We start from the raw sequence: 60,948 nt of genomic DNA on the forward strand, positions 1-60,948 counted from the left end.
TAAAAAGTGCACCATAAAAATCATAACAGTACCCCTTTAAAGATCTTATCCAGAGGAGGTCATAGGTTCTGCCTATAGGAGAGCTTGTGACACAAATAGAGATCATCTTTTGACACCTAAATGTAACCAGAAACAGGGAATAAGAAAAAAAATATAATTTCCTGGCAGGGATACTGATTATTTTTCTACTGATTATAGTTAAGAATGCACATCTGTAGGTGTATTATTTCTAAATATCTCCTAATTTTGTATGTGTTTTGCTGTACATATATAATGTGTTTTCAGCAGTGGAAAAACATTTCCAAAGACAATCTCTTACAAGCAGATAAAGTAGAGCAAGCACTGTCAGCACTGGCTTTCTTTTCTCCAAATATATTCTTGCTTAATGCATTGCAAACAAACTTCCTTAAAATACAGGCCACAAAAATAGAACCAGAGCAGTAATGGTAACATATTTGTATTTTCATAGTTTCTTCCTTTTACATTATAGATTGTATCAGTTTGTGTATGAACAGATTAAAGGCAGAGCTGGTCTTCAGATTTGTGGAGAACATTGCTCAGAATTATTTAGTTAAGTGTTCCCCTAGGTGGACTGCAGAGTAACTCCTGTGCTCTGATAAAAATCGAGGACACTTCCCAGAGTTTTAAAGTCCCTTGAAGACTTTGCTGTCCTGTCTAATTATGTCTAATTATGCCCCCAAACACAGGGGCAGCAAGTATCACCAGGCTAGTAGCTATGATTATTATTTGTATTATTCCTACCTTGGAAGGCCGATTTGCTACTCACACATACCTCATTTGTGGATGTGGCCATCTTGCCTCCCCCTACCGATATCAGAAAATTTTAAATGTAGCTTATGACGGGTGGGGGCTACAGTGCAGCAGTGAAATTAAGTGGGCACCTCTATCATTTTATACAAATAATAGTTATATTTGTATATCTAGTTTATCACATTTACCCTTTTCCCTTTTCTGCAAAATGACCATTACATAAGGTCATTTCATAGGATTGGACATCTTTAAAACATTGCTTTGCAGGTATACACAACAGTATATTCCCCTTGTAAGCAAGGAGAGGCATCGCAAAGCAAAACCTTTATGGCTGAATAAAAGTGTTAGAGTCGAGGTTGGTAAGAAAAAATGTGCTTTTAAAGCATTCAAGTTAGCTGGGACAGCAGAAACTTTCATCAGGTACAAGGAAGCAAATAAAGCATGCAAAAAAGCTATCAGGCAAGCTAAAATAGAGATGGAAAGGGATATTGCAGCTAGGAGTAAAAAGAATCCAAAATTATTTTTTAATTATGTGAATAGTAAAAAAATGAAGCAAGAAGGGGTGGGAACCTCATTATCAAGGGGGGGTACGTTGGTTGATGAGAACGGGAAAAAGCAGAAATTTTGAACTCTTATATTTCATCTGTCTATACATCTGAGGAGCCAGCTAATGAAGGCTTCCCTTTTAATATGCCCAGTTCTAGTAATTTAGCTACTGACGCATGGGTCACTCGGGATGAGCGCTGTGATTGCCAAGCCTCTTCACTTAATTTTTCAGGATTCGTTGAGGTCCGGCATGGTGCCGAGAGACTGGCGAATTGCTAATGTGGTGCCGTTGTTTAAAAAGGGATCCTGTTTTCAGCATGAAAACTATAGGCCTGTTAGTCTGACATCAGTAGTAGGAAAACTTTTGGAAGGGGAAATAAGGGATAGGGTACTTGAATACATTGCAGTTCACAATACTATTAGTTTGTGCCAGCATGGTTTTATACGCAACAGATCTTGCCAGACTAATTTAGTCGGCTTTTATGAGGAGGTGAGCAAGAACCTCGATGCTGGAATGGCAGTTGATGTCATCTACTTTGGACTAAAGTGTTTGACACAGTACCTCACAGAAGGTGAATGATCAAATTGAGGAATTTTGGCCTAGAACATAATATTTGTAATTGGATAGAGAACTGGCTGAAGGATAGATTACAAAGAGTGGTGGTAAATGGAACATTTTCTAATTGGACCAGTGTTGTTGGTCCTTTGCTTTTTAACTTGTTTATTAATGACCTGGAGGTGGGCATAGAGAGTACTGTTTCTATTTTTGCTGACGACACTAAATTGTGCAAATCTAGGATGCAGGATGCTGCCACTTTGCAGAGCGATTTGACAAAATTGGAAAACTGGGCAGCAAACTGGAAAATGAGGTTCAATGTGGACAATTGCAAAGTTATGCACTTTGGTAGAAATAATATAAACGTGAACTATCTACTAATGAAAGATTTACAGACATACACTTACTACTGTATATACTACATACTCGTTTCAGTGAACGGCGACCGCCATCTTTAATAGGAATGCCCACTTCCTTTCCCTTACTACTCTCTACTACACATGCGTCCCCAACATCCTCTAGCAGCCTCCCCAGCACCTGCAAGCTGCGTTAGTCTCACACACCAACTCCGCCCCCCCTCCGCTCCGCGGTGCGCTTGTAAAAAGTGACAGGGCAGCAGGAATCAGCAGGAAAGGTGTACCGCACCCGACCCCCCGCCCCCCAGCACCTGCCGGCATCCTCTTCTTATGCCCCCAGCTCATTGCTGCATCCACTTCTTATAAAGGCATCCCCATGGCAACCAGATGCTATGGGGAGCACTCTTGCTTGTGCGCATGTGCTCACTAAGGAACTGGTCGTAGTGTCTGTGCAGGAGCGTTGCATTATGGGAATCTTCTCTACCCAGCTTAACGTTTTTTTTTTCCTGTTTGGCTTCTGATCATCTGAGCTATTGAAATATGGGGAGACTTAAGGGCACAATTGAGACAACTGAAGGTATGCCAGCAGCTTGAGATTAACTTTTCATTAGCCTTTCCTTCTCCTTTAAGAAGGATATTAATGAGCTGGAGAGAGTGCAGAGACGTGCAACTAAACTGGTAAAGGGGATGGAAGATTTAAGCTATGAGGATAGACTGTCGAGGTTGGGGTTGTTTTCTCTGGAAAAGAGGCGCTTGCGAGGGGACATGATTACTCTGTACAAGTACATTAGAGGGGATTATAGGCAGATAGAGGGTGTTCTTTTTTCCCATAAAGACGATCAACGCACCAGAGACCACCCCTTTAGATTAGAGGAACGGAGCTTCCATTTGAAGCAGTGTAGGTGGTTTTTCACGGTGAGGGCAGTGAGGTTGTGGAATGCCCTTCCTAGTGATGTGGTAATGGCAGATTCTGTTAATGCCTTTAAGAGGGACCTGGATGAGTTCTTGAACAAGCAGAATATCCAAGGCTATTGTGATACTAATATCTACAGTTAGTATTAATGGTTGTATATATAGTTTATGTATGTGAGTGTATAGATTGGTAAGTATAGGTTGTATGTGCTGGGTTTACTTTGATTGTGTGACTGTAAGGAGCATTGGCTGACCACTGTGTATTCCTTCCTCCTCTGCGCATCCTTCTTTGGAGCGCTCCTATTTTTAATTTTAAGGGATATTGTCATTGTGTGACCCAATAAAGTCTTAAAATTTGTGCATTTTCTGGCTTGTTTTTTTTTAGAATTAATGTGAATGTTGTTTTTTTTTAGATCATAACGTTACCCGCACAGCTCATCTGGGCATCAATGAACACACCGGAGTAGCTGAAATGACAACCCACACTGGTGGAAATATGTGGTTTTAACATCATGGGCTGTCTGTGGTCAGTGTGCTGCTCTAAAACCTGTCACAGGCTGGCTGGTAAACATTCAAGATCTAAAAAAAGTGTTTTTTGTTGTTCAAAGAAAAAGAGATCAGATAAACGGACTGTAAAGGAGAGGCAGAGTGTGGAGGATGCTGATTTCCAAAGGTACTATTTCTCTTTTTCTTATATCAGGCATATTTGGAGCTGGGTATTTGCTTCTGGAGCACAACTGGCGTAGGAGTAAATAATGGTAAGTACATCCACAGAAAATTTTTCATTAGTTAGTTAAGAGGCAATGTTAAAAAACATGTAAAGCCTACATTTGCCTACAATATATATCAGTTGGGCACGTCTCCTCCGCCCAAATAGCATTATTTGTACTGCATATATCCCCTCCGCTTGCCAGCACCATCACATTTTCCTAAAGCAGATAGCAGCTTTCACCCGTTTGCCATTTTTCCTCTGATACATAATCAGATACATTTAAATCTGCAAACAGCATACACACACACAGACCCTTATTCAGCCTACATTTCATCAAGAATACAGGCTCACACAGGCACAACTGTCTTTGATAAAAGTTCTGCTTTGTTTGAGCTGAGCTCAGGAGAGCAAAAAAGAGAAGGAGAAAAAAATTAAAGCAGACAGCTAGAGTTGTGTTTCTGTGGGAACCAGCAATGCCATCTCTTCCCTAGCTGCTAGACTGGAGGGTGTGTTTAGTAATCTGAGCTTAGAACAACTGAGCATGCCCACAAGCCAGAAGTCAAAGCAATTTCCTGAGGGAAATTTCAGGAGCAGAAGGAAATCTAAGTGATTAAGGAGATATTGCAGCCTTACTATTAACTTCTGGACAACCAGTGTGGCAGGTATTGAAAGATTTCAAAAAGGCTGTTCACTGATTACATTTTTGTGTGTGGGGTTTATATGTCCTTTAATAATTGGCACAGGGTATAAAAGGTATGTTTCACTTTGTACCACTGGTATAGGAGTAAATGAGGGTAAGGACATCCACATAAAATTATTAATTAGTTAATAGGCATTGTTAATAATTGTCACACAGTATAAAAGGTATGTTTCATTTTGTATTCCTTAACTTTAAAAAAGGGCCCAAGCCGGAACCAAAACATTAGTGAAATTTATGGAATACAGCACTTTGAGAAACACAGATATTTTGTAGTGTGGGGTATGGCCACCTTTAGTCCCAGTGCATCTAAGATTAAATTTGAGGAGGTGGTTAAATTGCAGATCACTGTGTGGTTATTCTGCACAGTAATCTGTGTTGGGTAAGATAGTGGATCAAGATTTTTTTTGTTTTGCCTTTATGTTTCCAAAAAATTAAAATATAAATAAAAATAGGATGATCTGTAAATCTTTTAAACACTCTACATGTATGGATCACATACACTCCATAATCAAATAATTCAAATTTCTGAAAATAATTTCATTTTTCTCAGTCATAAAAATCCAGTACTTTGTACATGATCCCAATAAACATATAATTAATCCTTAGTAGAAGCAAAACAATCCTAGTGCGTTTAATTCATGTTTACAGTTTTAGTTTTAGGCTTAAGGTATAGAGATCCTAATTACAGAAAAACCCAGGTCCAGAGCATTCTGGTTAACAGGTCCCAAACTTATATATGACTGCAAATAGTACAAAGACAAAATATTAAATGTTAAAACTGAGAAATTTTATTGTCTTAAATTTGACGTCATCAACACATGTCAAAAAAGTTGGGATGGTCAACAAAACACTGGAAAAATTAGGGCTGATTCACTAAAGTGCGTTAATTTTTATCGCATGCTTTTATGCGTTAAAATAGACGTGAAAATTAACGCGCGATTCACTACAGTATTACCGCTTTCGTTAAGTCGCACATCACATGCGTTAATTCACACGCAACCGCGTTCGTTAATTTTAACGCAATGCGGTAATTAGCGAATGAAAAGAATGTGAACACATGATTCACAAAAGCACCTAAAGCGTTAAATGCGTTAATTAGCGCGCAAATGTGGGCGTATTTTAGCGCCTGATTGGGGGAAGCTTTGGGCAAAGCACATTTTTCAGTTTTGAATGTTACAAGCTAAAATGGAGTATGCCATGGGGTTTCTGCTTGACAGGGAGGAGGTATGTCAAGACCCCCAGCCTTCTCAGTCATGTGGCCTCTGTTTTTTCGTGAAAGGGCCACATTAGAGGGCTTAAGCGAGGATGAAGTGGTCAGGCGATACAGGCTCAATAGGGTAGCGATATCCAGCCTGTATGAGCTGCTTGAGCCTTCCCTGCAACCACTGACTCACAGAAGCCGTGCTGTCCCCGGTATGGTGACACTGCTGTGCTCCCTGCACTTTTTGGCCACTGGCAGTTTCCAGAGGGTCGGGGGGGTTTACAGGGGGGTGTCACAGCCCACCTTTTCACGGTGCCTTGGCCAGGTTCTGGACGCAATCCGATCGGTGTCCGGGAATTTCATCTCATTCCCCCAACATCGGAACGAGTGGAACGCTGTGAAAAGGCATTTTTATGGGGTAAGTGGCATCCCCAATGTGTTGGGTGCAATTGATTGCACCCATGTGGCGTTAAACCCCCCCCCCAAGACAGGGAGCACATTTTTCGAAACAGGAAGGCCTACCACTCCCTAAACGTGCAAGTGGTGTGTGATGCACGTATGAATATCATGAGCATCGTGAGCATCGTGTCTGGGTTCCCCGGCTCCTCTCACGAGCATTGTGTCTGGGTTCTCACGATGCTTATATCCTAAGGCAGTCCGCACTTTACCATTCTTTAAAGACAGGACAAATGCCTCACGGGTGGCTGTTAGGTAAGTATTTGTGTCACCTATCTAGCACAACTTGCCCACATTTGCTTTCTGTCTCCCACTGTAAAACCAGGCCCTGCCTGCCATAAGCTTGTTTTGCAATTTGTAAAGTGCCCTCTTTTGCCATTGGGAGAGACAAAGCAGCTACTTGTAGTGTCACCTATCAGTCTCACACTGTCACATCTGTTGCAAAAGGGCCGTGTTTTGACACAGGGAGACTGGAAGCAGCTTATTTGTTTGCAGCATCTTATTACATCTTATTTTATTTCAGGAGATGCTAGCTACCCATGCTCTCGGTATCTCATCACACCGATTCACAGGCCGCGTTCACGGGCCAAGTGTGCTTTTAACGAAGCACATGTGAAAGCGCAGTCTGTGATTGAGCGGAAATTTGGGGTCCTTAAAAGCCAGTTCCGCTGCCTGGATAAATCAGGAGGCAGCCTCATGTACAGCCCCTCCAAAGTTTCCAACATTGTGGCTGCTTGTGCTGTACTGCACAATCTGGCAAACCAGCATGGCTTACCTGGGGATATGGCCGATGACCTGGAGGACCCCATACATCCACAAGATCCTGTCTGAGGTGCGGATGCCAGAGGGAGTGAAATCCAGGGACAAATCGTTACCAATTACTTTTCCTGTAAGCACCTACAATATTTAATCCCATACACAAGAAATACCAAACAAATTCTCCAAAAAAAAAAAAAAATTATTTACAGGGAACCCACTTCCAGGTGATTCCTCCACCCGCAACACAAATAGAAAAAACACAAAGAAAACTAAGAAAAGATAGGTTCCACAAATCCCTAATGTGCACAATTTATTTTCTTTTGCGAAGCTGCCTAGTTGAACCTGCAGGACCAGGAGTTTTGCTCTTACCAGCAGCTCCACTGGTAGAGCTTGTTGGCTCTGTTGGCTTTTGTGCCTGTTGTTGTAGGGCGGCAATTTGTTGCTGGAGGAGCAAATTTTGTTGAGCCAACAGGGCCAGTTTTTGCCTTTTGATCTCTACCCGCTCCTCTTGCAGGCTCAACATGGCAGCCTCATGTTGTGCTTTCCTCACCTCGCTGGCCTGATGGAGGCTCAACATGTCAGCCTCGTGTTGCGCCTTCCGTGCCTCACTGGCCTGCTGGAGGCTTAGCATTGCCGACTCGTGTGTGGCTTGCCGTGCCTGCCCTGCATTGTAGGTGTTAGTGGCCACACACAAGTCGACATGCATCTGATCCATCAAGGCTTTGTGATGCCTTATTAGGGATTTGTGGAACCTATCTTTCTCAGGTTCCTGGGGTGCCATGTTCTCTCCTCTGGCCTGGGTTGGGAGCTCCTCATCTGAGAAGAAGGTCACATCGCTGCCACCCACATGCGACCCTCTATCACTTTCCTCCCCACTAAACGTATCCCCTCCAATTGCAGGATCGCACTGTGGGGAGTGGAGCACAGACGAGAAGCTGTTAGGGAAGTTTTACATTAATATTAAGCTTCTCTGCAAGAGTAAATACACTTGTATTAATGTCATTACACCTACCTTGGCCAACATTCCTGCCCAAATCAAACATGCCGGACACACCGCTCACACTCTCACTGTGAAGGAAAGGCAGCACCAGCTCCTCAAATTTGCTGAAATGGACCCTCTTAGCAGGCCAACTTCCAGTTCCGGATCTAAATAAAATATACAAATGGTTTTATTGTGTTGTCTCCAATAAGCAAGTGATAACAACGCAGTCACTTTTTGTTACTCATTGTTGCCCCAATCAATTTCCTTTACTTTCAAGTGTAACAATACTCAGGCATGCTCTGACACAAATGCTACTAAAATGCTGCAAGTTGCTGCTAAGTGACCTTGCTAACTCCCAGGGCTCTCCCTTATACTCTCTCTGTATTAAACAATGCTTAAACAATAATCCTCCTTGATAAAGGAGAGTACAGGGCATTACTAAAGTGCATTTAAATTGTCTAAGAGTATAGTCTATGAATAGTCGCTAACTTTAACACCATAAAAGTAGACTATTTTATAGCAAGAATAGTTGCAAAGTTAATTTTGTTGCAAGAATATTCGCCGCTATAACCTGCTTCTGTCCCCAGAATATTCACCGCTATAACCTGCTTCCGAATATTCAAAGTTTGACTAAGCAGCGATGTGCGTGTAAATGCCAGCGATCATTGCGGAAGCAGGTTATAGTGGCGAATATTTTGGCGACAGAATATTCGCCGCTTCAAAGTTTGACTAAGCAGCGATGTGCGTGTAAATGCCAGCGATCATTGTTTCCGCAGGTTATAGGGGCGAATATTTTGGCGACAGAATATTCGCCGCTTCAAAGTTTGACTAAGCAGCGATGTGCGTGTAAATGCCAGTGATCATTGCGGGAGCAGGTTATAGGGGCGAATATTTTGGCAACAAATTAACTTTGCGACTATTCTTGCTATAAAATAGTCTACTTTTATGGCGTTAAAGTCCCTAGTGCTATGCTTTCTGCTAATCCCTATGCCAATGTCTATTTTTAGCTTCTCTGTGAAATCAAATCTTCATGGTTTACTTTCAACTTTTTCTCATTTTCCTCTAAAAGAAGGAAAATTTGGGATTTTCAGCGGCTGTGGTCCGACATAAAGTGCAGGAACCGCAATTTACTGGTGGAAATAGCAGACAGTAATTATTGTACTTTATTAATGTTTTAAAGAATACGTTAATTAAAATAATTTGAAATTAATTTTACCTAAAAATTTAAGAAATGTATATTCTATATATATATGTACGTTGTATATATGCATGTTTTTTCAAAAACCACACACAATAAAGTTCACAATAAAGAGGTAATTTTAAATATGTTGGGCCAGTTTGAAAAAATAATACATATACACATATATATACATCTATTTCCCAAAACATATATACATACGTGTATATATACATATGCATAAATAAGTATATAAAGATCTATATATATGTATATTTAGACGTATATATATGTATATATGCATATGTGTGTATATATATATATATATATATATATATATATATATATAGGAGACGCAGGGGAGCCGGAGGAAGCAGGAGGACGCGGGGAGGGGGGCACTGGAGGATGCTTGGGGGGGCCCTGTGGGAAGCAAGAGTATGCAGGGGGGAGCGGGAGGAAGCACCAGGGAGCGACCCATAGTATAAGTAATTTGGGAAAGAACCACAAATGTTTTAGGGGGCCCTGGCTAACAATGTCTGTGTGTCCTTTGTATTGATGTGAGGGGTCACAGGGTGAGTTGCCATTGGGGGCGTGGGAGGAGGGGGGCCCAAAAAATGTTGTTGTGAGGGGCCCTGTGATTTCTGATGGTGGTCCTCTGTGTATGAATGTATATATATTTGTATAATATATTTAAACAACATCTTGCAATATTATCTCAAAGAACTTCAACTGTATGTAGCGCCTTGTAGCACGGTGGATTTTATTTTGATTTTATAATGATTTACAATAAACATCTGCTTTGACATATGAATCAAATCTTAGGTTTGAGTCAAGTAAAACCAGCAGTAAAAGTAAAACCAGAAGATTTTGGGACAGCTATTGTCCAGTGTTCAAGGTACAATGTCTTTGTTCTATGTATATTGCTGGGTAAACAGTAAACACAGGTATTGTTACCCAGCAAATATCCTTGGAATAAACAAACAGACAGCATATAGACAATACACTTTATGTACAACTTATTTGAGAATCAAATAAGGCTTTCTACAAAGTTAGTAAATTGTCTAGTTAGGTTTTGTTCATGACAAAAGTTTGTACACCATATTGTACAATAAGTCAGCACTTGGTGTAGCGGGTTTGCAAAGACCTCTAGTATAAAAGGGAGCCCCTACCATGGGTCAGTAGCTTCGCCTAGGACTCCTGAACGAGTGCCGGGACATTTGGATCATCGCTTGGTTATCGGGAACCTGAAGGTCTTGCGCCAAAGGTTGTGGGGCTCCCCGATTGTGCTGAATTGTGCAGAACTGGCTACACTTGTAACTATAATCATACCAAGATAAGTAAATCTATTTGATTCTATTATTACTTGTGTGTGTGTAAGTTATTGCTCACTAACAGTTTATCAGAAGGCTTAATCATTGATCCTGCATATTTATTAATATTTGTCATTAATGTCAATTAATACAAATTATTAATATTAATAAAGGTTCACCCCCTTTATTACACGCCTCAAGACCCTCCAGAGGCCCAGGCCCCTGAGGCTCCACAGGCCCCTGATACTCCCGAGGCCCCAGACGCTCCACAGGCCGAAGACTGGGAAGAGGCAAGTCCTCCTGATGATCTAGACGAGCGACCATCACGTCAGACCGAAGATGTGGGGACCCAAACAACACCTGGGTGGACTGACCCCTCACTTCGGACCATGCAGGAGGACCTTGCCTCCATGAAGGCCCAGTTGGCCAGAGTGGAGCAGAGCCTCGAGGAGCTTAAGGCCAGCAAGGCCTAGCCAGTTTTTTTAAATTTTAAAATTTTGACTACATTTTATTGTTAGAATAAAAGTTGCTATTTTTCTACTTTTGAACTGGGTAATGTCTAATTATTTTGCGTTCATTCATGGTATTCTATACTTTCTTGTAGTTTCTCTTCCACTTTTACATTTATCAGTAACAGCATCAATATGCTATATGGGTTTCGCTGAACAGTAAAGCTTGCGTTAATTAGTACGTAGTATATTTTCTGGCAAGTATGATAACTGCCAATCAAATGTTTTGGCGCCAGAATAATTGCAATATTATATTTGTCCCCGTTTACTAAACTGCCCATAACATATTTGGCATTTATTCTGTGTACTAAATTTAAGCCACTTTAGTAAACGGACCCCTAAGTATTTTGGCAAATATTCCTTAAATGCCCCCCCCCCCTATTTACTGGCCTAATTTGATGTTGTACTCCACAGCTTTGAGGACATAAGTTGCACACATAATACATTACATACATACATTACATACAAGTAAAGTAAGTAGGAAAGAAGGCAAAAAGGAAGGAAATTTAGTAAGCCAAAATGAAAAGCCAGTTGAGTAGAAAAGCAGATGAGCAAGTGTTAAATAAAAAGATGAATGTAAGATATTTATCTGTATCTGGAGTCCTCTGCCAGCTTTTTTTTCAGGACCCGCTTTATATCCTGGTACCGCTTTTTGCAGCGTTGGACACTGCGGAGAAACACACCCACGCTATTAATGCGCTCCGCAATGTCCCACCAGGCCTTTGATTTAACTGCAGTGGGCGTCTTGGTGGCATATTTGCTGATGACCTTGTGGTACACCGGCACGAGCCCCTCCACCAGCGCCTCATTCTCAAACTCCCACCCCCGCTCTCTTCGCTGGCTTCCTCCGGATGGTATTCCCTGTCTGTGCCCTCAGCCTCAGACACATCAGGGCTACCAAGGTAAAGAGGCCTCTCTGTGTCACTGCCGGAGCTGGATGACACAGCAGTTGGAAGGTGCTCCCTCTTCTTGGCCACCTTTTTACCAGCCACAGTGCTCTCCATGATTTTTTTATATAACAACTCTCTCTCTCTCTGTCTCACACTAGTACTTCTGTGCTCTCCCAGCAAAAAGCAGAGCATGTGCGTTAATTAGCGTGCACGCAAAAAGTACTGCGCCGTGCATGCGTTAATTAGCGCGCGTGCGAAAAGTACCGTGGGTGCATTAATTAGCGCACATGCGAAAAGTAGCGCACACACGTTAGTTATTGCGCGTTGCGTCTAATACCGCACGAAAATAGTCTTTGCGACTAAAATAACGCATGCAGCATTGCGCGTAAATTAACGCAAGTATGCTTTTAGCGAATTGTGCGTTAAGTTGCGAAGAATTAGACGCGCTAAAAATTTTAACGCATGCTGTAAATAGCGCTCGTTTTAATGCACTAGTGAATCGCCCCTATTATGTGATGTTAAAAACATCTCACCAAATAAATAAAAAAAAATCTCACCAATTGGCAACAGGTCAGCAAAATGATCAAATATAAAAGCAGCATCCCAGACAGGCTGGGAAGTAAAGAAGGGGTGTGACACACTACACGGGTAAATATTCAAGAATTTAAGAATAATGTTCAACATAAATTGCAAAGAACTTAGGGATTTCATCATCTTCAGTATATTTTATTAAAAGATTCAGAAAATCCAGAGAAATCTCAGTCAAGGGACAAGGCCACATGCCAATACTGGATGGCCGTGATCTGTGGGACGGCTCTCAGGCAGCACTGCAGCAATAACAGACACAATCCTTTAGTGGAAATCACTGCATGGGCTTAGGCATCCTTCCAAAACAATTGTCTGTGACCATGGTGGAAGAAGAAACCATATCAAATCATGATTACAAAACACCGTCACCTTCTCTGGGCCCAAGCACAATTAAGATGGACTAAGGCTGATAAATCAAACTATGAAATTCTTTTTAGAAGTCCTGCAAGTGTCTGCAAACTTTCTCTCCATGTCAACCAAAACAAAAAAAAACCCTACACATTTCACACAAGCATGCTTTCTTCAGGAAACATGAAAAAGAGGCTTGAGACACATTGCGTCTACATATGCTCACTCATCTAGCGCCATTGGATATGCTAAGCGCTCCTCATTTGCATCACACATAGCAACGGGAACATTCCTCCTTGAAATACCATTTATAAAAATACCATATGTATAAGTACAAGGCTAAAAATTGCGTTGACAATAATGTCTAGCCTATAGGCAAATACATTACATATAAAGCTGTAGAAAAAAAAATGGGATAATGGATAATCCAAAATATATAAAGGTAAAATCCTAATGAATAACTAACCTCATTATGCTTTCTCTCTTTCTATTGGAACATTGTATTATATTACAGAAAACATTTAATACTATAATATACTATAATATTCATTCAGTCTGACTGGGGAAATTGTATTCAAAATATATATCCAAAAAAGTTCACGTTGGTCCAAATAAATTTCACGTTTACCCCCACTTGGGCTAGCACCCACAGGGCCCATGCTGATAAGTGATTTAAATCTGAATCATGCACTTCTAAAAAATGTCTATACAAAAGAAGTTCTTGTGATTTAGTTCTAATTTTATACAAGTGCTCATATACCTAGTATTAAAGTGCATCGTAGTTTTACCCGCATATCGTAAGTTACAAGAACATAATACTAAATATACCCCAAAATTGCTAGAGCAATTTAAAAATTGTTTAATAACAAAATTGGTATGTGAAATATAACCTCCTTTAACGGACAGAACCTTTTTGAAACTGCCATCCCCTAAGAGTCATAGTTCTTGTCACACACAAGTCTGTCTGTCTGGTTCACCAATTTTTAGCCAAAATTAGCATTCCCTTTATACACCCTTCGGTGCCAACAGAAGTTACACTATCACATTTCACCATATTTTTATACCGATTTTTGTTTCTCCTTAGGTAAGATGGCACTAGGGGTACCAATACTTGTAACTACAGATCAATGAATAGGTTAGCTGTTAGTGAATCTATCGCTCATATTATCAGACTCCCCGAGGGGAAGTTCACCAAAGTCTTATGAATTTTAGGCAAATAGAACAAAATTGCCATTTTTAGAAACTTATTCCATAAAAATGTAAACTCCTGCTTCAAAATAATATTACGACAAGAAGCTTTACACAGTTGTATTCTTATCTAATAATCTACAAGTGCTTGTATCCTTTAATATTGTCTCTGCTTCCTGTATATTGTCTAATCTCTCTGTGATCTCCAATTAGTGCAAGAAGAGCTGTCCTTTCCATTTTGGAAAGGTTATCTTCCCATTTATCTAACTTAATCTTACGAAACTTCTTCCACTAATTTCTAATATAGTTGTAAATAAGGCCCTTTTACTTCATATTGGTTCAGGGTAGACTTCCTTTTTACATTTGTTGTAATTTTAAGACCATCCACATCACTATTCTCCTTAATAAAACTGTTTACTGCTTGTTTGATATCTTCAACATCTAAGCCCACTATTGCAGTTACTCTATATCTTTATCTGGATCCTGATTAATATTCACATTTTTTTGAGCATAAAATCTTTTTAAAATCAATTTTCTTCAAAATCAATAAACAAGTGAAACTTACTCAGTTCCATTTTCGGAGCAAAGGAGAGTCCCTTATTTAAAAGACTTATTTGTCCTATAGTCAAACTTGTTAGTGAAAGATTATAAATACCAAAATGATATGATTCCTCTGGAGGTATATTTTTCATTTTTTTAGTTCTTGTAACCTGACTCTTTCACACCTTTTTTGTATTGGCTGATAAATTAGATAGCTTTTTTGGATGGCTTTTTAGAAAGTGAAGGAATACAGGGTTATGGGAGATAGCTGTCAGTACCATTTGATCCAGGGACTGGTCCGATCTGGTACCATCTTGGAGTCAGGAAGGATTTTTTTTCCCCCTCTGCGGCAAATTAGAGAGGCTTTGGATAGGGTTTTTTGCCTTGCTCTGGATCAGCTAGCAGTTAGGCAGGTTCTATATAGGCATTAAGGTTGAACTTGATAGACATATGTCTTTTTTTTTCAACACAACTTACTTTGTTTGGTGGTGGTATCTTTTATCTTTCCCAGTTGTGTAATATCTTCTCCAAAAACGGGGTATTTGTAGCTCATTCTTCCCCTGGTACAGGTATGGGATCCCTTATCCGGAAACCCGTTATCCAGAAAGCTCCGAATTACGGAAAGCCTGTCTCCCATAGACTCCATTTTAATCAAATAATTCAGAATTTTAAAACTGATTTCCTTTTTCTCTGTAGAAATAAAACAGTACATTGCAATTGATCCCAACTAAGATATAAATAATCCTTATTGGATGCAAAACAATCCTATTGGGTTTAATTAATGTTTTATTGATTTGTTAGTAGACTTAGGGGCTGATTTACTAACCCACGAATCCGACCCGAATTGGAAAAGTTCCGACTTGAAAGCGAATATTTTGCGACTTTTTCGTATGTTTTGCGATTTTTTCGGATTCTGTACGAATTTTTCGGATCCAATACGATTTTTGCGTAAAAACGCGAGTTTTTCGTACCCATTACGAAAGTTGCGTAAAAAGTTGCGCATTTTGCGTAGCGTTAAAACTTACGCGAAAAGTTGCGCATTTTTCGCGTAAGTTTTAACGCTACGCAAAATGCGCAACTTTTTACGCAACTTTCGTAATGGATAGGAAAACTCGCGTTTTTACGCAAAAATCGTATTGGATCCGAAAAATTCGTAAAGAATCCGAAAAACATACGAAAAAATCGCAAAGTACCGATCATTACGAAAAAAACGCAATCGGACTCCATTCGACCCGTTCGTGGGTAAGTAAATCAGCCCCCTAATGTATGGAGATCCACATTACGGAAAGACCCCTTATCCGGTATACCCTTGGTTCCAAGCATTCTGGATAATGGGTCCTATACCTGTATATATTGGAGTAGCCGCAAATCTATTTCAATGAATAAAATTCCCATCATTGGGTTTTATCAATAGATTCGAAAAACGTTTCATATTCTGCTTATTTTTATATATTTCCACCCTTCTCCAGCCCAATAATCTAGTAGGGGGATGGGGTTTGGGGTTACATTAAAATTCTTTGTTTTACCTTTATTCATATTTACATTTATATTAATCCCCCTTTTAAGATCACCTTTATTTTCTTTTCTATTCCAATTTATATTTGTATTTTGGAAACCATTATCTTCCAAGTGATACTTATTTTTCCAACTATAAATTATATTAGACGAATAATCTTGTTTGTTTCGAGTGAACTTACATTATTTTCTAGTTGTCACCTCTTTATCAAACACATCTAATCTTCCATCGATTTTTTCTATACTTCTTTTGTATATTGACTTACCTTATATGGGCTCAAAGGATCTTTTCATTACATCTATTTTCTCTTCCAATTGCCTTAACTTCGACTGTCTTTCATGAACTAGAAACTCAATTAATTGCAAAGAACACCTACTCAAAACTTACTCCCACATGTGAATAAAATCAATTCCTTCATCCTGAAAAGCTGGTTTTAAATCTATATGTAACCACCATGGAACAATTTTGTGTGAATAGCTTAAGGTTTCTTGTTACCCCAATGTTACCGACATGGAGAGAAAGTTTGTAGATGCTCTCCTTGTAAGTAATTTCCAGGAATCAGAACAGGGGGTATCAATTTATATGAGTACCTGGCCAGGTTCTTAACTTTTAACATTCCACCATTCAGGGTTTTTTAAATTTTTTGAGACTTTTGTTTTTTATGTTTGTCCAGTTTCAATAGGTGAACAATCCAGTTTGATTATATACATCCGAACAGGGCCTTGGGATACACTATTTATTTACTAAATGCTCTTCATATATTGAATGTGCAAGTATGGTGTCCACCCGTTTATCCCTTCCCTTGAGCAGGGTAAGACAACCAACAGAGTGACAGGAGGTAAGTCCACCGGTTTATCCCTTCTCATAAAGAGGTTGGGCAGGGTTAAAGACTGGCTTAGTCCTTGGCACTTCTGTGTCCCCTAATCTAAGGCAAGTAGGAGACTGTTAGGAGACTACTCCTTTACTCTCTTCTACTGGATGGAGCAAGGAAGCTGCTCTTTCTATATAAGTTCTGACTTTCTCACTTTGCTAGAAGGTGCTATAAGTTGATCTAACCTGTTCTAGCTTTACCTCATTTATGGGGTCCCTGTCCCCGACTTCACTAAGAGTACTTGTCCCCTTAGGGCCTAATACTTCTGGGCCAGTGTGGATCCCGGGCTTCAAGGACCAGCCACACAGATCAAATGCTGCAAGCCAAGAAGAAATATCCACCCCTTCCCTAACACTATATTAAAGTGTAGTAGGGTGTGGTCTAGTCTTGGGCCAATAATAAGGTATATGTAAATACCAACTAGATACATTCATCCTGCCTAGTGACAATGAGAAATGGAAAGGTAGGGTTTAAAGCCATAGGGGCACAATAACCCTATGAGTCCATACAGATGTAATTTGATAACATGACATTTTGTGGAACATTTTTAAACACTAAGGAGCACCTTTACCTATCCACGAATGCTCCGAGCGTTCGTTCGATCGGTCCAATCGTATTTTCCGCAACTTTTTCGTACCTTGCGCGACGTTTTGTATTTTTAGCGTGAAAAAATCAGATCGGTTTTGCCGCTGTTTACAATCGTTCGGTCCGAAAATTTTGTGACTTTCGGATCGCCAATATGTTATTATCGTGACTAATACGAATACGGTAAGCATTTTCGTGATATTTGCGATCTTCAGAAATTTTCGTTTCCAATCTGAATTTTTCCCATTAGGGATTCGAACTCGTGTTTTGATAAATCTGCCCCTAAATGTAATTGTGGAGCATATCGTCCAGCACCATCATCATACCTTATGACAATAAGGGGCAGATTTACTAATCCACGAATCCAAATCCCGAAAGGGAAAAAATCGTATTGGAAACGAAAATTTTGCGACTTTTTCGTTGCTGTCGTGATTTTTTGTATTTGTCGCGACTTTTTCATTGCCGTTGCGACTTTATCGTATTTTGCGGTACTTTTTCGTCACCGTCCCAATTTTTTCGTATTGAGCGATAGTAAACAGCGGGAAAACCAATCCGATTTTTTCGCAACAGCAACGAAAGTCGCGGAAAATATACAAAAAATTTGCGACGAAAAAGTTGCAACAATTTACGGAAAAATCGCAAAAAAGCAATCATTACGAAAAAACGCATTCGGACCTTCGGACCGTTCGTGGATTAGTAAATCTGCCCCTAAGGGGCTGATTTACTAATCCACGAACGGTCCGAAGGCGTCCGAATGCGTTTTTTTGTAATGATCGGTATTTTGCGATTTTTCCATAAATTGTCGCGACTTTTTCGTAGCCATTACGACTGTTTCGCAAAATGTTGCGACTTTTTCGTAGCGCTATGACTTGCACGAATTGTTGCGACTTTTTCGTAGCCTTCGCGCCGAGTACGAAAGTTTCGGATTCATTCAAGCTTCAGTATCGTAACTTTTCTTGGGCCAGGTTGGAGCTGCAGAGTGCCATTGAGTCCTATGGGAGGCTTCCAAAATCATGCAAAGTCTGAAAGTTTTGCCCGCAGTTAACGAGCGCTCAATACGAAAAAGTCGCGACAAGATACGAGCAAATCGTAATGGCTACGAAAAAGTTGAGACAATTCGCGCAAGTCGTAATGGTTACGAAAAAGTCGCGACAATTTACGAAAAGTCGTAACGGCGACGAAAAAGTCGCAAAATGTTCGTTTTCCAATCTGAATTTTTCCAATTCGGATTCGTGGGTTAGTAAATCAGCCCCTAAGTGTGTGAGGTCTATATTTGTGGTGTGCAGTTTTATTATACTATGTATAATGAGATAATTTCAAGCTTTTTATATAAGAAATTGCATAGTAATTCTTAGTTCCTGCATAAGCTACCTGATTTACACCTATCAAGACTGCATAGTGCTCTGCCAGCAGGTCATTGCACATAAACCCCCAATATGCCATGCAGCAAAGTGCACCGATCCCCTTTAATCAACACTTTTTGGCACAGTAACCCCTATAACACTGTCTCCACCCAAACAGCAAGCCATCCACGCCCCTATAACTTCACCGCCCCGCATTAGAACGTCATACAGCGACACCACTTTGCCTACATAAGAGGGAACGATAACAGTCGCCGCCGTTGTGGCATGCAATACCCACACTTCCTAGAATGATGATGTATAGTAATTCATAGATCGTCATGAGGCGGAAACAACAGACTCCGTGTTGTGACAGTACCACCAAGTAAAACCTTTCAGCACAGCAACATAAGAGGAACCATGGAGGACTGTGAGTGGGAAGGAGGAGGATGAATGTATTTCCGGCTCTGTCACACACAAACCGTAATCTACGAACCTGTTGCATGTGTTAACTGTAAATAAAGTTCTGGGCAATTGAATTGCTGCCCATGGGAATTGAAGTCTTACGCGGTCCAGTTTCCGTCTATATTTCGAGTATGCAACGCTGTGAGCTGGATGGTGACAGGTCAGCTGTTCGTATGGGTATCGTTCTGTCCAATGGGAGGTGACCTGTATAGGGCTCGGTGTGGTATGGCTTCCCGGGCGAGGTACAGTATCGGGAAGGGTTTCTTCCTTGCTGTATCTGTGCTTGGTTGGACAGACTTTAGATAATGATACCTCAGGGAGATATTCAGCAATTCTACAGCTAACAGCCCAAATTATAGCGATAGTATCGAGGGTACACGGGCGAGGTGACTGTATTGGGGTTGCTTGCTCTCCATGAGACAGATTTGGGCCTCTCTGTGCTGTAAGCAAAGTATTTGGACTCAAAGGCTGAATCTTTAGTGGACACAATAAAAGTACAGGAATAAAACATAATCACTACTTTAGTTTGTTTCAGTATTATTATTACTGTAATAAGATCCCTCAGGTCCTGGTAACCAGGCTATACTAAAAGTGTTATCAGCAAAGCTAATAACATAGGTTTGCAAGTTTAGACCATGTTTTTGGTTCTTGTAATCATGCAGAAATGTTACATTTTCTGTTTGTTTCCTACCAAAGCCTTTTATAGTGTTATTTTTCATATAATTAGCCATTATTTACACAGCACTAACATATCTTGTAGCTCATTACAGAGATTACATATCATTCACATCAGTCCCTGCCCACATAATACTAATTCATTCCTGATGCACATAAGATGTTCTTTAAAGGCCCCCAGTGTTAAACAGGAACTTCATTGTCTTGTTTTTATGAAGACTACTGGATACAACAAGATGTTGTATCAATGTTAGGTAGTGCTGAAGGGACACTGCACTTAACAGCTGCTGACAGGCAATGTGGGATTGTTCAAACATATCCACCTATACTGGCTACCAGTGCATTAGTTCATCTCTGTGAATATCTTGTATAATTGGTGCTGATATGTACTGTGTCATGTGCTTATTGTGCTATATATATATATACATATATATTTATTTATTTTGTTCTTGTATTAAAGTAATGCATCTTGTATTAAAAGTTGGCATTAACAAAGTTTCAGCAATTATTGCTGTCAAGTGAAAGGAAAAATCTCTTAGTCACCCAGAATATGTGAGGTTTTTTTTTTTTACTCAAGTGAAGCTGAAGGAAATGGGCATACCTGCATGTAATGAATATTGGTGTAAATATAATTGTTTTTTTCAGCAGCATCTGTAAGCCTGAAAGAAATGATTCTTTGAAAGTGAAAGTGCCCAGTTCCATAGAGAGCTCACAGCAGCTGGAGCCTGAGATTCTGAATTGTGCTGTACAGCTGTCTGTCTATCATAGAACAGAGAGGTCTGGCTGCAGGTATGTATTTGCCTTTTGTCATAGTGTTTTAAAGGAAAAGTAACGCAGAAAAATGTTATTTGTTTATTATAGTAAATTAGTTTAAGAAAATAATTCTTTAAAGGAAAAGTAACGCTAAAATTTTTTAACTAAAAAATCTATTCTACCCTCCCCCAATAATTGCCCTATCCTGAAAACTATTTGTTATTTTGAATGCTTTAGAAGAAAATACCTGTAAAAAACTTGGCTTCCTGTCATTTGAACAAAGGCGATATGGCGATGCCGGGAAAGTTTCAGGGTAAGCGTTCACTATGCGGCGATCGACTGATCGAGCCTAGCCTTCCTTCTGTATAGGAAGGAGTCAGGCTAGGCTCGATCAATCGATCACCGCATAGTTGATTCTTCACCCAATACTTTCTCCTGCATGGCCATATCGGCTTTGTTCAAATGACCGGAAGCCAAGTTTACAAGGTATTTTCTTCTAAAGCATTCAAAATCACAAATAGTTTTCAGGATAGGGCAATTATTGGGGGAGGGTAGAATAGATTTTTTAGTTAAAAAATGTTAGCGTTACTTTTCCTTTAAAGAATTATTTTCTTAAACTAATTTACTATAATAAACAAATAAAATTTTTCTGTCTGACAAATAATTTAGGGAATTTTGTAGCTCCTGTACTGAAATATAAGGATACGAAAAGTAGGGATGCACCGGATCCGCTATTTTCGTATTCGGCAGAACCCCAAATCCTTTGTAAAAGATTCAGCCGAATACCAAACCAAATCCTAATTTGCATATGCAAAAATGTTCAGCTTCTGTGTTTATGTGGCAAAAAGTCATGTGATTTTAAGGACTTTGATTCGGTTCGGCCAGGAGCGTGGATTCAGCCAAAATAGAATCCTGCTGAAAAAGGCCACATGCCAAAAAGTACCCTGGATTCTGGCCATCCCTAATGAAAAGTCAATGAGGCATTCCATTGCCATATGAATATCCATCATAACCAATGACATAAGTAAGCACTGTTTATATAGGGAATACATATATATGTTCACTGTTAAAAAAAATATAAGGATATTACAGATCACAGAGGCATTTCTTGATCATATTAATTCAGAAAGCTAGAGATTAAAAGCAGGGGGCACCTTACTTTGTGCTTATTCTCTGTGGTTGTATTGTTGTACTTGATGTGTTATATAAACCTAAAGCCACAATATTTTATGTTGTAGCTATCTGGAGAGTTGTGCTACTTCACCTTGCAAAATAAGCACTGTGGATTTGTATAATGTATTAATTATGCCCCATGTCTTTTTTTTTTTTTTTATTTAATCTTTATTTATTAATTTTTCAGCAAAAGAAAAAAGGAGGGAATAGGGTTACAGAAAGAAAAAGGGGGAAAGGGAAGGGAAAGAACAGATAGGGCTTTTCTATCACATAAAATCAACAACTCACTACATCCACGGGCTTACATCTCATGTCTTTCTTATTAGGATGATTCTTCTAAGCATATTTCATTAATATTATCCATTGCAATTTTTTTTTTACAGTTCATAAGTCTTGTTGGTTTAAAAAGTGTGTACATATAAATTTTCTGTGTACAACAGCAGAGATATCCCCGAAGGCCTATCAGACATACCAGAAAAGAATATTTTACCACAGAATTCATATGCTAGTGATGACAGGACATGCTCAGCTGAGATGGAACCACTTACAAAAAGGACATCAGGCGATTGGTCATCAGCAGTTGATGAAGAAAGAGACATGGGTGGCCTGTGTGAACACAGTAAGAAGTCCAAACTGCTTAATGATCACCAAGATCGGTAAACCTTTATTTGTCTATATATTTTTGTATTACTATTTTGGATAGCTACAGTGGATGATCGATCATTACATCATATTTATAAGAAACCCACCCCACTCTGTTATCTGTGGGCATTTATAGACTATATAAAGTTCATCTAGCCAATAAAGGTGTTGTATAGGCATCCACCCTTTAAATTAATATTTATTTAAAGACAGATGGAAAATTAATTAATTAATTTAAAATGCTACTTGGCCCTAGAAAACCAGAAAGCAGATTAAGAATGAGTTTTGTTTTTCTGTTCAGGCCCTCTTTATGTGGAACATATCCAATTACCAGATATTACTGTCAAAATTCATAGAAAGCAACAACTAAAGAACTTGGAAGCAGAAAAAAAAATCAGTAAACTTCCATCTTAAAACTTTTTCCTTTTTTAACAAGTCTTTTCTGTAATTTAATCAAAGTTTTAGGGCTAGGTCTTTTTGGCCCCAACTTTAATGAAGTGAAGAAAATCATACCCAAGTACAGGGTCAGTCACAAGATCCGTAAATGATTATTTATTGGGTAAAAAAGTCACTTCTGTTCTCTGTCGCCTGTAGTTGGTACATACTGAAGCATAATGATGATTTTATATTTATTCCCTCACTCCATTTAATTATTTTTCCTTTTTAACACATTGTCCCTTCCATATTATTCCAATGTTTTAGTCTTTTACTAAAACCCAAGTAGGGCTGCTTTCAAGATACCAGTAGGCCCTGGGCAAAATTTAATTGGTGGGGCCCTACTGCCACAACAGATTTGTGAAAGAAAAACCATCAAGCACATGAATTTCAACATAGTAAGGCAGGCAGTAAAGAAATGGTCTGTGCTTACTGAAGTAGACTTGATCCCCAGGTGTGCAGCAATAAACCAACAGCCATGGGAGAAGAAAAATGACAAAATAGGGATGCCACAAAAAATGAAAAGAGATTAAAAGAACCATATACTAGAGCTCTTCCAGTTCATTAAAACAAGGGGTCTGCCATCTCTGAAAGATGCTTCTGCCAAAAGTTTTCCCACATGAAAGTGTGCTAATGGGCCCCCTATCCTGGTGGGGCTTAATACAGATGCACACAAATTTCATTGTTTTTCTAATACTGCGGTGCTGTACTGAAGCAGCAGTTCTGAGTGCTATAAATTACTTTTATGGCAATAATGGATAGGTCATTTTGTTGCCTGTGGTTAGTCAAGGTGACAAAACATTCAAAAATTCCTCTCTATTGCATTTACTGAGAATTGTGGCAAATAAAACACTTTATTTATGCAAATATGCAAAATACATTAAAAGGCATTTCACATGACTACACACATGTGTGGTGATTCTCACTATCTGAAATGGATTGGTATTTTCAGGTGTTTTGTAAACTCAGGCCCTGTTTGTCATTGCTATTATACCAGCCACAGGTGTGACTGTGTTTCAGGCAAAGGGTAAAATAGCTTGTAAAGACCACAGTATGCAAGGTATGCAGTCATGAATATGTACAGGGATGGGGTAAATTATAAAGTATTCAAATACAAATCCTGTATGTTTTCATACTGGTGGTAGTGTGTGTCTTCCACTTTCAAATATCGATGACTCTCATATACCTTGAAAATTGATACAATTAGTTTTTGTTTCATACATAACAATTTAACCTTTCTTCTTGTGTATTGCACCTATCCACTTTTTTGAGGGATGAATAGGGTAGAACATATAGAAAATGGGATGGAGTTCCTATCTAAGGCAGTACACAGCAATCATATAGGAGCAAGAAGATGGTTAATCAGCTGGCTTCTTCCAGATCATTCAATATATTTAAAACTTTTTTTCTATAAGGATGAAGACATATGGAACTATTAGTTGTAGCTCCTTGTCACAGCTACAGAAATAGACAATGCTGATTATTTACTGATAATTGTCTACGTGTTTTAGCAGAGGGAATTCTCAGTATTGTACTATAGCTGGGTGTTTTCAGGCATTTAGTAGCTGTGATAAGTAGCTACTACTAAGTAGCTCTATGTGTCTTCACCCTAAGAGGATTTGTGGTCATTATGCATGTTTGTCATAAATAAGACTTTCCAGGTGTTCAGCCATGTATTCCAGTTTGGATAGTGAGGGAGATCCTTGTTTGTTTTTTTTTTTTAGGGTGAAGACACACTGAGCTAATAGTAGCAGCTACTTGTGGCTACAGAAATAAAAAATGCTGATCATTTACTTATAAATGTGTTTTAGCAGGGGCAGTTCTCAGTATTGTATATTGCAGGGTATTTACTGGAATTTATATAAGTAGCTGCAACTAAGTAGCTTTGTGTGTCTTCGACCCTTAGGGCTGTGCACTCCTGCACTGAACTGCTCAATTAATAGGCAGCATTATGGGGAAAAAACCACTGTCCAGGCCAAAAACAAGGAGCCGCATCTTCTGCTTCCATCCCCCAAGATGGCGCCACCACTCCTTCAGCACACAGAAATTATGTGCCATAAGGGTCCCAAAGTAACATGGACCCAGGGAATCGCAGAAATATTCGTTCTTCAGCAAAAGCTGAAAGCTGGGAAAATAATGCCAGAGACCCCCTGAAAACCTATCCATGCAGGATGGCTGTTGCTCCAGTCCACTCCTGGCCTCCCCATAGGAATCCTTTGTGCTCTCTTCAAACAGTGTCCCTGATACAGATATGCAAGAACAAGAATCAACTCAGCCTACTCTTGAGCTTTCAGAGGTTAGGTCACTTATCAATAATAACCTTGCCATCACTATTAGCAAAACTAATGATCTAAAATCTGACTTTGCTCTGCTCAACTATGATGCTTAAAAGATAAGAGAACTCACTACAGAGGCAGAGAGACACATTAGTGCTCTAGAGGACACTACTGCTCCTATAAAAAAAATCATGCACTTGACAGTATGCCAACAGTATGGAAAACAGGCTCCATAGAAACAATATCAGGCTGGTGGGCTTGCCAGAAAGATCAGGGGGCACTTCCCCTGACCTTTTTTGGAGAACTGTCCTAAGGATAAACTAGGCAGAGACACCTTCTCATCAACATTTATAGTGGAGCCTGCCCACAGTATTCTTCAAGCCCTCCTCCACCTGGAGCTCCACCACAGCCACCTCATTACATGTCTGCTGAACTACAGAGACTGCAATAAGATCTTGATGGAAGCCCACAAAAAGTAAGAAATAGCCCATCAGAAAGCCAAGGTGTTCATCTACCCTGATTTTTTTAATAGAAGTGCGCAAATAGTGGCAGAAATTCGTGGAGGCAGCTCAACCTGCCCTGTGCCATGCTTTCCCCAGCCAAGCAGCGAGTTCGGAGGTCATCACTTGGCTGGAAGCTAGAGTCCACAGATCCACACCCTGCTAGCAATCAAAACCATTTGACTCTCTGCAGCCTGCATGTGCCTACTGTCTCACAAGCACTGAACATATGATTGTTGTTACCAAGTAATATTTTCTCTCCTGTGCCTTAATGTCCTGTTAGTTCACTGGACCATTACCTAGAATGCCTAAAATAGCATATCCGAGTCAGCTGAGCACCTCATGGGGTGGGACGCACTAAAAGCATTTCTTAGAGGGAAATATGTTTCCCACATTAAGCATCTCATACCCAATACGCAGCTGAGATAACCACCCTTACTCAAGCAGTGTCCAACAGTGAGAATTCATATATAACTAACCCTAATGATGACACTTCTTGGCTAACCTCCCAAGACAGATCAGGCAGATTACTAGCTCTGTTGGCTAGAGACCCCTCGAAGTCCACTACAATACCAGGAATACTGGATGACAAAGGGCACATCCTAGCACACCCAGGGTAAATTAATGAAGCCTTCTTTAAGTTCTACTATGGACTGTATCATACAAAACTCACTTTAGACATAGAAGCGATACAGGACTGTCTGAACTATACCTATGCCATGACTTGAAGTCTCAGTCATGAATTAGACTCCCCAATCTTAAGCCTGGCCCAGGCCCTGCCCATCAGGAAAACCTCAGGTTTGGTCTTCTAGTGGAATCGTACAAAAAATACAGCCTTATTTTAGCTCTCTGGTTAGCTATTTAATGCAATCAGCAAGGGAACCCCTTTGCCCCTATTTGCTAACAAATCGTTAGTAATTATTTTATTAAAACTTGGGAAAGATCCTGCACTATGCTCATCATACAGACCATTATTGCCAAAACCTGGGTTTTTCCCCTGTAGATCAACAGACCTAAATCTAAGACGTCTATTCAAAACTATTATCATTACACATGATAACTCAGAAGAAATAAATAGCCGCTCTTGACAATGAGAAGACTTTGGACAAAAGTCCTGTATAGAGCACCACAGGCCTGTGCCAGAACTATCTTCATCTTATTGCCATAATTCTCTCTCTCTTGGGGCACCAAATAATAGGCCTCAAACTAAGCCCCCAAACAGAGAGGTTATCACTCTTTGCAGAGGACAGCTTTTTTTTATCTGGCAAACCCAACCTCAGATTTGGAAGCAGCCTGAAGCAGTCCTGGACCCCCAACTCTGGGCCAGGTACAACATCAAATACATTAAGGATGTTTGTGTGGGCAATTCAATATCTGACTTTCAAGGCTTAAAAGAGAAGTTCCAACTGCCTAACAACATGTTATTCATTTTCTTCCAACTGTGACATGCACCAACCTCACAGGCTCAGGGACATGTAATAGATACAGCACCCAGTCACCTAGAGGTTGAAGCACATAATCCACTGCTTACTACACCCCTGTCAAAATGTTATACCCAATTGATTGTAGCCAGCTCTTCCCCTGTACCTTACACTTTTCAGAAGTTGGTCACAGGACCACCCAGGCAGATGACTAGATGGATTCTCAATTCGAACAATAGGTCGGGGGTAGAGATAAACGGATTCAATTTAGATTTTTACATAGACTATACCTCACCCCACAACTCTTGTGCAAATTCAGAATAATACGCCGACGATACGTTAATTCTGGTTATCCATTACTAAATATCTTACAAATATTACAGGGGTGCATATACAACCCGACCCGCTGGTAATGTTACTCAGTTATAAACTATCATCAGAGCTACGAGAATTCTTTTGTTATATTTCTCACAATTGCTAAGAAATGCATTGTCATGCACTGGAAAGCCTGCAAACCATCATTACTGACACTATGGCAAAATCAGGTTAACCAAGTTATCCCGCTATAAAAGTTAACTTATGCAAGAAGGGGCTTCCTTGACTAAATGCTTAGATGTGTATTGTACTCTAAAATGTCTATGTATTCCATGCAGAGATAAACCGAAATACTAACTAAACTTGTGCTCCCAATGTATTCCAATAAGTGAGGCAACTCTCCTAATACCTGTCTCGTAGCCTGTGTGCATAAGTACCTATTATCAGATTCCCTCTCCATCCCAATTCCTGTGTTATCTCCTTGTTCCTTTTTCTTTTCTTCTATCTCCTGTTAGCTATACATTATAAAATGTTGACATGTATTTCAGTATTGGCCTGGGGTTACAACTACCTCAACACCAAACTCATTTGAAAACATAACCACCTTCCGGCAGCCCCTCCTGTATGGGACATGCAGCTTTATTAACTCCCAGCTCCCATTGAGTAATACGAGAGCTCTGTCTGTATTGAATTGATTATACTGTGTCATTTACTGGTATAATTGGTATGCTCTGACCGCCATCAAATATTTTTGTTTTCAGCATGTTTTCTAGGGGTCTTTTTTTTATTATTTTTCACAGTCTTACAATGTCAAACCTTTTTTTTCCCATTCCAGATTTAGCGAAAATCAAGTTTTAATTGCACATGCTAAATCCACAAGTCTGGACCTAATACCTTCAGTCAAGTTACAGAATGACCTGATTCAACACCCATGTAAGGCTGATGACTCTACAGGAGCTAATGCTGTGGATAATGATATGAAGTACCCATCTAGTGATGCACAAATAGACGCCGAAGATTGTACTGGTACTGAGACAAAGAATGGAAAAGAGCAATTGGTTGCGTCACAATTAGAAAAGCAAATTACTTCATCTTTGGACAAGTAAGTATTTATGTAACAGAGTTTTGATCATGTAACATTGCTTGAACTTGTAATAGGTTTTTATTTTGATAATTTTGTAATCACTCTTACTAAAGCTGGGACTTATTTTTAAATGTAAGTAGTAAAAGTAGAACGCTCACATCATGCATGAACAATGCAACAACTGGATCTCCAATTTGATTAAAAAAAACTATAAAGTGCTTAAAAAGAAGAAAAAAAAGAAAATATATATAATTATACATATGCCTTTTATTTCTAGGCTGCATGGATTAATACATTTATTTTGGTGTTTATACAGGGGGTTATGTAATAAAAGGTACCAAGTTTGCCCAGGAGCAGTAACCCATAGCAAACAATCAGAAGATAGCATTTACTGATCAACTGATTAAAAGCAAGCAACTTATTAGTTGCTATAAGTTACTGCACCTGGGCAAATTTAGTGCCTTTTATTTACATACATGGTATAGGAACACATCACTAATCAATAAATATGAAGTTATAGTTCTCGAGATTAATTGTGTGACTGATTGTGACTGTGATTATGGGTTTTCTGATATTATTATAATATTTTTTTTAACCTTTTTACAGGTTTTTAATTATCTTCTTATATGATGTCTTCTTATAGGAGTCATCATATATTTTTAATATTTAATTTTGCCTTTGTCAGCCTAGAGGAGGGACCTATCAAGTATCTTTGGATTGACAAGGAATGTTTAATATTTTCATCTGCTTGAGTTGTAACAGAGTTTGTTTGCATACAGTGAAGAAGATCTTTATCGAGATGAAGAGGAAATTGAAAAAGATAAGAGTAAGATAGTGCCTGCTGCTACTGAAAGGATTGTTGCAGGTAAAAACCGTACAGCAATAATAAATTCAATGTTTAGCATGTTCTTCATAGTAATGCAATTTATTAGCCTAGATGTTTTATATATACTATAGTATGAATGACGCAGAGCAATTTATTTATGATTGCAACAAGTTATAATATTTCAGCTTTAAGTCTTGATGGATGGTACTGTCTGTTTGGTAGCGCCCACTTACAGAGAGAATAATTAGGCGAGACTGCAATGAAATAAATGCAGTCCTTATCTAATAACTAAAGCAAATCATATACCTCCTTTCATTAAGTATACAATTGCAACACAGGATGCAACTACACACATATATAACTAGATTATAAGCTGTTTGGGCAGGGTCCTCTATTTTTTTTGTATGATAATCTGTATGTTCAGTCTGTACACCCATTTATTGTACAGCACTGTGGAATATGTTGATGCTTTGTAAATATGTGTTAATCATTTATAATGATAATACATATACAAGTGCAGGCAAACATGGCAATAAGTAGGTAGGTAGAGGGCAAAAGAGTCCCTAACAGATTTTGAATGCAAAAATAAAATATATATTATGACATAAAACAAACTGCAATGGAAAGATTTACTGCCGCTCATAACACAAGTAGAATGTTGCATGGACAATAACATGTTATCTGTTGCATTCAAAATGAAAAAACTGAAAAAGCAAGCAAACTGAAGAATTAAAGAATGTAACAATTGAAAGGAATGGAAGAGAAACCAGACATAACAACATTAGAAAAGGTGATAGGGAGAGGGATAGGCTCCATTGCAATAGACAGAGAAAGTACAGTATAGTAATTGCTGAAATAAACCCCACATGTACAATTCTTGAAACATTTTCTCTGGTGAGGGTTCGAGTTAAATGGTTGGAAATTACCACAGACAGCTTCTTGTTTCTAATCATTAGAATTCACCCGTCAATAATAAACCTTAGATCTAACTCTCCCTTACTAAATGTAAATATCAGAGGGAAAAGTAGTAATCTCCGCTGCATGCTGGCTAATGCACTGAGCTTGTCAGGTAAATTAGGAGAGCTGGAGTCTATTGCATGTACTGAAAATTATGATTTAAAGTGGACCTGTCACCCAGACATAAAAAGCTGTATAATAAAAGCCATTTTCAAATTAAACAAGAAACCCATGTGTTCATTAACACATCCATACCCATAATAAAAGCATTTAAAAATCCCAGCTGTCAATCATATATTGCCTGCCCCGCCTCTATGCCTTAGGCATAGGGGTGGGGCAGAGAGTTACTTTCACTTTCAATTCAGAACTTCTTAGATGTTGCTGCACTCCTCACATTCCCCCTCCCTCCTCACCATGTAACTGTGTAGCCAGTGCATGGATATGGGCATCAGGTCCCCCATACTGGCACAGTAAGATTTTGGCAGGATGCACAGCTTGCCTTAATAACAATGTCCACAAAATGGCGCCTGCCTGTTTTCTGCAATGATGAATTCCAGTGGTGAAGGAAATAAGATTAAAATAATTTATACTGTGTAAGTAAAGTTTATTTTGGTTGACAAACAAAATAGAAAACAATTTGGAATTAATTCTTAAGGTGACAGGTCCCCTTTAATTGGTATCACTGAGACCTGGTGGGATAAAACATGCAACTGGGCTGTGAATTTAAATGGTTACACCCTTTTTAGGAGGGACAGTGGGTTTAGAAATGGTGGAGGGGTTTGTCTTTATGTAAAGTCAGATTTAAAGCCATGTGCTAAAGAAATTACCAGGGACAGTGTGGAATCCCTTTGGTTACAAGGTTACAAATAAAATTATCATTGGTGTATGCTATAAACCACCTTGTATAAGTAAGGAGGATGAGGCCCAGCTACTATTGCAAATGGAGGAGGGGGACTTTAATTGACTGGAGTAATGGGGTGGCAAAGTCAGAAATATGCTTATTTGACAACTTGAATCCAAAATTATTTTTTAAATGTGTAAATAGTAAAAAGGTGAAGCAAGAAGGGGTTGGACCCTTATTATCACAGGGGGTCAGTTGGTTTAAGAGAACAGGGAAAAAGCAGAAAATTTGAATTCTTATTTTTCATCTGTGTGTACAACTGAGGAGCCAGCTAATCAATGTTTCCCTTTTAATAGTCCCAATTCTAGTAATATAACTACTGACACATGGGTCACTCAGGAGGAAATTCAAAAGAAACTTGGACATGTAAAGGTAAACAAAGGTCCACGACCGGATGCTATTCATACAGGGTATTAAACAAGCTTAGTGCTGTGATTGCCAAACCTCTTCACTTAATTTTTCAAGATTCATTGAGTTCTGGCATGGAGCTGAGGGACTGGCGAATGGCTAATGTGGTGCTGTTATTTAAAAAGGAATCCCAATTTCAGCGTAAAAACTATAGGCCTGTTAGTCTGATATCAGTAGTAGGAAAACTTTTGGAAAATAAAAATTGAGGAATATTGGCCTAGAACATAATATTTGTAATTGTATAGAGAACTGGCTGAAGGATAGATTACAGAGTGGTGGTAAATGGAACATTTTCTAATTTGCCGTTGTTAGTGGAGTACCGCAGGGGTCTGTCCTTGGTCCTTTGCATTTTAACTTGTTTATTAATGTCTTGGAGGTGGGCATAGAAAGTACTATTTCTATTTTTGCTGACGATACTAAATTGTGTAAAACTATAAGTTCAATGCAGGATGCTGCCACATTGCAGAGCGATTTGATAAAATTGGAAAACTGGGCAGCAAAATGCAAAAAGAGGTTCAATGTTGACAAGTGCAAAGTTATGCACGTTGGTAGAAATAATATAAAAGCAAGCTATATACTAAATGGTAGTGTGTTGGGGGTATCCTTAATGGAGAAGAATCTGGGGATTTTTGTAGATAATAAGTTGTCCAATTCCAGGCAGTGTCATTCTGTGGCTACTAAAGCAAATAAAGTGCTGTCTTGTATAAAAAAGGGCATTGACTCAAGGGATGAAAACAGAATTTTGCCTCTTTATAGGTCTCTGGTAAGGCCTCACCTTGAGTATACAGTGCAGTTTTGGGCTCCAGTCCTTAAGAAGGCTATTAATGAGCTGGAGAGAGTGAAGAGACATGCAACTAAACTTGGAAAGGGGATGGAAGATTTAAACTATGAGGTTAGACTTTCATGGTTGGGGTTGTTTTCTCTGGAAAAAAGGTGCTTGTGAGGGGACATGATTACTCTGCACAAGTACATTAGAGGGAATTATAGACAGATAGGGGATGTTCTTTTTTCCCATAGAAAAGATCAGCGTACCAGAGGCCACCCCTTTAGATGAGAGGAACTGAACATTCATTTGAAGCAATGTAGGTGTTTTTTCACAGTGAGGGCAGTAAGGTTGTGTGGAATGCCCTTCCGACTGTTGTTGTAATAGCAGATTCTGTTAATGCCTTTAAGAGGGGCTTGGATGGGTTCTTGAACAAGCAGAGTAACTAAGGCTATTGTGATACTTAAATCTACAGTAAGTATTGATGTTAGTATATATGGTTTATGTATATGAGTGTATAGACAGGTCAGTATAGGTTTTTGTGTGCTGAGTTTACTTGGACGGGTTGAACTTGATGGACTCTGTTTTTTATTCAACCTTATGTAACTATTCTTAGACAATATGCAATTCATCTTAATTTTTTATTTGTGGTTTTTGTTTATCAGCTCTCCAGTTTGGAATTTTAGCAGTTGCCTGGTTGCTAGAGTCTAAATTACCCTAGCAACCAGACAGTGGGGTAAATGAGAGATTGGAATATAAATAGGAGTTGGCCTAAATATAATATATAAAGATAAGCAATAAAAAGTAACAATAACAACAAAACTGGAGCAGAAAAGAAAAATAGTTATTCGACAGCTGTCAGTGACCTCTATTTGAAAGCTGGAAAGAATCAGAAGAGGAAGGCAAATAATTCAAAAACTATAAAAAATAAAGACCAATTGAAAAGTTGCTAAGAACTAGCCATTCTATAATATACTAAAAGTATGAACCACCCCTTTAAAGATATGCAATTCTAAAACTTGATGGCTGCTAATACAGGTACAGTATGAGCAGCTACTAAAAGAGGGTGTTACCCACCCCTTAATTGTTGGCAGCTGTCTAATATGTCATGCACTACTGTGAGCAGAAGAGCATGCGCCAATCACATTGTTGTTTGTTATGTTATCAGCAGGCTTTGGGGCAGATTTATTATGCTGTGTAAAAAATAGTAACAAAATTTGCCACACTTTGCCAGGCAGCGCATAAAAAATGGTGTCAAATCGGCAACATTTTTTTCAGTTTTTTCTCCTGCCGGAACTTAAGTAAGTTAACAGCGTCAAATCTGGTGTTCGGACGGCAAACTTCTCCATTTATTTTACACAACTTTTTCCAAATTTCATTTTACACAGCATAATAAATAGGCCCCATAATTATCTCTTTCTATATAGCGCTTGTTTCAGTGCACTCTAACTTTATCAGTTGCGCATGGAACAGTAGCAATTCATTCGACAATCAACCAATCAGAAAAAAGATATGACAGGAGGTGGACTCTGAGGCAACCATGTTTCTTGCCTTGTTGCAGGATGGTAGCCCTGCCTCTACCTCCACTAACAGAAACTTTATAATGAAAACTGAATGTCTGAAGGCAATTGCTGCTTTGCTTGTCTACCTTTGTAAAATGTATTATATGGTACAGAAGTGAATAGTACAGTTAGCTGCTAATATAATATAATATGCAAAAGTAAGTGTTTCTGCTGAAATGTAAACATCCCAATTAACTGTGTACCTGTTGACAGGCAGCCAGTGCAGCATAGCAGAATGCAGTCCTGATACCAGGGGATATGGTTCAGTGCATCATACATATGCCACTGCTCTCCTCAATAGCTTTTTAATGTTTTTCAACATAAAAGGGTATGTAACCTAGAAAATTATTCACTACAAAAATTATTTACTGACTAGCTGTTCCGCATGTGGCAGATCTATTAGACATCAATCCGAGAAATAAAGTAGTATTCCCATCACTTTTATTATGTCACAGAGCAGGAAAAGAACCATTCTTTCACTAAATACAATTATACAACAAATTATTTTCAGTGGAGGGTTCAACCTTGGCTTATTTAGAAATAGAAACTTTTTGAGCTGTACTTTTTTTTATTTTTGAACACTGTATAAGGGTCTTTCTAGGAAGGTTAGAAGTACAACTAGGAAGCAGATAGATGAGAAAGGCAGGCACTCCTTAAATCCATATAAGTAGAATGAAGCTCAAATATTGTGTAAGATCAAAGGTACTTTATTAAATAATACACATATATGCTATAAGGCCTCATAGCATATATGTGTATTATTTAATAAAGTACCTTTGATCTTACTCAATATTTGAGCTTCATTCTATTTATAGGGATTTCCGGAGTGCCTGCCTTTCTCATCTATCTGCTTCCTATATGGCTCCCTTATGCTGAGGGTCTGGGGCATGAGCACCTGGACCAAACCTGTACAACGGGTAAGCTTTGCTTCCACAACTACTGCTTAGATCTATACCTGTATGTGTATAGAAGTACAACTATACAAATTCATTTATTTCACCATGGCATTTTTATTTGTTTACGTACGGTTTATGTCTTGCGGTAAAAGTTCCTAATAATCTCTGAAGGTTGTATGGAGTCTTTTCTTTTACTATTATCGGCTCAGCTGTGTTTGAAAGTGTAGAAGCATATCCCTATGTGGCACTAGTCTTAGTACTTTTTATGTTAAATGAAAATAATATGGGCATCAGAGCACACACAAATTCAAAACCTCGTCAAATGAGCGAATCTTGTGTATGGTCACCTTTACGGATGTGGTCTATTAACAAAAATAACCAAAAGTGGGTAAAAAGACAGATACACAAAATATAGACCAAGATTCCTCTGTTTATTGAATGCAGATACCTACCTTTTTATTCAAAACCCTACTGAAATAATACTTTTTTTTATCTTGTTAAGTATAAAAATGGATGCCATTGTTATCTGTTAAACACAATTTACCTTTTTTAGGTGATCATAAACTTGGAGTGGGGCCAGAGATGGACATTGTGGAGTACTGTAAAAAAGAATGGCGCGGCAAGACAACAGTTGCACAGATAATGAAAAAGGTATTTGGAGAATAGATTTTCATATGCAGTAGATGGAAAGTACTTTTTGCTTTTGTTGCATCTATTTTCTTAGAAAGCCTATAAGGTTGCAACTAAAAGCCTATAAGGTTGCAACTAAATGATTAGCATTAGGTTAATAAATGCTTCAATCCTTTCCAACCCACAGGCTGAGAATGTAAGGAGGATAGGAAAAAATAGTTGTGTATTTGACATTTGTCCAATGATCCTGGCTAGAAGGCTAAAAATGTTCTAAAATAATAATTGTTCTTTAGAGTAACCCTATACTAGAAGAAGCACAAAAGAATACACAAATCAACAATTGTAAAAGTTTAAGGAAAGGTTAATTTGGGTAACAGGTTTTTGGAGCCAAGTGAAAAGTAAGAGGAGGGAAACAGAATAAGGAATCCATTACTAATAAACTTACAACAAATCAGAAGAATGTAAGTGCATACATTCCTAGAAGAATAACCAGAGATAATGGGAAAGCTATCTACATCTTGACCGACTTGGAGAGAAGCCTAGAAAAAGGTAGTAGCAAGTTAGGGTTTGTGTTTGGTTTGGCATTTAGCCAATTTTTTCTGGCTATAAGTAAAAGGTTCATTTATCACAAAGCTGGTGCTCAAGTGCTGCACCTGTTTATGTATGTTGCGCTTCATGCACCTGCCCTTAAGGCATACAGAAGAGGTGGGATATAGGAATCCCCTTGCCCCATTTTTGTGCTTCATTTGGGAGAGAACAGATTGAGAAGGTAGGCATTGGAGAAAACATGACACCAGTATATGAAAAAAGAGAGAAAGACTGAGGTACAGTAAAAGTACTTTGTGGCCTCATTTACAAAATTTACAAAAAGGCCTATAAGAATTAGATTTTCTTTTTAAGTGTCCTGCTGGGAGAGAGATGGTATGGTGGGCAGTATAGATGTGCCTTTCTAAATGTAAATAGGACATGGTGCCTAACTATATGTTTTGTGTTTATTTCCTAGGGCTATGAACAAGTGTCTCATTCCTTTGGTTCCATAAGGAGGGTGAGGGGAGATAACTACTGTGCCTTGAGGGCTACATTGTTCCAGGCTCTTAGTCAAACTGCTAAGCTCCCTGAGTGGCTTGATGATTCAGAGCTTAATCAAGTATGTTTCTTGCGCTACAGTTTGGTTTCGTTTCCCATATATTATGTTGTGCTGGATAAAATCCAGTCTGTGAAATAACAGGGCTCATTCACATCTGCAAGTGCACTTGCTGCCCCTGCAATTTCCTTACAGTGAGTTTTGCGTAAAACCACTTTCACTGAAGCTGCTTTTGACAAAATGCACTCCCTGCATTTCTGTATAGTTGTGCTCAGCGCTACTCAGACCTTCCTGACTTCTATAGAAATAAGTAGAAATGGAAGCGAAGCATTGGCTTGTCTCTCAGTAAAAGCACTCCTTTATTTGTATCTTTAAAATCATGACAGAGAGCACGACTTAACGAGTTTCGTGGCTACATGCCACTTCCTCAGAAGATTCCTGACTTCTATTCCAGATTATGTGCTGCTGTGCCTGTAAATGCAGGTGAAGCAGCACACTATACCTAAAGTATAAGGCACAGGCACCATTTACATGCCAAACACCAAATATAATGCCAGACAGACTTTTAAAATATTTGATGCAACTGCATCCTCCTTGCAATAATGCACATGCACAGTTGCATCTATTGCATTACATTTAAACAATAGGTAATACCATAGGTAATGCTCCTGTTTTTTACAAAGTCAGTTTGTCTTTTATTGTATTTGTTACACAAAATAGTGGCATGCTGTCAAAAAAGGCTACTGTTTTTCCCTAGCCATTTGTGTCAAAGGAATTTTACAGCAGGAATAGAATGTGCTGGACCAACTCATGCTTTTGTTTATTCAGATCAATCATTTCAAGCATTTAGCCCACATTGTTTCTGTTTCTATTTGCTTTTACATGTTGGTTTTAACTGAACAAGATTTTAAAGTATAAGTAAATCATATGTATAGATTGTGTTTTTTCTATTTATTTAGCTTTAAAGGAATAGTTTAGTGTAAAATGAAACTGGGTAAATGGATAGACTGTGCAAAATAGAAAGTATGTGTAATATAGTTAGTTAGGCAAAATGTAATCTATAAAGGCTGGAGTGAGCAGATGTCTAACATAATAGCCAGAACACTTCTTCCTGCTTTCTAACCTTTTTGTTAGTCAGTGACTTTAAGGGCTGCCACATGAGACATAAATGTTCAGTTAGATTGTGAGCATGCAGGTCAGATTCAAAAGCAAACTAACTGAACAGTTATGTCCCATATGCCCCCACCCCTCCCTCAAGTCACTTATTGGTGAGCTTAGAGAGCTGTAAAGCAGGAAGTAGTGTTCTGGCTTTTATGTTAGACATCTACCCATTCCAGCCTTTATAGATTACATTTTTGGCTAACTAGCTATATTGAAGACATTTTTTATTTCGCCCAGTCTATCTGTTTTACCCAGTTTCAATTTTAAACTATTCCTTTAAAGGGCATTAGCACCTTTTGCAAAGTCCTACCAAACATTTTCCCGATATGATGCTTTACCAAAAGTTCCTCCTGTTTAAGATATTAGTAAACACATAGAGAACATGTATGTATCGGGCAGGATGATTTTACCGTCCATCAAGGACTTCATCTGCACATTAAAGTGATACTGACACGAAAAAACTACTTTTCAAAATATGAATATACTTAAAAAGCTACCTTTTTTCGCTGACAGGTTTGGTTTTGTAAGTAATTGTTACTTGAAGTTCCTAAACCTGGCTGTTTTGCCAACCTGACTGTCCCTTCCCAACCTATAGCTTCTAATGCAAGTATGGCCGCCCCCTCATAGAGGAACACAGGGGATCAGACAGGTAATGTAAACGCATCAGGCAAATATTTTTATGGCAAAAAAGTTCTTGCAAAGACAATGTTATGATAGATGGAAAAAAAAAAAAGATTTGCTTTCTGGTGTCAGTATCTCTTTAATGTGGTTCTCTTCTTACAAGTTTGTTAGCCCCTTCATATGTTGGCCCCCAGGCCATCTATTGGTTAAGCAATCAGCTATAGTAAAAGAAAGTCACTCTTGCAGTGTGATGCCGTAATGGAACATCTCAACACTAATCCGTAACACTTATCCCTTCTTGCAGTATTCCGCAAATGCATTGCATGGGAATTTAAGCAAACTAAAAAATGCTGATGTTTAAATAGTTAAACAGGATCGTAACTAATTAAATGCAAAAGTTAATGCAACCATTAACTAATATATCAACAGTTTCTATTTGCTGGTATATTGAATATTAATAGAACATAGTTTATCTGAGCTTGTAATGTCGCTAAAACACACAGTGCACTTTATAGTGTTGATAGTGACCTGATTACTGTCTATGAAGATTTTCATTCATCCAGGTCATGGTATATCTAGTATAAATAAATTTAAAGCAACTGGACTTGTTTGGTAATCATTGAAGACGTTTCATACTCATCCGAGCAGCTTCTTCAGTTCAACTGACTGGTATGGGAAGTCCTCAGCCATGGGCGTCCGCAGAAAATTTTCCAAGGGGGGGCAAGTAAGCTAGTATCATCCTGCAACAGACAAATATATATATATATATATTTTTTTTTTTTTGCAGGATGATACTAGGGGAGGCTAAAGATGGCCCATACACAGACTGACCTACAGCTAATGTGACACTTAGTGGATTCGCTGCTGGCGTATAAAGTTAACCTCCCAACTACCTCTTGCCGTTCCCACTGACTCCCAGGGATACTGTACAAAAGTGCGGGGGGGGCTTTTTTGTTTTTACCCTAAAATGTTTAGTATGTTAAAGTATTTATACGCGCATTTCTGTGAGGGGATCTGCAAACATTTGTGTTTGTGATCAGGGCTAGTTCGCATTCAAATTCACTTTTATTTTTAATGGTTTTTCAGTTATTTAGCTTTTTGTTCAGCAGCTCTCCATTTGGTATTTCAGCAGCTATCTGGTTGCTAGGGTCTTATTTACCCTAGCAACCAGGTAGTGGTTTAAACAAGAGATAGGAATATGAATAGTTAAGGGGCCTACTTGGAAAAATAAGTAATACAAAATTATAATAATAATAAAATTGTAGCCTCACAGAGCAATATTTTTGGCCCCCATTTGAAATCTGTATAGAGGCAGAACAGAGGCCTGTGTATAGTACCTGGGTATAGTACCTGTGTATAGTGCCTGTGTATAGTACCTGGGTATAGTACCTGGGTATAGTGCCTGTGTATAGTACCTGGGTATAGTACCTGGGTATAGTACCTGTGTATAGTGCCTGTGTATAGTACCTGGGTATAGTGCCTGTTTATAGTGCCTGTGTATAGTACCTGGGTATAGTACCTGTGTATAGTGCCTGTGTATAGTACCTGGGTATAGTACCTGTTTATAGTGCCTGGGTATAGTGCCTGGGTATAGTACCTGGGTATAGTACCTGGGTATAGTACCTGGGTATAGTACCTGGGTATAGTACCTGTGTATAGTGCCTGTGTATAGTGCCTGGGTATAGTACCTGGGTATAGTACCTGTGTATAGTGCCTGTGTATAGTACCTGGGTATAGTACCTGTTTATAGTGCCTGGGTATAGTGCCTGGGTATAGTGCCTGGGTATAGTGCCTGGGTATAGTGCCTGGGTATAGTGCCTGGGTATAGTGCCTGGGTATAGTGCCTGGGTATAGTGCCTGGGTATAGTGCCTGCGTATAGTGCCTGCGTATAGTGCCTGCGTATAGTGCCTGCGTATAGTGCCTGGGTATAGTGCCTGGGTATAGTGCCTGGGTATAGTGCCTGGGTATAGTACCTGGGTATAGTGCCTGGGTATAGTGCCTGTGTATAGTGCCTGTGTATAGTACCTGTGTATAGTGCCTGTGTATAGTACCTGTGTATAGTGCCTGTGGGATGAAATCTGCAGCAAAAGTTGAGAGTTGGTTCTCAGGTAAAGTTACAGCTGCAGATTCTTCTTTTCAGTCTTCATTTGTTTCCAGTTTGCAAAATCTCCCGATCCCTGTGTGCATCTGTGCTCTGATTGGTCAATTTTACTGTCTGTCAAGGAAGCTGTGCTCTGATTGGAGAATCCACAAGAAGAAAGATCCAATCGGAGCACAGCAAAAACGGGCTTGAGGAGACAGTGCAGAAAGTAAGGTTTTTTTTGCTACTTTTCCAGGGGGGGGCAAGTGCCCCCTCTTGCCCCCTTCTGTGGACGCCCATGTCCTCAGCATATATACTCTTCCACTAATCCAATCACAATGGCACTTTGTAACTCAGTGTGTTGCTAGGTTTGAAAAAACCCTGTGTTTTTCAAACCTAGCAACACACTGAGACAAAAAACTTGTACACCCAAAGGATCCAACACCAAAGGAAAAACAAAGCAATGTTGTATACGCAGTCCAGTGTAGCGAGGAGTGCACAGACCTTTACATTGGTGAGACAAAGCAACTGCTCTCAAAGCGAATGGCTCAGCATAGGAGGGCAAACACTACAGGCCAGGACTCTGCTGTATTTCTACAACTAAAAGACAAGGGACACTCCTTTGAAAACAGCAACGTCCAAATTTTGGACAAAGAAGACCGCTGGTTTAAAAGAGGTGTAAAAGAGGCCATTCATGTCAAAGTGGAGAAACCATCCCTTAACAGAGGCGGGGGGACTTCGACACCATCTGTCTGCTACATACAATGCTGTTCTAACATCTGTGCCCCGGCAGTTTCAGAACTCTTCACACATCCATTCATGCAACTCCAAAAAGTAACACCTGTTTGAAGAGTTGCATGATACTTTGGTAATCCTTTCAAAGTAACTCCACAGCATTCACACCTCTGTGAGTTTCAGCTGTCACCTTTCTGAAGAGTTACAAAGTGCCATTGTGATTGGATTAGTAGAGGAGTATATATGCTGAGGACTTCCCATACCAGTCAGTTGAACTGAATAAGCTGCTCGGATGAGTAGTGAAACGTCTTCAATGATTACCAAACCAGTCCAGTTGCTTTAAATTTATTTATACTAGATATGACCTGATTACTGTGAACATTTAGCACTATCATATGGTCCATTTGAAAGTCACCTAAATATATTCATTATATTATTATTAGAATGATAATAATATATATATATATATATATATATATATATATATTATTAAGTCCAAAGTAGGAAGCACACCATATAAAATACAATAACCTTGGTGCTAGAGCCAGAATTGTACAAACAGGAACGAATGTCAGCACTCTTAGGATTTTTACAAATGATCAAGAAGTCATCAAGTATTTGCAAACGGTGAGGTTTTATTACCAACGTTTCAGTCCTCACTTGGGACTTTCCCTGACGAAAGTCCCAAGTGAGGACTGAAACGTTGGTAATAAAACCTCACCGTTTGCAAATACTTGATGACTTCTTGATCATTTGTAAAAATCCTAAGAGTGCTGACATTCGTTCCTGTTTATATATATATATAATATATATATATAATATATATATATATATATATATAATATATATATATAATATATATATAATATATATATATATATATATATATATATATATATATATATATATATATATATATATATATATATATATATATATATATATATATATATATAAATATAATCCTCAGCTACAGGGAATCTTTTCTCCCTGGTTTGAGCCAGACTGTGAGGAAGTCTGGCTCAAACCAGGAAATAGGAAATTTAGGAAATAGAATTCTGGGGAAGGTATTCTCTCCTACATGCACTTTAGCTGGGGCACGACTTAAATAGCAATAATATATTTGGTGGCAGAATTAATTTTCCTACTGATACCTTATAAGATTGATATGAACTTCTTCCTAAAGCTTTTAGCCTTCCCCAGCCACTTCAGCCTCTGTGTCAGTCCAAACTAATTAACTTAGAATGTGTACTGTTTGTATCAGTACATATAAAAGATTATTATTAACACGTTTATACACCAACATATTCCGCACCATTGTAAATAAATGGGTGTATACAGTACATTGAACATACAAGAAAACCTACAAAACAACCAATAACCAATATTTGAGGTAAATAGGGTCCTGCCCAAAAGAGCTTACAATCTATAAATGAAAAAACGATTTGCCTTTCTAATGGTTTCAAATATTTCAGCATACCCCCGTTTAATGCATTTTTTTTTTTTATAACTAGGACTATTAGTAATAGATTTAAACAAGTAGGAGCAACAACATTGTGCACAGTGTAGCATTTTTGTTGGCACAATACTACTCCATTTTTATTGTTTAGTGTTTTGGTAGCAATCATTAATGAGCCCTACAATTCCTGTAGTTTGCATTTAGATTCAAACAATGTTTCAAGCATGTCACCTATAGAATTTTGGGCAGAACTGCTCTCATCCTGTCACGACTGGACTACTGCAACCTGCTATTAACCGGCCTCCCTAACTCCCATCTTTCCCCCCTACAGTCTATATTAAACACAGCTGCCAGAATTCTCCTCCTCTCATCCAGGAGTGTTCAGGCCCTTCCCCTGCTAAAGTCTTTGTGGCTTCCTATCAAACAAAGAATATCTTACAAACTTCTTCTCCTAACCTTCAAAGCTCTCCATTCCTCTGCTCCTCACTACATCTCGTCCCTTGTGTCTCCGTATGTTCCCGGCCGACTCCTTCGTTCCTCGCAGAGCAATCGTTTGGTTGCGCCCCCCACTACTACTGCGGTTTCCCGCCTTAAACCTTTCTGCCTGGCTGCCCCCTACATTTGGAATACCCTCCCTGATTTCCTCCGGAGAGAATCCTCCCCCAGTCTTTTTAAAACTAAGGTTAAAGACTACCTTTTGGAGCACTCGCCCAGCACCTAATCTGGGAACTGGCACTTATATTGTAGTGTCACCCACTGTGACTTACAGCACTTATATTTGCCTATTTGTGTCTGTTAGTTACCCTCCCATATAGATTGTAAGCTCTACGGGGCAGGGACCTCCTTCCTCTTGTGTCCTCGACTCTTAACTTATTGCTGCTGTATTTATCTGTAGTTATTATTATACTTTGTATTTATCTATTATCTTATTAACACCCTGTTTGTATTAATGTATTCTACTGTACAGCGCTGCGTACATAAGTAGCGCTTTATAAATAAAGATATACATACATACATACATACATACAAAGATATGGCCAAATAACAAACCGAATCCTAATAAAGAGAACTGCGCAGCGGCCAAAAATTTTTAACTTCTGAGTTTATGTGACAAAGAATCACGTAATTTTAAGGATTTGGATTTGGGTCAGCCAGAAGCGTGGATTCCGCCAAATCCGAATCCTGCTGAAAAAGGCAGAATCTTGGCCTAATCGAAAAAACGAATCCTGGATTTGGTGCATCCTTAATCGAAATGCAAGGCTTGTAGCATACTTTAGTTAATGTGTGCTATATGCTGCCAGTGTGCTGTTTTGTGTAACCATGGACATTTTTCATAGTTGTATTCCTTCTCTGATTTCTCTAATTATGTTGGGTTGAAAAACCCAACATACTGTTCTTTGACTTCAGCTTATTCTTCCACTTCTTCTTCTTATTCTTACCTATTGACTATGGGGAAATTTAAACTGCTGCCACACTTACAGCTTTAAAGCTACACTTTCCAAACATGAATCACATAGTCATGGGGTCAGCCTGAATGAAAATATGATGATTGTTGGATGCCCAAAAGTGGGCGGATCTGTGAACAGCCAATCAGATTTTACCTATTGACTTGGCGGAAATTCAACCTGCTGCCGGGGTCCCCAAACTTTACACAGTCAGTCACTGGGTGACTTCGTACTCAAAGTTAGAAAAAGTGGGCGCGGCCGCCAAAAGCCAATCACATTTCTTTCATTGTTATTAGTGGGGAAATTTTAACTGCTGCCATTCTCACATGTTTAATGTCAGGGTCCCCAAACTTTGCAGTCAGTCACTGGCTGACCACGTATTCAGGGTTTGAACAAGTGGGCGGAGCCACCAACAGCCAATCCATTTCCACCCATTAAATTTCATTGGTTTATATTTAAACTGATGCCATTATTTAAGTATTAATTCCAGGGTTGTTACACTTTGCAAAGTTAGTCACTGGGTATTTGCAGTCCAAAGTTAGAAAAAGGGGACGGAGCCACCAACAGCCAATAACATTTCACCTTTGTACTTTCAATGGTGAAGTGTAAAATGCTGTCAGTCCCACAATTTTTATGCCCAGTGCCCGAGTCCCCAAACTTTGCAAAGTTGGTCACTGGGGGACTGCAGTTCAAAAATAGGAAAAGTGGGTTGGGCCACTAACAGCCAATCAGATTTCATCCATTTAATTTTATTGGTTTAAATTTAGAATGCTCTCATTCTCACACTATTTATGCCAGGGTGCCCAATGTCACTGGGTGACTTCGACTCAAGGTTAGAAAAAGGGGGCACAACCACCAATCACAATTTACCTATTGACTTTTATTGGTTTAAATTTAAACTGCTGCCGTTCATTAACTATTAATCCTATGGTCCCTAAACTTTGCAGTTAGTCACTGGGTAACTGCAGTGGGGAAATTTAAATTGCTGCCATTCAGACACTATTAAATCCAGGGTCCCCAAACTTTGTACAGTGGTTTTTACTATATAACTGTGGGTCCAAGGTTAGAAAAAGTGGGCTGAGCCAACAACAGATCAGATTTCATTTCATGACTTCACATTTTTCAACCCAACATGAAGTTTGTTCTCAAACTTCCCTTTCTAGTTCATATTTATTAGTTTGCTAGTGATTTGTATCAATAGAAGTTATTTTGCATAAGCCTTTTAAAACACCAGCGGTGAGCATGCATATCTTGCTGCCCTAGAAATTGACTTCAGTGGCATGTTGGTTACAGGTTTTCTGCTGGATATTTTCATTTACCACTGTGCAAACTGCAAAATAATAGGTGCAATACACCAATTTTTTGCACTTCGCACCGTGTCTTCCTGGATACATAAATTGCTGCAGGTTCTGTGTTCTGTTTCAGAGCACAGAGACATACAGCTGCCCCCATAATTGGGAAGTGAGGTGTTCATGAGTGATAGGAGGCTGAAGCACGTAGGCGTTTGCACTTTTATCTCAATTCTTAGTAAACAATCCTTTAAAAGTATGTCTTTTTTCATTTCTGAGCAGAGTGCCACTTGTCACAGCTACCTGTGCTTTAGGCACCTCGTATCCCATACATTAATATGAAAAGTAGTGACGGGTGCAGAGGCCTAAGCACACATTCCTACTATTCTCTCATAAGAGAGCTAAATATGTATTCTCTGTCAAAGTATACTTACTTTATTAAAGATAACTGCCACATTGTGTGTAGTAGTTACGAGACATCTAATTAGGAAAGTATGTCCTAGTGTAATAGAAAAGTCACATAGCTTTTCCTCCACTGGAAAATGCATTTGTTTTTGTGCCTAAATCTGCCATGTCTGTGCACTAACTGGCAGATGTATGTATGATAATGTTCCATAAACATGAATAAATCAGTCCCTGTCATTATCGTGATTATTTTTCACTTGTGAGTTGTTCACATGTAATGTAACCAGATAACAGGCAGATAACATTCTACTAGATGATTTGTGAATGCAATGTGGGAAGCATGCAATCAAGGAAGCTCAGAAGTACAGCATGCCATTTCCTCATTGTGCCCAATTGTTACAAACAATCCTCCTTTTTTTCTTTTTTGTATGAATTTGCTAGTGCTGTAGTTCGTATATTAAAAAAAAAAAAGTGGAAGGAGTTGCAGGAGTGCGAGGGGATATTACACTAAGGGGTATATTTATCGTGCTGTGTAAAAAGTGGAGTGAAGCATTACCGGTGATGTTGCCCAGGACAACCAGTCAGCAATTAGATTTCAACAGTTTGAAAACCAAAGCAAAGCATCTGATTGGCTGCTATAAGGGACATCACCGGTAATGTTTTACTCCACTTTTTACACAGCATTAAAAATATACCCCTTAGATTTCTTGCAAACTACCATTGACCTGGGAAACTAGTGCAAACTAGTGTTTTTTGCGTGTTTGGAAAAAAGTAAGTTGTAATCTGAAGCTGGTTTTACTGGATGGAATTTTGGCTCCTTGGCCAGACCATGTTTCATGTTTCAACTGGTTGTGCTATTGAAGGGCTTGTCTAGCTGGTCTTGCCCTAGGAGATCTAAAAATAAGACAATACACGGCAAATATACACAAAGCAGAAGGAAACTCTACACATTCTGAGTGAAACTGAAATGCTATTATTGTTGGACATGTGGTCCTAATATCTGCTGGTTTTCTTTCTAGTAGGAACTCCACAGTTATCAAGACTGTTAGTGATTTTATCTATATGTGGTTTAGACAAATGGAATGTAGCTTTTTCTTTCTTTATATGGTTTGAATGTGAACAGAAAGGCACAATGTTTCGTTTAAGACCTCATATAAATAAAACACTGGAACTTACCAGCTTGAACTGGCGTTGCAGTCTCTTGCCTAAGGTATAGGTGCTGCTTCTGCTACTCGAGTGAATTTACTACATGTTGTTAAGAACAACTCAGATTATCTATAGTTTTGTAATGATTAAACAAAAAACCTTACAATTAAGACGATATGATTAAAAACTCAGAATGGCAAATGTAATATTCACCAGGTTGAACTAACAGTAACACCGGAATATAGGTTTGGTTTATTTTGCATTTATTTAATTCTAGAATGCTACATGTCCATAACAGCCACTAATGCATACTGACGGGTTCTCCAGTGTTCCACTGCACGACGACTGCACCACACGCCGAATGCAGGTGGAACACAGCATGTTGCATTGATAAGTTTCAGTATATCGGGGTATATGGCAGAATTTCTTGCAGTGCCACTTTCCATCATTATTAAAGAATGTGTATTTTTAAGCTTTCTGGATAAAATATTTTTGTATAATAGATCCCGTAGCTAAGATTAAGCTACACAAAGGTCATCTCAAATAGTTATATCACTTAGAGGTGTGTCACACGCTGGCGTTCAATGGGTTCAAAGTTGCAATACATTGTTCTCACTCCTTTCACTGGTATTTTATTTATATTGTTACCACCTCATTCTGATACTTGCTGTTGTCAGCGTTTCTATGACAGTTAGCAATTCAGTCATAAAATTAAAAAAAAAATACCTGCCATTTTTCCAGATGACCTTTATTTTATAACAAGACAAAAATGCAAGTCTCTTTATGTGTATTTAGACCAGTTAGACAACACTCTAACAGTTTTGAACAGAGAAATTGTGGAAGTTGTTAGAACTTCAGTTGAAAACACCACTTGTATATTTTAAGGGCAGTGACACACGGGGAGATTAGTCGCCGCGCAGCAAATCTTCGGTGTCACGGGCGACATCTCCCCACAGTGCCATCCCACCGGCTAGAATGTAAATCGCCAGTGGGATGGCATACGCGGCACCGCGATTTGCTGAAGACGCCCCAAGTTTCCTCTCGAGGTGACTTCTGGCAATTGTGGTGGCGCCGAAGATTTGTCACATGGCAACTAATCTCCTTGTGTGTCACTGCCCTAAACATAAAATTTTTATAGGACAACGAAAGGAATATTCATTGGGGCATGCTGGCCAGAACAAAATAGCAATGTAGTGCCTCCATCTTTCTTAACTTTTCATAAATTTAAGGGATTGTTTATGTCTGCAAGTGCAGTGAGAAAAGTGCAATTTTGAGCACAATTTCCATGTTTTTTCCCCAAAAAATGAGCACAAAAACAACGCAGTGAATTTACATTTCCTTGTCTTTTGATTCCTGTGTAGCATCTGCAATAATTTGATATGATCTTAAAAAGTTTATTTTTCAAAAAACTGTATAATATATTTCTCCTTCTACACAGTTGCCTAAAAGGCTCGCTACAAAACATGAATGGATTAAGTTGTGGCGGTTCTGGAATGTACATGGAGGCAAAGATGTTGAAGTCCGACTCAAGGAATATATTGATTTGCTCAAGGAGAAGGTGTGTATTGCTATTCATTATTGACTGATTTAGTTTTGCAAGGCAAATAAATAAATAAAAAAGAAAAAAAAATTTTTTTTTTGGAGTCTGTATTATTTATTATTATGCTTATTTGACAACCTTATAGCTGTTCTCATACAGTTGAAGGCATTTTATTTTACTGATCTGTTCATCCTTTTATTTAGTGGGCAGCTTTAAGCAGAATGAAGACACCAGAGGAGAGGCAGGCAGCTTGCGATGAGATCTTTACCAATGAGGAAGTCGAGTATTGTCTCTATGAAGGGGTAAAATTTGTGATGTTGAAAACAGCCATTGATTTATACAATGCAAATAACGAGGGCATGGAAGTGCCAGTGTTCTCATGGTTGCTTTTTGCTCGGAACACGTCCAGCAATCCTTGTGAGTTTATGAAGAATCACTTGAATCAAGTGGGGCACTCTGGAGGACTTGAGCAGGTAAATGTAAAATTCCTTCTATGAAAACCTGGAAAGTGTTTGATTTGTGTTTCCAAACCACATAAGTGAACTTTGTTAGTTATAAGTTATACCAAATTGTAACCAATAATTAATTCATATATCTACAGTATTTGTAGTTTGGTTTCTTTTAATTATAGCTTTTGATTCAATCTCTTTATTAGTGAGCTTCCTTAGCCAAAAAATTTGTGGTGAGTTTCTCAATGAATGAAAAACTAAAGGGCAGTTGGTTGCTGAGGCAACATGGTTCAGTCAGGGAATGTTCTAACGTTTCGGGAAATCGCTCCGCCGCGTCTGCCATCCCGCTGGCGACTTACATGTTCGCCGGTGGGATGGCAGGGGGAAGGCAACTCGGGGAGATTAGTCGCCCGCGAACAGGGAGTTTTGTCGCGGGCAACTAATCTCCCCGTGTGCCAGAGCCCTAAAGCATAATCAATATATTTTAGGAAGCCTTAAAGAGCCTGAAATACCTTCATAAACAATACATTATGATTAGTTTTGTCACCTTTTCAGTTTTGAATTGAACAGTCTGGTTCAAAATTGCTTGTCTGGGGTCTGAAACAAAACGCTGCCTGATTGACGGAAAATTAAGCCAATTGATGCCTGCTGCATTATAGCCCAACCCCAAAATACAATTACTCTGCCTCTGACATCATTAGCTCTGTCCCCAATGTCACTTAGCCAGCCCCATTAGTATTTTCTCCATTTTAAAAGTAGAAACCCTAACTATGGTATAAAGGCCCTTAATACTGCAAGTTTGTTTTTAAAATAGTTTAGAAGACGAAAGGGCATCATATTTGAAAGTAACTGGTAAGAAAATCTCACTGGATAGTAACCCGAGGTGTGGATGTGTACATTTTATAATTTCAAGTGTTACACGTGGTCAGTGGGATTGCAGTCATCAAGACAGTAGAAGGAATTTGCCCACTGTCACATTTACCACCTGACTTCACTGGAAGAGCTGTTAATGATGTTCCTCCAGTGCTAATTTCTGCATATTTCAGCTTCTTTCTTGAACTTCAAATATACACATCTGCTAAAAAAAATATTATTTGTTCTTTCATATAATCCAAATTTACCCGTCCCAGTGACGTACCGTTTTTGGGGCCCCTCTCCCCCGCCCCCCCATCCTTTGCAGTCCTCTTGCATAGGCCACTGGCCTGTTCATATTCTTTTCTTATTATAGAAATGTAGCACTAAAAATGCAAAGGAATTTACATTCCAAGTTCTGTTTTAGAGCAAGCTGGATGCATTGGGATTGCAGTTCTTTAGAACGAATCATTATTGGCCAGTAGAGAGAGCTCTAGTTCAGTAATAGCACTTTAACTTTACTGTTTATAACATTGCACAGCAAATAATTCTCTTGTACATTACTCCAGAAACTTTTACTATTTAACTAAACTATTATGGAGTTCAGGCCACACAGGCTGGTAGAGCAAAAGAGAGAATTTAGTATTAGTTAGTTCTGTAGCTTAGTCCTATGAAAAACTACCATTTTTTAACAAGAGGTTGTATATCAGTACAATCTATATTTGTGGAGCACACCTTCCCTTCTTCATGAGAGCAAGTGTAGAGGTAAGCTGTAGGGCTCATATCTCCTACTTTCTGTGTCTGCATCCAGAACCACTATGAGCGGATTCTCGTGGATTGATTCAGGCTGAGATTCAGCCCAGCATGGTATTGTTGACCTGCCAAGGAAAAGAAAGGCCCCCCTGTAGCCTATGCAAAGGCAGTCTAACTGGCAAACTGGGGACATATTGGTCAAGTCTCATGCATTCTGCCCTGGGGCTTACTGTTAGGTGTCAGCCTATCTGTTGGATGGCTGGATTAACAGTGATTATTTCTATGTGCACATGCTCTGGATGAACTGGCAGTGGACCATTCTCCCAGCAAAACAATTTGTGGATCCCCCATGCATATACATTTAGTGGCACAAACCTGTGCCAGACATATAGAGCAGATTTCAGGGCAGAAATGCATTCTCATGTGGTTTTTGTGCCGGAATCCACTCCATGTGTTTTACCCAGTGCTGACACAGTAGTGCCTTTCTGTGGTTATACAGGTGCCAGTATAGGCCAGTGAATCAGCTGATTCTCAGCCTGTATTTATGCGCAGGCTGGATATCAGGCCCATATGACTGTAGCCTTATTGTTGTGCCACAGACCCTGGCCTGCCATTTAACATGATTGGCAGTTCACCACTTAGAAATTAGAAAAAGCAAACACACTTTGCCTTATCATGTCTGTGACGCATGTTAAATCCTTGTGACAGTTTTTTTGTCATGGGGAAATTGCAGTTTGCTGTGTTTACCAGACACGTGGTCATAGATTTTGTTGATTACGATTATGGTATAATTCATGCATAAAATAACCCATAAAACAAAAAATGAAAAAGTGGCTAGTTATTTAATTTTTTCATCTTAAATTTGTATTGATTTTGCAGTATAGATATTCATACAGAATGATGCCTAAGTGGAATATTTAACAAACAAACTTAGTTATTGGTTTTAAATACAATACTTACATTCTAGGGCTACCTTGCTAAATAAACCTGAGTCCTGCCACATTGGAGAGATTTGTAGTTCAAAAGCCAGCAGACACTGAAATGTTATACATGATAATATAAACAGGCACTCATCAGATCAGATATCATACACCTCCCACATATAATAAAAGTTAATAAAAGCAAATTAGGGCCCATTTAAAATATTGTCTGTATGTACACTTAACATTTTAGTGATAAATATTGCAAGATTTTATAAAAACTGAATTATAACTATATGTAGTAGGGGAATAATTGTAGGAGACATTATATCCATTATTCTCCCTTGACTCTCAGTCTGAGAGAAGCCTACTGATCAAACCATGGCATAATTCTTTTGTAAACTACTAACCGCTATATGTAATAAAAGGTGCTTAGTTTGGCCAGAAGCAGTAATCCACAGCAATCAATAAGATGTTTGCTTTTAAACAAGTGACCAATTAAATGATGCCTGCTGATTGGCTGTTATGGCTTATTTCACCTGGACCAACTGAGCCTTTTATTATATAACCCCTTAACTGATCACCGACAAACAGGATCACTGACTTTTGAACTTGCTACCGATGTACTTGCCCCTTCAGTTTGAGCCATTACAACTTGTATTATGGACATAGGGCCAGATTTATTTCCATAAGAAAACATTATTTTATGGTTGATCACACACAAACTTATGGTTGAGATTCAATTTAAGGAGAAAAACCTTTTCTTCTAGTTCTCATTGTATTTCATATGGTTCTATGGGAAAGTCTGGAATTGAATTAGGAGATAAGCTTTTCTCATCAAATTGAATCTGGTGCAAATCTTGGAGTTCAATCAAAATCAAGTTATTTTGCTTTTTGTTACCCTCACTTTGTAGGTGGAAATGTTTCTTCTTGGATACGCGCTTCAGCACACTATCAAGGTGTATCGGTTGTACAAATGTGGAACAGATGAATTTATTACATACTATCCCAATGACAAGACAAATTGGCCTACAGTGACTCTGATAACCGAAGATGATCGACACTATAACGTGCCTGTCCGAGTGTGTGAAGAAACAAGTGTATAAATACATACAAATGGGGTTTTTTCATACAATACAAGAATTTCTTGTTCTGCATACAACCAGCTTTTACAAAGCAACTGTAATTTGCTTTGTTTTGAACAGTGGAAGTAAACATTGTTATCAAATATGACTTTTTTTTTTTATATACTATGAAACATCCTGTATTTCTAGAAGAAAGGTGCCTCTTGGAGCTTGTACATCAGACTAAGCTCAGTTTAGCCTACATATGAAGCAGGTTTTATTGATGTAAACGGCACACAGAGTCACGCTCTTTTTTTTCCTTTTTAAAAGAATGCTGTGCCATGTGCACTATGTGCACCATATTTCCCAATAAAGTTTGCTCCATCTGTATGTTCTGCTTTTTTACCATAAGTCACTGATATTGCACTGAAGGAAAAAAAAACTCAGATGCAGTTTGTGTAGCAGTGTTTGAAATGAAGTATATTAAGAAACACTGCCTTATTAGAGAAGTGATGGGGAAAAATGAACATTGAGTAATGTCATAATTATACTGGATATATGATGTGTTAGTGTTGTGTGTATGTTTGATGGTAAGGAAGACATTTAGAGAAAAGGAAGAGTGTATTTAATGTTACAAATTAAAAATGTAAATTTATTTTTGTGTTGTTGGGGGGGGGGTGCAGGGTTCACATCCTTTCATAAAGGAACAGTAACACCAAAAAATGAAAGTGTATAAAAGTAACTAAAATATAATGTGCTGCTGCCCTGCACTGGTAAAAGGTGTGTGTTTACTTCAGAAAGTCTACTATAATTTATATAAATAAGCTGCTATGTAGCCACAGAGGCAGCCATTCAAAGGAGAAAAGGCACAGGCACATTGCAGATAACAGATAAAACACTATTGTATTTTACAGAGCTTATCTGTTATCTGCTATGTAACCTGTGCCTTTTTTCCAGCTTGAATGGCTGCCCCCGTGGCTACACAGCAGCTTATTATATAAATTATAGTAGTGTTACTGGAGCAAACACACCAGTTTTACCAGTGCAGGGCAACAATGCATTATATTTTTATTACTTTAAAGCTCTTTCATTTTTTGGTGTTACTGTTCCTTTAAATTCTATCATAAAATGCACTTTTAAAAAATTCATTAATTTAGTTTACCCTGTCTCTTGTTTCCCAGTAGCAGCTCAGTAAGTCTGGTCACAGACTGTTAAATCTGTTACAAATGTATACATTAGAAGCTGTTATTTCTCTTAGGTCCATTATTCTTAACCTATGGATTGGGAGCCAAAACTGTCTCTTTATGCTGTTACTAAACAACTGTTACAATCTGATACATTAGTTGCTGTCAAAGATTTTAGTCTGGATTACTTCAGAGGGGTCCAAGAGAAAAGACACATGCAACTTTTTCTTGCTTGTGTGAAATTGCTTCTCTGTAGATGAAAATTTTCTTTCCCTTGAATAGCATTGGAATCGCTGTTTCCCTTTCAGTAGTTGAAAATTCAGCAGCTAACATTTTTGAGTGATATACAATGTCCCAGAATATTAGTAGTTGTTGTGTTTTCGCATGGTGGGCAAAACGCCATTACCCTAAAGCTACATCTAAGGCAGTGTTTTTCAACCTTTTTTGGGCAAAGGCACACTTGTTTCATGAAAAAAATCACGAGGCACACCACCATTAGAAAATGTTAAAAAATTTAACTCTGTGCCCAGCAGCAGTGCCCCCCTAGTACACTGGTGCCCAGCAGCAGTGCCCCCCTAGTACATTGGTGCCAAGAGCAGTGCCCCCCTAGTACATTGGTGCCCAGCAGCAGTGCCCCATTGGTACATTGGTGCCCAGCAGCAGTGCCCCCCTAGTACATTGGTGCCCAGCAGCAGTGCCCCCCTAGTACATTGGTGCCCAGCAGCAGTGCCCCCCTAGTACATTGGTGCCAAGAGCAGTGCCCCCCTAGTACATTGGTGCCAAGAGCAGTGCCCCCCTAGTACATTGGTGCCCAGCAGCAGTGCCCCCCTAGTACATTGGTTCCAAGAGCAGTGCCCCCCTAGTACATTGGTGCCCAGCAGCAGTGCCCCCCAGTACATTGGTGCCAAGAGCCAGCCCCCCTAGTACATTGGTGCCCAGCAGCAGTGCCCCCCTAGTACATTGGTTCCAAGAGCAGTGCCCCCCTAGTACATTGGTGCCCAGCAGCAGTGCCCCCCAGTACATTGGTGCCAAGAGCCAGCCCCCCTAGTACATTGGTGCCCAGCAGCAGTGCCCCCATAAGTCAGTGTGCCCCGTGGCCCCCCCTAATACATTGGTGCCCAGCAGCATTTTACTCTTTGGCGGCTTCAGCAGCATCTTCCCCACACGCACGCCGCCTCTGCACTTCTGCCTACACGCGACCGCACACAGGCCCTTTTATAACGTTGCGCCCCGTGTGTACTGACGTCACCCATACACACGGGGCGCAACCAATGACAGGGCCCGGATTTTTTTTTTAAAGTAAAAATTGCGGCCCTGCCTACGGCACACCAGGCAACATCTGCAACGGAACAGCGGTTGAAAAACGCTGATCTAAGGCATGCCAGCAACTAATGTATCAAATTGTGACCAAATTTACTTGGTTGCTTTTAGAAAACTTTAGAGGGGTAAAAAAGAAACTAAATTATCTTTAAACCAGTATAAATTAAAAACACATTTATAAACATAAAACAAAGAACGTGATCTATGAAAATGAAAATTATTGTTTGGAAAGCAGTGCACTGGTAGACAAGGTATTTTTTTCCGCTGGCAGAGAAACATCCAACACTAGAACTGGTGTTTCTCTGCCAGCTAATTATACTGAGTAGAATGCAGAACATGTACTTTTAGCACAGGAAGTGTTTGGCCAGTGCTTAAGAGACGCTGTTTAAAGTTCACCACAGATAGAGAAAGCCTAAAAATAAACCCTCATTATTGGGATTAGGCCCAAACATGAAATTACCAAACCCTTTGCAGGTAACAGAAGCAATACAAGTTGATAAAGTTGTTGATGGCAAATAATTTTTAACACAAGCTACTTTATTGGTCTGATGTTGAGCAAAGGGGAACATTGACTTTAATAATTCCTGTTGTTTTTTCTATATTTATGTTTAGCAAGGCAATTTAGGGTCTCTTGTGCTTGAGCTTTGTTACTTGAAGGTATCCTGGTATGTTGCCTTTGAATGCCTAGGTATATGAAGGATGGGAAATGTTAGAATTAAGTGCTGACAGTATGATTTTGACTACAGCTGATTAAATGGATAGAGTTTCTCCAGAATTTCCTGCTTCTGTTTGGGTCTTTAGGTTTTGCAGTTGTTGGAAGTCTGTTAATGGTGGCATATTCTGTTACCCAGCATACTATTTAGAAAATAAAGACCGGGAGTTTTTAATTGCAGTTGTGCATTTTTTTTCCTCAATAGACTATGCTTAATGTTACACATTGCATCCAAGTGGGATTAAAGACTTATAATGGTCAATCAATCTGGCAGGTTCCAATTATTAATAAGCTTCAGCCCTTAAAAAATGAAGATCATAAACACGTGCAGTGCCAAGTATTATTTCATACTTAAATGTAAATGTTTTTTAAACCATAATGCAGCGTTTTTTTCCTTATAATCCCAGTGGAATTTCAGCTGCGCTCTTGAGTTCTACCGGATATGTTTTGCTGCAAATCTGGTGTCATTTGCATGTAGCATTTTCATAGAAGGGTTGTGTCACTTCCATAGTTTTATGTTCAAAATGGTGCTTGCATCCAATTTACTAGACAAACCATTTCTCAGAAGAAGCAGGATGGGTACATTTTTCTTGTACAGAATTGGTGGTTCAGTGGGGGACTGAAGCTCGACACGTTTTGTGTTGTAACCCTTAATTATAGGCTAATAGCTTAATAACTCACCTTGCGTGGTAACATTTTTACAGGAACATTTCTCGCTATTTACTAATCATTAAAGCAAATATTTGACACCCTAATCACACCATAAATAGCATTAATTATGCCTAATTTGTCTGTTATTGCCAAAATTATTCAACTATTAATTTATTTGATGAACAAGCCCTCAACCTTAAGGAGAAATTACAGGCCAAAGGTTATTTCAGGGATCCAGAACCAGACAGAACAAATATATATTGGTACAAATTGAGTATCATTATATATTTCTATTACTCTGGGATACAGTGCAGAATTTTGACAAATCCCATCACTGAAGGAAATACTCCAGACCCACTATATTAAATACTTCACATAGAAATCTGACGCTAGATATTATATTAGCTCCAAGTATCATTAATTCCATTGCCAGACAAAATTGGCTGCACAGTACAAGAACCTATAAATGCGGGGCAAGAACCAGAAAAGCATGTAAAGTAATATCAGATTTAACGTAATCAAGAAAGAATACAGCAATAAGAAGTAAGTAATTGTAATACAAAAGGTATTGTTTACCTTTTTAGAAAGTACAAATTACAATAAGCCGTATGTAGGGTGTACTACACGCTGCCTGAAAAATCTGATAAGGGAGCGCATTTTCTCTATCGAGAAAGGCACTTAGAATACTTCTATAGGTAGGTATATTAAAAGTTACTCTACAAGAGGAATCCAGGATCTGAGAGTACAAATTATTGAAAAATTACAGATCCCAATATGAGGAGTCAACTTTTCCAGACTTTTACATTTGAGAAAAGCCTTTTGCACTTATGAGTTATGTATACGAATCCCTCAAGGCTTGATGGCAAGACAGATGGGATATTTCACATTTAGCAAGTGTATAAGAAATTATGCCCTATATGTTAAATTTGACTTTTTTGAATCATAGGTTAGCTTAAGTTTTAAGGGTTACAGCCCGAAACGCGTCAGGCTTCAGTCCCCAACTGAGGCACCAAGGTTTTTAAAGTAAGGAATATTCTTCAGTTTTTAATACTGGACAAGGAACATGGGATCTTTTTCCATTTTCTTCAGATGTAATAGCAAAGGAGCACTGCTTTGGATTTAACCGCACCCAATAATTCTTTAGTGTTCCCCCAGCTCAAGCTTGGAATCGAAGGGAGTGTAAGTCATAAAACATTTTTTTTGTTTCTATTCACAGGATGGACACATTGCCAGCCATGTAGAGGTATGAATTGTGTCAGTAAACACTCTCAATTGTGTTCATTTTAGATGCATGTACATTTGTATAACATTATAACCATATAACTTATCTGAGATGTTGTATCCCATTAAAACACTCATCCCCATTTACTTAAAGAAATATAGATGCAGATCAAATTAAAGCTTTACAACACTTTCCTAGGTGACCTACCTAAGCTGGTTAGAATTGTAATTTGCTGTAGTACTTCCATTGATTGATATAAATGAATCCTTAACAGTTCTTGATAAATGTTAACTTAATATGCATCATGACACAACTCTTAGTGGCAGTTAAGGGAAGATCATTAGGTATGTAAATCATCCAGTAAAGTTTTAGAATCCATGTTGTAATAAAAGTTAGTCCATATGATTGGCTACTTATCAGCTGCTTGATGATTGAATATTTGAAAGCTTTCAAAGTGTGTCTACAGTTGGCATTATGCAAAGCACTCTATGCAGATGCTGGAGGTCAACTGTGCCAAGGCCAAGACCTGTTGTCATCTAGAACGAGAGGCTGCATTCTTAGGGTCTGTCTTTATAGATGTAAATAGTGTCCATAGTGTAAATCACATGTGAGTGCGAAATTCTCAGAAAGTGAGTCTTACTGATTCAGACATCGCCAGAATGGGGGTAGGCAGAAGAGGCCACATGCCTAGGAAACACAGTTTTCCTCTAGTTTTGGCTCATCTGTAAGTCTGCTGGATTCCTGCCATAAAGGGGGGTGTCTGAAGTTTCCGAGTCAAACCAAGGAGATGAAACGGTGGGTGGGGTTTGCCTTGGGCACTCACAAACTTAGGCCCAGCACTGAATTAAGATGCCCCAAAGTTGCATCTGATGGGACACATCAGATGAAGCTGATTTAAGTCCAACTTCAATAAAAATAAGTTGATGAATTGATGTTTCCCTATATAAAGATACATATTCTTTGTAAGGCTGAAGAGAGAAGATATGTCAAGAGACTAAAACTCTTAAGACCTGCAGCAATTCAAGCAAAGTGGAAGCAGTAGAGTTTACCACAGAAAAACACACCCACTCTCTATTCATTCCTATGGGATTTTTAAAAGTGTATTTACAGTACTAAAAATTCCATAGGAATGAATAGAGGGTGGGTGTGTTTTTCTGTGGTAAACTATAATCTCAGATTTTGATAAATCTACCCCTAAATCTGTGCTAAGCCACTGACTTGCAGAAAATGGTGATGATTTGCTGTGAACAACTGAATGGATCATTCCTATTATAGGGCTATCTGGGTCTTACATTCAGTATATAAAATACAGCATTTCTTACCATACTTTTTTTTAAGGCATTACTCCTTTAAATGTTACATACATTATGTTGTACACTATAATTTGTGACATATTTGCTTTGTACACACTCGCAGTTTATAAATTGCCAGTCTTGTTTTTAAATCTCACAGGAAAAATGTATTTTTTAATTAAATTAGCAGAATACCTTGCACTGAGATGTGTCCTCATCTTTTGTTCCTCTGTGTACTCTTAACTCTAACTGGTACCAGAAAGTCACAGTATTTAGGCTTATATTTAGGTTGAACTTGCTCACACTGTGCAAGGCTTCATCAGAAGTAAATGCAGTACTGCACATCTAAGTTCTATTTTTCTAGAGCAACTGCTGTTCCCCAGTCATGCTTTATTTAGAATATGTCCCAGCATTCATGCCGTGCCTTCTCCAAAGCAAGTAAATAGTATGTTTTTTTTTTGGTCTAGGTTAATAGGTTCATAGAGTCGCTGTAGCATGTAGACCAAGGTGCCAGAGTTCATCACACAGACCAAAGTGCTAGAGGTTTGCCTTGTTGGCAGCTGTAAGCTATAAGTAGTTGTACTGTCACTGCTCTGTGAGAGAGTGGAGTGGGGCCTACACACCTTTAGTAAATAAGCCTTGGTCACTTGCTGCTTGTGGCCACAGGTGGATGTTCTTTATAGCAAACCTACAAGACTTTCTGTTCTGTAGTGCAAATGTCACATAATTCCCTGTTTATTAAATAAACTACTTTCCAGCCTTCAATGTTGTTCTCCCTACCTGCTACCCGTCCTCTTAATATTGGGCTGATGTGGCAGCAGTGGGCATAGAGCCTGAGAGCAGCACAAGCCCATGCAGTGTCCTGTCAGAGTCTGCTGATGCCATTGCTAACTATGATTATAACTGGGAATAGTAGGCCAGGAAGGGTGTTGAGTACATTGCTGCTTTTATAAATGATAGAAACACATAGATACAGGCCAGAAGGAAAGCACTATAAAGTACAGGGAGTGAGCCTAAACAGCCACATAGGATTGTTACATACAAGTCTATACAGGCAAGTCAGGCAAGATAATAGCCAAATAACTGACATTCAAAGTATAACAAAACCTGATGCTTACTATGGCGCAGATTTCTGGTGTGCAAATTAGCAGATAAAGTCCTGGCCTGGTTTTGGCAATAACAGGCAACCTTCCAAGGCAACTGTTAATAATCCATATATATTCATATGTAATCTAGGTGCACAAGGGAAATCCTACACCGTATCACTATCTGGAAAGGCAATTATTGCTATGTTTGTTACTTTCTTTCTTTTTACCTTATCTGCCCTTTCCTTTTACTGCCCACAACATTTCCTGTCACCACTGCCAATTACCACAATGGGTTCCACAACCAAGCAACATCCACAGCCATCTGTAATGCCATTAAAGGGGTGGGTTGCCTTCAAGTTAACTTTTAGTGTGTTATAGAATGACCTATTCTTAACAAGTTTTCAACTGGTCTTCATTTTTATGGTTTTTGAATAATTTTTCTTCTTCTGATCTCTCCAGCTTTCCAATGTGGGTCACTGACCTCAGCAGCCAAAAAACTATTTTTCTTTAAGGCTACAATGTTATTGTTATTCATACTTTTTATTACTTATCTTTTTATTTTGGCCTTCCCTTTATATCCCTATCTCTCTTTCAAACCATTGCCTGGTTGCTAGGTTAAATTATACCCCTTATACCACTTAGATTGTGAGCTCTACGGGGCAGGGACCCCCCTTTCTACTGTGTCTCATATAAGAACAAACAGAGCACACCCTATAAAGGTTCAAACGCCCAGGGTGCTGGCAAAAATAATAATAGTATACAGACAGTGCTCGAAACGTTGGACCTTTTTTTCAAATAAATTTTTTATTTTTTGTGCGGCTCACTGTCTGTATACTATATATATATATATTGTATTTATTTATTATATCACTTGTCCTCCCTTTGTGTAATTTTGTATTCTGTAAGATTGTACAGCACTGCGTACCCTTGTGGCGCTTTATAAATGAAGTTATACATACATATATTATACCCTAGCAACC

The 60,948-nt window shown here is 38.9% G+C and overlaps 1 protein-coding gene and 1 long non-coding RNA gene across 9 annotated transcripts; one reads left to right on the forward strand and one right to left on the reverse strand.

Annotated features, from left to right (window-relative positions):
• Positions 1-12,547: 12,547 nt before the first annotated feature.
• Positions 12,548-15,132, reverse strand: LOC116411590. The gene is made up of 2 exons (XR_004223228.1): positions 14,979-15,132; positions 12,548-12,737 (listed from the first exon to the last, which is right to left on the reverse strand). It is a non-coding gene; the product is annotated as an uncharacterized LOC116411590 (long non-coding RNA).
• A 3,892-nt stretch (positions 15,133-19,024) lies between these two features.
• On the forward strand, positions 19,025-53,151 carry otulin (OTU deubiquitinase with linear linkage specificity). 8 transcript variants are annotated; one of them, XM_031903956.1, is made up of 10 exons: positions 19,025-19,520; positions 20,602-20,742; positions 22,323-22,535; positions 28,304-28,570; positions 29,332-29,417; positions 35,419-35,516; positions 36,499-36,642; positions 48,360-48,479; positions 48,665-48,934; positions 52,350-53,151. In XM_031903956.1, exons 1-10 carry the CDS (start codon positions 19,429-19,431, stop codon positions 52,539-52,541), a joined length of 1,623 nt encoding a protein of 540 aa, XP_031759816.1. In that variant the 5' UTR covers positions 19,025-19,428; the 3' UTR covers positions 52,542-53,151. The 8 variants fall into 8 exon arrangements, with proteins under 8 accessions (XP_031759816.1, XP_002933167.4, XP_004915384.1 ...); XM_002933121.5 differs by having other exon boundaries at positions 19,026-19,520; positions 22,320-22,535; XM_004915327.4 differs by having other exon boundaries at positions 19,026-19,438; positions 20,599-20,742; positions 22,320-22,535.
• Positions 53,152-60,948: the final 7,797 nt, after the last annotated feature.

This window comes from Xenopus tropicalis, chromosome 6 (assembly GCF_000004195.4).
Source record: "Xenopus tropicalis strain Nigerian chromosome 6, UCB_Xtro_10.0, whole genome shotgun sequence".
Classification (NCBI taxonomy): domain Eukaryota; kingdom Metazoa; phylum Chordata; class Amphibia; order Anura; family Pipidae; genus Xenopus; species Xenopus tropicalis.

Bases quoted from the DNA above. Each gene is read 5' to 3' on its own strand.
- otulin (XM_002933121.5), top strand. From the start codon at position 19,429: ATGGTGACAGGTCAGCTGTTCGTATGGGTATCGTTCTGTCCAATGGGA. The intron at 19,521-20,601 runs GTACAGTATCGG...TTTTTTCAGCAG, and splicing joins GGTATGGCTTCCCGGGCGAG to CATCTGTAAGCCTGAAAGAA. The intron at 35,517-36,498 runs GTATTTGGAGAA...TTTATTTCCTAG, and splicing joins TTGCACAGATAATGAAAAAG to GGCTATGAACAAGTGTCTCA.